At 47.8% G+C, this 71,543-nt stretch overlaps 1 protein-coding gene and 1 pseudogene across 1 annotated transcript; both read left to right on the forward strand.

The window, feature by feature from the left end:
- Nucleotides 1-23,110: 23,110 nt before the first annotated feature.
- On the forward strand, nt 23,111-33,998 carry BARX1 (BARX homeobox 1). The gene is made up of 4 exons (XM_066618171.1): nt 23,111-23,321; nt 30,005-30,281; nt 31,075-31,159; nt 33,834-33,998. The coding sequence occupies exons 1-4, from the start codon at nt 23,111-23,113 to the stop codon at nt 33,996-33,998; spliced, it is 738 nt and encodes a 245-aa protein (XP_066474268.1).
- A 36,554-nt stretch (nt 33,999-70,552) lies between these two features.
- Nucleotides 70,553-70,669, forward strand: LOC136643066 (5S ribosomal RNA; annotated as a pseudogene).
- The last annotated feature ends 874 nt before the right edge of the window (nt 70,670-71,543 follow it).

Genomic DNA, 71,543 nt, shown 5'->3' on the forward strand with positions numbered 1-71,543 from the left:
TTACATGGCCTTACTATTTATTCTCTTAAACTGGATTCTATAGCCCTCTTCTGGCCACAACTGTTATGCTCCTACTGCAGCTTTGAAAGGCTCATGATGCACATGTTGTACTGGCAGTTCTCTGTGTAATTGTACCTGATACATCCCAGCCAGCTAAGGGGGACTGTTTGATACTATAAATAGCTTCCTTAAATTTGTGGAAAACAATGGCAGGAAAAATGAGACACATCATTTTGGAAATGAAAAAAGCTGTTGAATTGTAAAAACATGAAGCAGGTAGATTGGATAATACAGTTCTGTGCAGATCATTTTGATCACAGAATGAAATTTTTGCTGCAAAACAAAAACCCACCACAATTGCAAGCTGTCCTATAAATTAGCATGATACTTGTAACAAATAGAGGATGAGAAGGAGCAACAATTATTTTGATTCTACTTCCATTCTATTGAACTGCTTTTAGTTCTAAAACATGGGGTATAAATCCAATAAATAAATAAATATATAAATATGAAATAAAGAAATTGCCGGATGCAAAGTTTTTGATAGTGCAAGTGAAGGAATTAATGCTGCATGGTGCCATGACTTCTACAGCAGAAGCAATGATGTCTTCAGGAGGAAGACTCAGTTGCTGCCTTGGAAACATTTTTCAAAGGATTTGAGCTGAAAGGAAGCGGCAAGTTTAGAAGACTCACACCTGGGACCAGCAGAGGAGCCAGTCTGCTTTGTCCCCATAGGTAGATAGAGAAGAGATGCAAATTAAAGAAGTGATAGAGGAGAGGAGAGAAGGGTAAGACTGGATCATGCCACCTTCCCCCCCCCCCGGGGGTTTGGGTTTGTTTATCTCATTGAATTGGATGGGGGAACCACGGACAGAGGCTCTGAAAGTAAGTGGAATATGCATAAGATTGTACTTCAATGTATATTTTATGTGCATCTGGAATATTTCCGGTCCCTTCTTTCAATTTTTATGCATTTCTTTCAAATGATTGCATTCCACTTCAGGACCCTGGGATGAAATGTGCTAGATTTTTTCATGAAGAATAATGACTTTTGAAGTGGAAATAAGTGGCAGGTGAAGGAAAAATTATAGTGAGGAAATGTAAAATGGGTTCTTTTTCTTGTCTAATTTTGGTGGGATGTAGCTATAGGGACGTGGTTAATGGGGTACATGTGCCACGATGTTCTCCTGCACTTCAAAACATACTGCTACACAGCTGGTCCTGGGCCATCTAAAAAGACTTGTGCACCTCAGAATCTTAAAATCTCCCCCTTCTCAGTCTCTGCTTTCTCTTGCATGTTTGTCATAACCCATTTTTTGCTCAGCCCACAGGTGTACCCATTTGGTCCCTGTTGCGTATATGCAATGTTGGGGGCAGAAATGGCTTAAACTGAATGGGTTCATTGAATAATTGATGAATTTCTACTTTGTCTATTCTAATTGTAGAGAGCCTGATGACTTTTTGGATTTCTCATAGCTACAATAGGAAAAATTCAGACACAGTTAAGTGTGTGTAAGTTCCATGGATTTCCATAGGAGAGATTTAAACATGCACTCACATGTAAAGATAAATGTTTCTGACTTAGGCTGGATGGTACCAAATGTAAGCTGTTTCAGGAATCACATTCAGTTGAGAATACAGAATACAAATGTGAAAAAAATGAATAAGGAACAGAAATCTTATGGAGTAATGTTCTGACAAAGCGTCAGCACTGCTGATGAGCTAAAAGTGACCTAAGTACAAAAGAATATTTTCAGGAAGTAACATTTGCATCTTTCACCAGCTGCTTACACACAGAAACCCTAGGAGTATAGCACTAATGGCCAGCAGAGGGCACTCTTGCCTATGAAAAAGAACAGAATTAAAAGTCATTCCTTCTGTAATGTCATAAGTAGCTACAAGTTGACCAAGATGTTACAATAAGAACACAAAAGTGCTTGCTTATCTTGTATTATATAACCCTTTCTATGCCTCTGTGATCTCCTTAGACTCAAAGTGTTTTTAGTTTATTTATTTGTTATTTCTGTTATTCATTTTAAAAGATCCCCACCCAGCCACCTTCTCCACCCAATCCAAGGTGGCTCGAAACAAAATGCTTCTTAAAAAATACAAAAACAATAAAAACAGCAAATAGAACAGAAATCCAAGAAATGCATAATAAACACAGCTTGGATTGAGCAAATGTCAAAGAGAGTGCTGCTTCGAGAAAGTGCTGCTGTAGTGCTTAAGTGTTTGTATTGCTGTCTAAGCCACAGGTCACCTTGATAATATCTGAGTGACAGGCAGGACAGGAGAAACATATTTTAAAGACATAAATTAGTACTTGTCTTTGTTCACTCAGAGGTTTGTTTGTAAGTGTCCACCTACAAATGGATGTGACAAATATCTTCCGGCATTTGTCAGAGAATGAGGATACTCCCTGACAAAAATATGCGCTCAGTGAAATGGCCTTAGAAGTAGGCATGTGCCTCATACCATCTCATTTACCCAGAATTATAAAAGGAGAAGAATGCCAGATTCTGGGAATGAACAACAGGGGAAGGAGACATCCTTCATGCTCTGCATAGACCAGGGGTGTCAAACATAAGGCCCGAGGGCCGAATGCGGCCCGTGGAAGCTTTTTATCCGGCTCTCAGGCTCTCAGCTGCTGAGTAGTGCTGAGGTGTTACTGCTGAAAGGGCAACCTGCACAAAAATTGGGCTCTCCCATATCTTGAAATATGATAAAGATTTGTGTATTTTCTCTTCTGTCATTTGCAGCTAATGAATTCTTAAGTGAGAAAAAGTGCTTATTTTTGGTTATGACCTATTTAATGACAATACTTTCTGCCTAATGACATCACTTCCAGCCCTCAGCAGGCAATATGAATGCCATTTGGCCCTCAGTATGAAACAAGTTTAACACCCCTGACATAGACGCTTCTTAGGAGCATCTGGCTGTTCCAGACAAAGAGCTCTGCACAAGATGGATCTTTGATCTGATTCTGAAAGGCAATTCGTATGTTCTTATGGAATTGCTTTTTCTTCTTCCTGCAAGTTGCCTATGGAATTAAAAAAGGCCTTTCCTCACATCTGGAATAGTGGGGGCAACTTTGTCAGAGGTTGTACTCTCCTGTCAGGCTGAAGATTTGTTCTTTTTCAAATCATGTTCAGCCTCTTATGCAGCTGACATTAGTTCTGAGTAAGTCCACCAAAAGCCATGGAACTTGAGTTAGTGGTGACAGATTTGTTTCATTGATTCCAGTGGTGCCCAGGCACAGATCTCTTATGTTGGGTTAGGTTAGTCTCGTATTCTGATCCACGTGGTGCTTTGAGGATCTTTTGTGCACATCCTGACTTGTATTTTAGGAGCAGGTTGAAACTCCTGAGAGAAAGAACTTTGTATACTGGAGGTTGTCTACAAATAGTTGTAGGCTAGAGGTTAGAAACTGGTGGACCCAATCCAGGCCCTTAAAATGTGCTGCTTGGCTGGCTCATCTTTCCCCAATTGCCAGCTGAGAGACATGGGAGAGTGGCATCTATTACAGTAATAGTTGCTGGTAAGGAGGTAGGGTTCAGGTCACTACCCATAACACCTCTCTCAATGTCTCCAATCAGAACTAGATACTGACCAGGGCAGTAGATCTCCATAGCTGCAGAATAATCTAAATCAGTGGTTCCCAAACTTTTGCTGACTGTGACCCACCTCATCCTTCACTCTAGGTCACAACAACCCCATGCTCAATACTGTGCTGCAGAGCCTTTGTGAGAGCCTCCAGAGCCTGTTTTTGGGTCACACCAGGCCTGCAACCCACTCCATTGGCCTTCAAGGGCTCCATAATGCCTCAAAGAAACCAATGGAAGGGTACTATTTATGTACCCTTAATATGAATAGGACTATCAACTGTGATCTATGCACATAGAGTTCTGTCTGGAAACTAACACAGGGTTTGAGTGCACAAGGCAGCATGTGCATATATCTTGGCTTGTGTGGCCAGTTTCTTAGTGGACCTTTTGTATTCCTTGTATGTATTAAGGCAAGATACAAAATCTTATTTTTACTGATTTTTTTGTTGAATACTGATTTTTTTCAGCATTCGGTCAAACTTTACATTATAATTTGGCACCATATTTTTAGTATTGGGGGGGCGACAAAGCATCACTAGAGAGTGCAAGTGGTGCAGACTATACCAGGTGACACCACTGGAAGGCAACGTCTGAGGAAGGGAGCCAGAAATGTCCTGTCTGGGCGAACTGCGAGGCTAGGTCTACTGGGTAGGGAGACCTGGCCTCTGCACCAGGAAGTTCAGTAGACTGAACTCTGGAGACTTTTCCAGTTGTTGCCCCTGCTCTGCTCTGACCCCATTCCACCTTTCCCCATTGCTGCCCTCTTCCCTGCCCCTCACTGGGTGACATCAACCCTAGTGATGCTGCTGCTGTAGGACTTATTCCAATGTAATATTGTCAGTCTTAACCTCATTTGCTTACTGCATTTGCACAGCTTCAAGAGCCAGCCAGCCATTCCATCTAGGGGAGTTTGGCTGGTTCCCACTGACTCTGGCCCCAGCTGTCTCCCCACCCCTCAAGAGGTTACTACTCAGCACCAACACCAATCAGACACTTCTCTTTTTACTCAACAAGGCAAGTTATTAGTCTCCATAGTTTAGGAACTACTTTTGTTACAAAACATCCACACATATTCAGGGGTCTTTTCCAATCTAAATGTCCCTCCTCTATAACTTGGGAGTGCCTGGAGAGGAAGAAAACTGTAGAAAAGGCCATCAATGTTAATTGAAGGGGAAATCAGAGGATAAGATGTTACGTGAAAATCCCCTTTTTCCTTTTAAGTTGTGATATTTATATCTGGTTATGTTTCAAAAACATCATGCAGGCCACATCTCCCCCAGCACATGTTTCCAAAGGCCCTGGTCAAGCCACAAGCACATGAATTACACAACCCCCACTTCCTTGCAGGTCAATGTATGCATTGCATTGTTTCTATGCAAAGTGTCTCCTGATCCAATCACTGTTATGGAAACCCATTAAATCTCAACACACAGGACAATCAAGTCAGGTCAAGCTCACAGTCTTGACAAGGAGTCTGGCATAGCTCCTATTGTTGTAGCTTAATCACCTTATGCAGATTTGAACAGCCAGCTACCCCCCCCCCAACAGGAGGCCAGCCTTTGCTGATAGCTGACTCCTTGATCATCCTGTTTTTTTCTTGCACGTGTCCCAGTGTGTGTAGTGAGCATGAGCATCCAGGAGGCCACATCCGGGTCATTTCAGGTCAGCAAAAACCCTTAAAAGAGAAAGGCTGCCATGTGCACTCTCTCTCTCTCTCTCTCTCTGGCTGCCCTCCAAGGCACAGGTCCTCCATAGGACTCTTCCCCCCTCCCCCCCAACTGCTTCTCAGGACAGGTAACTATATCTTGCATCTGGAACTCTCTCCCTTCTATCCTACCTATTTTTCCCCTTCTCTCCCCATCTTAGTTAGCAACTGGGTTACGCAGACCAGGGACCCCTAAAATCCTTCCCTACAACCTATCCTTTTCTAATTTCTTCGGATGCACCAAATACATGGCACATGCAACCACTATAAAGCTAGGTACACAGGATCCAAGTACTAGGAACCAAGAAACATATACTTACCATTTTCCAGGTGCATTATGTTTACCTGTGTGTTTTTGTAATAAAAATATAATTGTGATTGAAAGTTATCTTTTTCCCAGTCTCTTTTCAAGCTAAAAAGGAATTTCTTTGCATTACGCTGTCTTGTTATCTAGCCTGTGATCCTGAAGTTTCCAAAAGGGTAATATAATAATTCCCCTTAAAACATAACAGCCCTTTTTGGTAACAAAGAGTGCAGTCAGATGGAGCCCACTTGGGATACTGATTATGCTGTAAGGTTTCTACATATTCCAGCTGCCTGTAAAGATGCCTGCAGAAAAATCATTTGGCGGAAGGATGCATGTTTCAGTGTTAGCCATCCATTAGATATTATTCAGGCTGCAGTTATGCCTCCAGCATCTCTGAGGTTGCATGACACTTGGTAACTTTCCTGAATGTTTGGATGCTGTAAAAAAATAAGTAAATTGAAGAGCAGAGTGACTGATTTCCTGTTCAGATACAGTGCAGTGGGAGAAGGGATGAGGAGCAGGAGGCAACATCCTCTGAAAACAGGGAAGGTCACATCCAATTACAAACACCTGGAGGCCTACAGAATATGCTGGAACTTCTCTGCCACCACCCAAGGAACTCCTTGTGCAGGAGGGAGGATAATTCTATTTTGAGTCTTTCCCCTAGAGGGGACAATTGTAACTTCATTCTCGCAATCAAGGACAGCCTTACAACTAATCCTGTGAACCTAAGATGTGGGCAGACGTGCCATAGAAATGGATAAAAATAATGTGTCTGGGATCAGGCTACTGGCAGCTCCAGTAGCAACCTAGCAGTGGCCACAATTCTTCAACAAGATCAATTCTGATACTAGAATAATATGCTACCTCTGTGACCTAGACATAGCAAATTGGAAAAGAGAAATGAGAGGGTTTAAGAAGTCAAGGAGATATTAAATGATAGGAATATAATCCTAATTGTCAAGTGGCAATGCACCTTATGGCTGGGAAGTGTGTACTCAGCATTGAAATAGCATGAATCTACATTCGTATCAAGGTCTGCACCAAGAAAATCTGCTTATTCTGCAACCTGTAGAAATCAAAAAGGTGTGCATCACATCTGTTGGTGTATGTGTGTAAACTGTCCTGCTTCTTAAGTCTTGGGTGGGGCACAGAGCCATGCAGACCTCTTGCAATCATCTACTTTCACATGTTCTATGACTCCAGATATCCCCTCCCATTGTATTTCCACTGGCTTGAAACACATATCTAATGGAAAGAAAGCAGAAATCTGATGCATCCGTCCTGTATCCTCTTCAAGTGAAACACAACAATAAGGCCCTCCCCTACATCTCACCCTGGAGTTCCTTAGCCTTCCTTACCTCGTTTGTGTTGCCAGTCTCTCAGGGGACTTCCTTTGTACTTGTACTTAACAAGACAAAATAATAGGAGTTTTGCACTACTACGAGTAGTATACCACTTTTCAACAAAAAAAAGTTTACAAAGCAGTTTACAGACAAATAAAATGGCTCCCTGTCCCCAAAGGGCTCACAACTTTAAAAGATGCAAAAGAACACCTGCAAACAGCCACTTGAAAAGGCACTGTGCTGGGGTGAAGAGGGACCATTACTCTCCCCCTGCTAAAAACAAAAGAAGCACCACTTGAAAAAAGTGCCTCCCTGCCCAGTGGATAGGAGTATTTTCTTACAAAGGATATTTTTTCAGTGTTCATTCAAACATCACCTTTTCTTCTTTTTTCTTTTAGCAAATGGAGGGGGGGGGGGTTAGGACTTACTGCAGGTAATATGCTTTATCTGCCTCCTTTGCTTACTATGCAGGAGAGCTTGATTGATTTCCACTGGCTCAGGCCCCAGCTGCCTTCACAACTCTCAAGATATTGCTGCTCAACACCAGCACCAATCAGATACGGTATTTATCTTCCCTGCTCTCCATGGCTCACCCTACCATCAATCTGGTGCAGCAAAAGTCTGCCTTCCTTAAGGTCTTCACCTGAGACCAGGGTTTCCTCAGAGCAGCTAGTCCTAACACTTGTGTTTCATTGGCACATGCAGTTATACCTAAGGAAGCTTTTCTAAACAATAAGTGGAAGGTGCACAATTGGAAGCCACAGAGGCCAAATCCTATACTTACTGGCTGTCATTGTCTTGCCTCTTCTATTGGTACTGACTGCCATAAAGCAGTCACCACCACCCATCATAAAAGGCATTAAAAGCCAGAGCCTTCCCACTGGCACCAGCAGATCTGGAGCCCTCTGATCCAGGCAAGAAGGCAGGGGAGGTGGGAGTGGAGGGCAGTGATGGGGTGGAGGATGGACAGATTGTTGGAGTTTGGTGCAACTCCGTCTGCTGTCCAGAGGTGGCAGGATACTGTCCTGAAAGGGTTAAGCCATGGCCCAGTGACCCTACACTTTACCTGTCCCCTTTGGATGACCTATGTGGGGTTGTGGCCCAGACACTATAACCTTCCCTTCTGCTCAGAACACGCTCTCCCTTCCTCTCTTTCTTACTGAACACTGACCTGACAAGATGGGTCACAGCAGGGCTCTGCTGGCGACGCCATCTTGACCACATGGCACACGCAGGACAAGGCAGCTCCAGGGCCTTGTTATCTCAAGTTTAGTGTAACCTCTGATCATAAGCAGATGCTGTAAACATGCTTCTATGGAACTGTGAGTAAAAGACTCTCTTTTGCAACTTCAGCCAGCCATTGTCGTTTGTCTTTCTTGATTAGCAGTCAGCCGGGTGTGGGAGCTTCCCTGGGGTTGATTCCCAGCAAGAGGGGGGGGGGGTCTGCTGCTGAAGCTACTCTGCTTCCCCCCTAAAGAGGAAACCAATTTTAAGATTCCTCCAACACAGATCAGGTCCAGGAAGGGGGCAGGTTTGGCAGCAGGCGGGCCACCAATTCCTAATCCCCCTCCTGAACCTGATTCTGCAGTGTGGGTCCAAGCAGACCTGTATCAGCTATTTAGTTAGCACAGGTCAGAGAAGAGTCCTGTGTTGTGGAGACCTCCTGGACTCCCCCTTCCCCCCCCCAATTGCAGCAATAGCTATTTTGCACTGCTACATTTTTGGGAGGAGGACATACACAATAGGACTGAGCTCTTAATTTATCCAAAGAATGAGGTGCTGAGACAATTGCTCTGAAAATGGTGCCTCTGACTCTAGGGGTTCCAGCTCCTATCCTGTTTATCTCAGATTTGTGGTGGATTACTGTGGAGTGATGGACAGGCAGAAGACACCTTGGATTGTAGGGAGAGGGGCCAAGTGCCATTAATGAAACCCAGAAGATCTACCCTCCAATGTCCTCTAATTATAGTGAAATGATCCTTTCTATAACCACCTAAAAACAGTAGGTTGGGGGCTGGCCCCTCTGGCCCCCTTGTCTTGCAAGCACTGCCATACACTCTCGTCACTGTCAATTCACATGCTGCAGGAGTAACTCAACCTTCTTGCTGAAACAGGTTCCAGGGTAGAGCCTTGGCTTGGATTAAGGCCTAATTGACAGAGGCATTATTCAGTCTGGCTGGGGATTCCCATAACCACAAGTCATTATTTAAAGGCTAAGCGAGTACCTGGGAGGAAACTGAGAATCTGGGCAGCATTCATCCAGATTGTGGCCAACATATGGAACAAGTTGCCTCAGAAGGTGCATGAAAAACACCCAGGAGTTCATAAAATATCCTTTCCTTGAGAATGGAGAGATTAGATGAATGATAGAAAGGAGAGAATTGGGGAGAGGGGGAACAGACGCCATGATTGATGTTTCCATTACTACACTGGACAATGTTGCCCCATTATTTTCCAGTCACTTCTCTAGAGAACTGGAATCTATAGTGCTTTGTGTTAATAAGTCTCCTGTGTCTTTAATAGGGCTACCCCACAGTATTAAGTAAAGTCATGGAAGGATTTTAAGGTTTATATCTCTCTTTGGAACTTTAGAAATGTGGGTGAATGCAAGCCAGACCACTTCCCTTGTTGATGGTTCTTAAATAGAAAAGCAGCTTGTGTACCTGAAGAGGTTGTGAATTCGATAACTAATATTATATTTAATATTATCATTATTATATACTATATGCCCTAGTATTTCCCAAGTTTAGTCTAGAACTATCAGCCAATTAAATAAATCTTTGTTGATTAATCCAAATAATTAATCCAATGAATCCAAATCCAATTCCATTTGATTAATCTACTCATTCACTAAAATTGCATATGAGTATGAGCAAAAGTTCTGACATCAAAAGTAAGCTGTTTTGTATTTAGATGATTCAGGAGTTTCTCAAAGAAAGAGGTATTAATTCCCTCATCTTTTAAAATATCTCCTTTAAAATGGTAGTTGCTACTCAGCTGTGGTAAGTATTGTACTTAAAAAATAATGCTTAAAAACAGTCTTCTGCCCAGTGTAATTGGCGCAACTTTTTAGTTGAACAAACGTTTTAAAACTTTTGCTAAATAAATAAAAACTTTTAATGAATTATATGTGCAGCCCTAAGAGGGCAAGAGAAAGTCATTCTTGCATAGAACTTGTTTTCAGTGTGTGGAGGAAGAAGTGGAGAGAAAGACTTGCTCTTGTTGATATCAATGGATGGGGGGGCATTCCTCATTATTTTCATTAGTAGATCATGCTAATAGTGGGATTCAAAGCTGGGTTAGTACTAAATAATATGAAATGAAGTGATGGTTCAGTCATTATTCTAGATTAATTCACCCAGACTATACAGTGCCGGTCTAGTGGGGACAGTGCCAAGTGGTCAAATAGGATTGTAGGAATCCAAGCCAGCCTGTTATCTCGGGCGGAGTTCTGTCTCTAGTTCTTCCTATCGAGGACAATACAGCCAAGACTAGAATGGCCCCTGTTTTCATGAATCCTGCTGTTCCCTGGATTAAGCCCAGAGTAACACAGTCTTCTCTCCTTCCTGTTCTCTCCACAGCCATCCTATATGGCTCGGTTCGGTTAGGCGAAGCGAGGCTGACTAAGCAAGGAGCATGGAGCGAGCTTTATAAGTGAGGGAGGATTGGAACCCCGTTCTCGGGGGTACAAGGCCAGCTTTCCACTCAACGCCTCCCTGCTCTCCAGCCGCCCAGCTTCACCACCCTGGGGAAGGCAGGAGCAGAGAAAGCGCGCCTAGATGCGCCCTGCTCTTGAATCTTCTCCTGATGACCAACGGGCCGTGCGGAAGACTCCGCCTGTGCTCAGCCAGTCCCGCAGTGTTGCGTAGGGCTGACTCCCAGCGCGTCCTTATGCACTCACGTCGCACGACTCCCCTGACACGCAGGTTTGCCTGGATTGGGGCAGCCACACAGGCTCAGCTCCAGCGTTTCCTGGCACTGATCTTCGGGGGTGCCGCTTCCTCCCCGGGGCTTCGGCCAGGTCCCCCGGGCTGATGTGATTTCCACCCTCCGTGGCCTCCCCTCCCTCGGGGCGAGGCAGCCAAAGGGCGATGTGCGGGCACGGTGCTCTTCCTTGCTGTCGGGGCTGCACCCCAGCCCCCTTCCTTGAGGGCAGGGGGGCCATCTGTGCTGCTGCCCAGGAAAAGGGGGGGTGAAGGATCAGAAGGTGGGACTCTCCAGCTTCGTCCTCTTGGGGGTCCCTCCCGCAACCAGCTGGCGGGCTGGATTGGACTTGTCGGTCCTAGACGCTCGGAGAACACCACGCCTGCCTGCCTGCCTGCCTTCCTCTTCTGCTTCCTTCCTTTTAGGTTTATTGAGATGATGGAGTCCCAGGCTGGCCCCTCCCCCCTTTCTCTGAGACTTACAGCTGGTGTCACCTCTGTAGGATCAGTTTATGGTCTAGACTTGTTTTAATCCGTGTGCATGCTCCCGATCTCTATTTTCTGGTTCGCATAGACCGCCTTTCTTCCATCATGGAACTCAAGGCAGCTTACCTGGGGTTGCCGGGAGCTGACTGCATATAGCACAAGACTAGATGTGTCTACTCAGAAGTAAATCCCAATGAGTTCAGTGGGGCTTACTCCCAGGAATGTGTGGATAGGGTGGTAGCCCTAGACCTGTTTAACTTCAGCAAGGAACTGAGACTACAATCCTCTCCACACTTTCCTGGAAGTAAGCCCCATTGACTATAATGGGACTTACTTCTGAGGAGGCATGCATAGGATTGAGCTTTGAGGCTGCAATCCTATCCACGCTTACGTGGGAGTAAGACCCATTGAACTTAATGGGACTTACGTCAGAGTAGACATGCACAGGCTTGGGCTCTGACTCAGGTGCCTTCACTATAAACACCTTTCTCACGAACTCGGGGCAGCTGTTGCCCATGGTTTCGCTGTGCCCTCTCGCTCACACCACGGAGAACCAGCCATGGCCCTGTGTATAGGATTGCAGTGTCAGGAAGGGGAGGTCTTCGCCCTTTCTCCTTCTCCAGCCCGTGACTGCAAAGGAGCGGCTGAAGGGCTTAAAGGGGACGAATGGACTTTGTGGCTAGCCGCAGGGCTATCCTTCAAATAAATGTGCTAGGAAAGAAAGAAGGGAAGAATAAATCCTTCAAAAAAAATTAATCGTATGTGTTTTTCTCTCTTACATTTCAAGGCCTTTTTAAAAATAATTTCGGTAATACCTCTTGGGGTGGACACGAGACAGACCTGTCTGCTGAGCAACTCTGTGTAATGATCACGCAGGAAGTTCTAACAGATCACACAGAGGACCTCCTCACGCCCCCGTAGAAGAATTTGATCTCCCTCGCCTCCAGAGAGATCAGTTGGTTGTTGACAGGCTGCAAGTGTAAAACGAGAACCAGGCATAACATTAGAGAGGGAGAGACCCACGAATATTAATATCCAAAACAGTGATTCTCAAACTTTTTAGCCCAGGACCCATTTTTTAGAACGATCATCTGTCGGGACCCACTGGACATGATGCCATTAACCTGGAAGTAACATCATGGCCAGAAGTGACATCATCAAGCAGGAAATTTTTTTTAACAATCCTATTATTTATTATTATTAACAGTATTTATATACCGCTTTTCAACTAAAAGTTCACAAAGCGGTTTACAGAGAAAAATCAAATAACTAAATGCAATCCTAGGCTGCAATCCTATCCATGCTTACCCAGGAGAAAGCCCATTTGACTATCATTGTTAAAACCATGTACATTGTACCGTTAAAAGTACAGATCTCCCCAAATGCAGCCAGATACCATGTCGGCATCGAGTCTAATATACTAAAAAATAAAATATTGAAATGAATGAGGACCCACCTGAAATTGGCTCGCGACCCACCTAGCGAGTCTCGACCCACAGTTTGAGGACAAGTGTTCAAAATATTCGTGGATGTGGCATGCACTGCTATTTCTATGGATGTGGTATGTGCACGCACAATTGATGCCCACACAGCGTCAGATGGGACTAAAATGTTTTCAAGGAGAGATCTGATTTTCTGGAGAGGTCGGAATGATCATGAAAAGTCCCAGTGCAGCGACCATCTGTTCCCCACTTTTCGGTCCTCCTGGCTTCGGTCGGAGAGATTTAAGTGCCTGGGTGACTCTCCCCTGGAAATCAGTAGGGTTTAAACATGGCTGGATCGTGGCCCAGTGTAGCATCAGGAACTGTGCGGGTGTCTTGCCTTTGCAGGAAAGGTGCCATTCCTCTCCCCACCCCCTGCCACTTGTCAATAATTCCGACTCTCCTAAATCCCCAGTCCAAATCGCCTTCATTGAAACTGACACGAGTTCAACCAGGTTCACATCATTAAAGGTTCGGGCAGGTGAAGGACGCGATTACCACTATAGATACTAAACCAAGGCTCTGCCTCTCCCCTCGCACCCCGATCCTGCCCGCCTGACTTGGAAACCACTTCCACGGACTCCAGAGGCACTCTAATAGCGAGGAGGGGCGCTCCTGCGGAGGCTGGCAGCCCCGTCGCGTCCCCGCACACGACCAAATGTTAAGCGGGCCCTGCTCAACGGGGGCGGGGGGGGGGGCGGGATCTCATCTGCAAGGGATTTTCAGGAAGGCTGCAAATTGCAGCCTTTTGTTCCAGATGGGCCGTTTCCATCAGGCACTGTCTTTGGGAAGCAGTTTGAGCCGAGGGCGGATGTCATCTCCAGTAAGTGTATCCCCCCCCGCCCCCCTGGACGCCCCCCCCCCTCACTTGGCAAATAGAAAAGAAGCAGAACTTGTTTGGGGAAACGCTTTGCTACTCACCAGCAGAAATAAACTGGATTGGTGCAGCAGCAGTCGAAGTGAAATCGGCAAGAGCGGAGAGACCCCCCCCCCCCCAATAGAGGCTCCCGATCCCCAGGAATTTCACCCGTCTGAGCGCAGAACCGCAGCATCGCTCCGATTCTCTAGATTAGAAATCGCTGCGGAGCCCCCGAGCAACTGCAGGACGTTGAATCATTTTTAATGAGAAAAACACTCGTGGTTATCAACATTTCCCTGGCAAACATCTTTGGACGGATCCGGGCCATGAGCCCAAGTTGCAGTGGAAGTATTTAGAGGCAGCAGAACAGGGCTGGGCCATCACTTTTCCGGGCCTCCTGGACTGGTGTTTTATTTTTGAAGGAAAAGGCTTGGAATGATTTTCATAGCGATGCTAAAAGGGGGAGGGAAATTCCTGAAGCCCATTTGGGGTTTGGGATTCATTTCACTTCTCTCTCTCTCCCCCCCCCCCCTTGGAGACCTTGTAGCAAAAGCGAAGGCTCTGCTTTCTGACCATCCTGTACATTTTATCAGAAGGACGCGCCACTCTTCAGGGGGACTCAGGGCCCAATCCTGTCCAACTTCCCAGCGCCGATGCAACCTCAAAACAGCCCCCAGGAGAAAGGAACGAATGTTCCCTGACTTTGAGGAGGCCTCCATGACTGACCCCACCCCCCACCCCCACTGCAGCACACACCCCATTGGGACAAATGTGCTAGTGCTGGAAAATTGGATAGGATTGGGGCCCCCTTACACCCCAGGAAGTGTGGGCACAGCAATGCAGCCTTAGCTATGTTACTTTTAAAAATATAAATACAATAAAACCTGTCTGGTGGTGGTGTCTGAAAGCCCTCTCCTTAGAAGGAAAAGGGCCTGAGGCCGTCGCGGATGATGAGGGACCTGGTTCTTTCAACCCACGGGGATGCCATCCCTCGAACTTCTGCTGTTGGGCAAGCAAATGAAACCAGCTGGCGCCTGGCGAGGGGAGGGGTCGGAAGAGAAGCAGAAATGGGTTAAAGATGTGTCGCGTTCGGCCCCTGGTGGAGATGAAACGCCTCCCCGTTCAGAGCTGCGCCTTCTGATCAAGGCTGCGCTCCTCCAGCCCCTTAAGCTCACAGCAGCTCCCCGACGGCTCACGGGACGGAGGCTTGACTGGGGTCTCTCCCAAGGAGGGTCCTCTCACTCACATGGCTTCCAGTCAGCCAGCCAGCCAGGGGGAACCTCGTGGGTTGAAAACGGGTTTATCACTGAGACGTGGCAGGGCTCTTCGCGCTCCCTCTTCCTCCAAAGCACGTTTGGCGGGGATAAATTCAGCGGGCAGCGGATCACCGGCTTCTGAGCCGAAGCAGCAGCGCGCCGAATTCCGCTGCAGCCGCATCCTAAACGCGTTGACTCCGGAGCCAGTCCGACGGCGGCGTTCCATGGGCTTTACCCCCAAGACAGTGCGCAGGTCTGCACTTACTTGGGAAGTAAACTCTAGGTAAAGCATAGGCTTGGAATGCACCTGTTACCCTGGGATTCAAGCAGAAATATCAAGAAATTTTTTTTAACCCAGTGTGTGATTAGTCTGCGGAACTCCTTGCCACAAGATGTGATGATGGCATCTGGCCTAGCTGCCTTTAAAAGGGAATTGGACAGATTTCTGGAGGGAAAGTCCATCATAACTTACAAGCCATGAGGAGTGTGCGCAACCTCCTGATTTTAGAAATAGGCAACCTCAGAATGCCAGATGCAAGGGAGGGCAGGTCTCTTGTGGTCTTGTGTGCTCCCTGGGGCATCTGGAGGCCACTGTGAGATACACGAGAATGAACTAGATGGACTTTTGGCCTGATCCAGCGGGGCTCTTATGTTCTTATGTAAGCCTGATCCTGTGCACTTTTAAGCGTAAATGCACAGGTACGGCTCAACAGAGCTCAGACCAAAAGAGAGGTCGAATTTACCTGATTAATTCTGCCCAATTAATTACAGTGCCAGTCTTTGGTTGGTCTCTCTCTCTCTCTCTCTCTCTCTCTCTCTCTCTCTCTCTCTCTCTCTCTCTCTCTCTCAGAACAACAAAGACTTAATACTGTTTTTTTTCCATAGCAGCAACCATACTCCGTTTTCCTGCACAATAAAAGGGAATAGGGTACGAGCAGATGCTTGGGATATCGGTAGGAGAATCAGACCATGTAGAATAATAACTTTTCAGGGGAGAACTGAGTGAATGCAGAGTAAATGCAGAAACTCTGCGAGTATTTCCCTGAAAGTAAGAAGTACAGCGGTGTGACGGGGGCTTCCGTGTAAACGTGCACAGGATCGGGCTCTAAGGAATTGCTCGTGTTGTTAGCTGGAGATCCTAAGTACACGTGCAAGCCCGATCCTATGCACGTTTACACGAAGTGCAGTCAGTTCCACCGTGCTCAGGGGGTTTAACTCCCTATTACGTAATAAGGCCAATCTTATTAGTTTTCCTTATTTATTTACGGATGCATTCATTAGTCGCTTGTTTGATAAAAGATTTTAAAATGCTCTCAGTTGGTTTTCCTAAACCAAATGATTTTTTAAAAAAGAAGGAAAAAAAATAAAGAAAAAAAGCCCCTATGTGTTACGGCGCCTTAAATGGTAACACTTGTATTGTATGACGTGAGCTTTGTGGGCTTTGCAGACCTCTTCAAATGTGGCGTGTCCGCAATGGCTTCCGACAAGAACTGTCTTCCTCTTGAAGATGGCCCAGACTCCTTCTGGAGTTTTCCTGCTGAAGACTCACGCAGCTTCCCCAGGAAAAATGCCCTCAACACACTGGGGGCCTGATCCTCTCCCACTTTCCAGCCCGGATGCAGCTATGCCAAGGGGACTTCACTGTATCCTGCGGTGGGGGGGGGGGGGAGTGCAGTCACGGAGGCCTCCTCCAGCTCAAGGCACGATTGTGGCTGCCTGGGTGCTGGAAAGTGGACTGGGATTGGGCCCTGGGGTCCTTTACCAGTCGGCTACCAGAAGGATTCGCCTTCTTTGGGTGGACTGGCTGGCACAGGAATATTCCGGGGCGTCAGTGGACCAAGTGAATGTGCTTAGGACCGGTTGGAGCCAGCCAGGACCACGAATGGGCACACCCAGTAGCACCTATTCACATTCCTCTTCCTACCTGGACACTCGCGTCATTTCCTATGTCTGTCTTGACGCTCGCCGCACCACTTCAAGCATCTTGTACGCAAGTCCCTCGACTGCTTTTCCCGAGTAGAAGCCCCTGCTTGAACGGATCTGCAGTGCAAGACCCCGACATAAGGAGTCTCGAGGACGGTGCAATTGGGTGCCCTGCCCAACAGGCACTGAGGGACTCTCATCGCTCCCCCCCGAACTGCCCCCAAGGAAGTAGAAAAGAAAAGAGCCTTTGCAGGTTAGGAGGGAGAAAGGTGGCCCAGTGGCCCGCAGTGTGGCTCTCTGCAAAACTTAGTGCTTTGCACCCCCCTAGCTACGCCACTGTGGAGGCCTGGTCCCCCTGGACCCCAGCGAAGTTTCGAAATGAGATGTCAAATTGGGGTGGTGGTGGTGGTGGTGGAGTATATTAATAAGGCTGTGTTGTGTAAAACTGAAGTGCTGGAGAGGTCTGGAGCAGCGGGTTTGGTGGTTCGCGAGGCCTCAAATGCTACCTGTCTGTCACGCAGGTTCTGGGAGTGGTGTGATCCTAAGCGTGAGGAAGGATTTTGGGAATAACAGCCCAATCCTAAGCATGTCTACTCAGTAGAAAGTTCCACTGAGTTGTTCAGTGGGCCTTTCTCCTTGGAAAATGTGGGTAGGATTGCAGCCTCAGAGCCCAATCCTATGCGTGTCTACTCAGAAGTAAATCCCATTATAGTCAATGGGGCTTATTCCCAGGAAAGTGTGGATAGGATTGCAGCCTAAATCCCAATTCTGTGGATCTGACTTCGAACTAAATCCTCAACTGGATGCTGAAAGCACTGGCGAGATTAGCACCACCATCCCTACTCAACACATTCACGAGAATTCCCCCCCCCCATTTTTTCCGCTTCAACTGAGAGGTCCTCCTAGACACATTGTTCGCACAACCCGAGTGTCCCACCCCAATCACCTGCTTTATCTGGAAGCCCTGTGGACACCCATGGCTAAACACGGTTAGAATCGCCTCCATCCACTCAGAAGGGCCAAGGGCGCTTGGAGAAGCGGGGCATCTCATTCCGCAGGGAATGGTTCAGCAACGCCCCGTGGGGGTCAAGCTTGAGACTGGCTTGTGAGGCTGCCAGTGCCACTGTCTCTCCCCACTGATCCTCAGGACCGCGACTTTGACGGGTGGAGTGCCTCTTTCGAGGTGAGCTGAGGTCTGCTCCGTCGTGGAGCACCCACACACAGTCACACTGGCTTCGATTAGGTCCCAGCTTTGAGGAACAAGAGATCGTAGCAGTGCACTGGTTATTAATTACAGGGACGCGTGGTGGACCTCCTTGGACACTGCCGCGGTCATCTCGCAGCTACAGACAAGTCACCTGCAGTCTACATCAGTCTACTAGATGTGCACCTACCCCCCACCCCCACACACAGTTTCCCAAAAGAATCCGCCTTGGGATGAGCCCTACAGGGACGTTCCTATTAGGAAAGCCTGTGGCAACGCCTTCCCAGAGCCTTTGGCGTGGAAGATCTTCCTGCGGGGGTTCTACCGTCGCTCTTCTTTTCCGTGCAGAGGTCTCTGGTACGGTTCTTCTCATACGTTCCAATTTGCTGTTAACGATACTCAAGGCGGATATTCGAAAGGTGGGAAAGCAAGAAATGCAGTCTTCTGGGTGACTTCTGGGTGACGGCATCTCTGCTGCTTCACGTGTGGATTGGAATCTTTAGGTCAGAGACGAGTTTTAGCTGGTCCTGGCTCAGCCAGCCTTCTGGGGAAAGCAGCTCTAGGATGATGCCCCAGACCGACCTGTGGAGGAATCCTCCATTTTCCTTTTTCAACAACTTCTTCAACAGATTTGTCTGCACCTCAGAAAAGGAACTTAGGGTCACCCCTACACGTGGGTGCCACTATTTCCTAGTCACAATCAACCCTCTGATCCCCTCCATGGAGGGTTTACATAGTGGATTAATCGCGTAAAGCTTAGTAGAACAATCGATGACATTTCTACGAAAACCTTGAGTTCTTCAGATAGAAGCAGTTCTAAAGATCTGCTAAATTCTTAAGCAGTTAAGAAAGAAGCGGGCTCCGTTTTTAGAGTAGGCAGACAGGAGCCCTGGCATTGTCAGGTGTTGCACCCCGTAGTCCTCATCCCAGATCTCTGCAGCGCAGACTTGACCATTACAAGGCAGGACAGGAGCGGGCGTGGGTGACACACCGCTAACCTTCGCAAATCGCCTACGTGGAAGTCGTGCAGAATAGTGGGATGCAGAATCGGGGCTTGCCGGGGAGCCCCTTGATTCCTCAGTGTCTGAACGGTCCATGGAGACCCTTCAGAGGCCATCTGCACGTTCCCCGACCAAACAGAGGCAAAGCCATAGAGGAAAATGCCCAAAGCTCGCCTTGGCTCGCCTAGTGCTTCTGTTTTAAGTCATTTGGCCCCACGCGGGGAGTTTGACTCCAGAGCGCCACTGGAACACTTGGTAGCGACTTGGCCCTCAAAGTGTTCCGCAGTGAGGCTGTCTTTGAAGGGTCTCCATTGACCGTTTAAGCGTTGACCAGACGTCCTCTATTTCCATGTCCTCTTTTTTAGCCTCGTGTCCTGGAAAAGAACTTCAAAGTGCTCCTTTCCCCTGTGAGCAGGAAGCAAGCGCATAGCTTTCTTTTCCATCCATTATATGTAACACAGTTCTAAATTTAATAATAAGTAATCTAGTGTTTCAATTAACCACACGAAATCCACATGCAAGTGCTTTTAGCTTTTATTTTGTCATGTGCTACATTTTTCTTGGCTGTCCTACACTCTGGGTTGCCTGGTTCTCTTTTCTGGTTACGACATCTGGTCACCCTGAGGGATCCTTGGCACACCCCGATTCTGCAGTCCACAAGCCTTCATCTCTGGCTCGGACTATTCTGGCGAAAAAGGGAACTGGGCTGCCACAGACTTGGCGCGTTGGCCCTCACTTCCGCCTCCATCAGTTTCGCAGGTCAGCTGTGTGTCACCCACGCCTGCTGCAGGGTCTTCTAATCAAACCTGCACTGCAGAGATCTGGGATGAAGACAACGGGGTGCAGGACCTGCCAGGGCTCCTGACCGCCTCCCCTCAAAAAGCAGGCTGCTTCTTTCGAACCGCTTCGATCTTGAGAAGCAGCTCCCGTGCCCGAGTTCCCACGGATGCAGTCGCACATCTGCTCGCCCACTTGCGCAGTCAGACGCTTCTGGACCCCGGAAGGGCAGGACCTTGTGACGGACCTTGCCAACATCAGAAGCGACGCTTTCAGTGCGCGCGGAAAGGATGGTGGTGGAGGTGACGGTGATGAGGATAAAGTCACTTGAAACCAAATGATCGATCCCGGGTGGCTGCAGAAGTTCTGAAGGCTGTTCAGAGGTTCTCAAGTGGACTTGAGCAGGACCCATGATCCATCCCCGCTCCAAGAAAAGGAAGACCCCAAAACTCTCGCTCAGGGTCCAGCTGCAGGATTTCAATGGATCGTGCGAACCAGAACAGCCAAGGGGGTCCTGCTTTTGGAGGGCTGAAGCAGAGTGGCTTGTATCCGGATGCTGCTGTTTGCAGACTTCAGGGTTCGTTTACACCTGCTCGGTTTCTCCATGCAGGAGGACCTGCCTGTAGCCTCACCAACCGATTCTCTTGGGAAAACACTGCATTTGTTGGGGGGGGGGAGGGTGTGGAATGGAGTGTCTGTTGGAAGGTTGCTGTCATCAATCCTAGCCAACTTTCCAGCAGCTGAACTAAGCCAGCTGGGCATGGGCTGCATCCTGCAGTGAATTCAGTGGCAGTCATGGAGGCCTCCTCAAGGGGCTGCATTGCGGTTGTATCAACGCTGGAAAGTTGGGTAGGATTGGACCCTTACAGAGTCGTCGGAAGACCATCCCTTACACGTGTGTTGTAGACCCAGAGCCCCATCCAATGCCTGCCTACTCTGAAGTAAGTCCCATTATACTCAATGGGGCTTACTCCCAGGAAAGTATGGCTAGGATTGCAGCCTTAATCAAGATCTGACGTGTGAAGCGCTTTGCCCAATTAGGAAAGGCAAATACAATACAAATGTTCAATATTATTATTCATTTAAAAAAAAATTAGTTCCTCTGGTTTCCCAAATAGCGGAAACAAAACAAAATAGACAGACAGGAAAAAGAAACATGCTAGGATCAGCTAGGGCAGCTCCATCGCATGCATCTTTACACGGAAGTAAGGACCTAACTTTCTTACCCAACTTTCCAGCACAGATGCAGCCCCCAGACAAGGGAACAAAGGTGACTTTGCATTGTGGGGGCCTCGCCCCCCCCGGAGGATGCAGCAGCACATGCTCCGTTGGCATGGCTGCCTAGGATTGGGCCCGCAGTCTTACTTCGACCAGTGGGATGGTCTTCCAAGCAAATGCGCATTCCAGAAGTGCCTTCAGCATTCAGCGGGACTTCAGAGTGGCTCGTTCATTGTGTTTGGAGTTCCCTGTCATTTGGCAAGCCACTAGGAAGGGGAAAGGCTTCTGGTTTCTAATGTTCGCAGCAATCTATTGTCTAGTCACTTGTGAAATCTTTGGACCCAGTTCCACTCAAATGAAGCCCTCGCCTGATCCTATGCATGTTTACTCTCATGTAAGTTCCACCGAATTCAATGGCGCGGGTCTCCAGTTGGCGCCCACTCAATGCATCAACCATCGAAATAAATGGTACTTGAAGCTACCTCACCTCGACAGGACCAGGCGTTTTGCTTTGGGCCTTTCTGAATTCTCTCAGATAACAAACTGCTACTCTAAACTACAACAACGTTTGTATTGGCAACAGATGCAATGACCAGAGTTTTCTTGAGATGCCTGGAATCTACATTAGGTGGACATTCTGTAAATCTCATGTACAGAAAAATTGGCCCATGTGATCATTTCTGGTCCCAATATTTTGAGTGCCAGGAATCACGCTCCCTGCACTCCAGACTTCGAAGAGACAGCGAAAAGAAGCAGGTGCTGAAATAAGCTATTGCAACTTCTGTGCCTTTGGATGGCAATCTGGGAGGACAGTTACCTTAAAGAAGTGATAATTAAATTCAATGGTAGCCTTGAGGGTCAATGTTGGTGGAATGGAAACCTTTGGTAAATGAGTACCTAAGTATATTCAGGGAATGAACTAAATATCCGTCTGAATTCGCTGCACTGAGATATCCTTCCCTGAAGGCGCGGTACGGCGGCTTATGGGCCAGTGTACCTGGGGGGAAGGGTGCCCGCTGTCTCCAGGGAAAGGTATTATGAATACAGCTTATGGTTCGGGCCCCCAGGCAGGGTGTGAATCAGGCAGTTCCAGGCGAGGAAGATACCTTGATTGCTGTTGTTTGCCCTGTGTGTGTGTGTGTGTGTGTGTGTGTGTGTGTGTGCGCGCGTGCGTGCGCCTGAGCGCGAGAGAGGGGGGACAGCTGTTAGCAAGTCACTTCCTTAAATCCTTCTGCAGGAAGGGAAAGACAAGACTACTCCAATGCCCTGGACCTTTCCCCAGCGGCCATCCCCCCCCCCCCTTTAAGCTTTTCTGCGCTGCTCAGAGGTGGGTCTTCTACTGCCCTCGAAAAGTTGTGCTCACGGTTCAGTTAATTCCCCACCTCCAGCCCGAGTCCAACAGGCGATGCAGCCTCCCTGAGTCCAAGTGGGTGGGAGACAGAGGGGGCGTTGCAGTTCGGTTTGGCCCTGGCTGGGCAGATGAGCCCCTTTTCGGGGGCGGAGGGGCCGGGGTGGGCTGTCTCTCTGAACGCGGCCCGCATGGAGGCTCATTTGCTTGCCTTGGCAGAGGATCAAGCGCCCGTTCCCAGGTACTCCGCCCCTCCCCATTTTTACTACTCCCCGCCCCCCCGCCTCGCAAGCCCGCCGTGCTCAGGCCAGCGCCAGCTCTATAATAGGCTGTTGTCTGGAGCGGCGGCGCTGGGCGGAGAAAGACGAAGAGGCTCCTCTGAGGCCGCGCCTTCGAGCAGCTCCGCCGCCCGGCCCCCGCCGAGAGATCCGCAGAGGCTGCGAGGAGACTGGCCGGCCGGCAGGCAGGCGATCGAGGTCCGCTCAGCGCCGTTTTCCTCCGAGGACTGCCGGGCAGGGCTGGGCGCCCAGAGGCCGCGAGGATGGTCCCTGCCCGGCCCAGGCCTTCCGGGGCCCTGGCCCAAGCGCCGGGCGAGGGGCTGCCCTGAGGCTGGGGCGGCGGAGCGAGGCTGGGCTGGGCGGGACGCTCCCCCCCTCTGACCGCCAGGAAGGATGCAGCACCCCCTGGATCTGGGCGCCGCCGCCGCCCACTACTTCCCAGCCGACGCCTTCGCCGACCACCGCTCGCACCGCTACCGGAGCTTCATGATCGAGGAGATCCTGACCGACCACGCGGACGCCAAAGGCTCGGCGCCCGCGGGGGAACTGCTCAAGTTCGGCGTGAAGGCGCTGCTCTCGGCACGGCCCTACCACAACCCCCTAGGTACGTCTGGAGCCCTTCCACCCAGGCGCCGCCCTGGCAGAGGCAGGTCCACAATAGCTTATCGGGGGGGGGGGCGGTGGTGGGAGCCCCGATTCACACGGGGGAAAACTGGGGGTGGGGAAGAGCATAATACCGCACTTGAGCCGCCCTCTGTCTGCTTTCCTACCGCCGAGCCCTCTCCCTCCACCGCACCCCCAGGGTCATCGGTCTCCTCTGGGTATTATTGTGGTCCCTTTGAATTCAATCTGATGTTGGCTTGGTGACTCTGGATGCGCTGAGGTGGTATCTGTCAGCCAGCGGCGCAGTTCCCCCCATGAGGGTTCTGGTGGAACGCTCCTGGGTGGCTCTTTCAGTGGCATTCGTGTTTTGTACCCCTGCTTGAGGTCAGTGGGACTTGGTCGCAGTCCAGGGTGTCCTTAGGGTGGCGGGCCAGTTGGCCCTCCGCAGGTTGAACTGGAACTGGCAGCCCCACCTTTGACAGTGGGAGAGCTTGGGGGTCAAGTCAAGGACTTGGGGTCAGCTTTAGAGCAGCAACTCAGACAGGAGTCAGACCCCAAGCCTATGCCTGTCTACTCAGAAGTAAGCCCCATTCTAGTCGACTCAATTGTGTGGCTGAGGGCTGGGAAGTCAGAGAAGCTGTTTAAAGGCAGGGCCTCGGGCTGAATCCCAAGGGAGTCTCGTGGGTTGCGGGAGGAGTTCCTTTCCTTCCAGGTCAGCACCGTGACAATGCAGGTGTAGAGAGACAGAACAACGTCACCAGGCCTTATAGATCTGAGACCAGTTGATTGCTAGGAACGAAAGGCAGCTCCTTTTCCATCCCATCGCCTGAAACGAGATGGGTGGCAAGAGTTAGTGCGGTTTTAAAGTTGATTCAAAGTTTGGAAGATGCTGAGTTTGCAATTCGATGTGTTTGTTCTTTGGAAGACCAAGCGTTTGCCTGATGCACCCAGAACTGGTGGAGCAAAACCCAAAGAGTGTATCAGGCAGGCTGCAGGTTGACCCTCGAGAACCCCACTCAAGTCTGTGGACTCGCTTCCGCCAAAGATTGCCCGCAGGATCGGGCTGCCTAAAGTAGGAGAGTGGCCTGGGCGAGTTTCGATAGCGGAGGCAGCGTAGCGGGGCAGGCCGTCCATCTTCCCGGACCCTGTTGGAGCTGGACGTGGTCCTCTGGTCGCCTCCCGGTTCCAGTACGACGAAGATGCTGAGAACCCTCGAAGAAGGGCTAGGACAGAAACACTTTGGGTCTGCCAGGGCCTGGAGGTGCGGAGAAGGCCCCTCCTGAGTCAGGTGCTGCTGCTTCGTGGTAGCGCTGCAGGGCCCCTTCTTGGATCTCCTCGTCCTGGGAGACCCAAGGCTTCGATCTGCAGGACTGGTCGGAAGGAGGCCCTTTCGCCGTCTGAACGCAGCCAGCAAGGGCCTTCAGAAGAAGGAGGAGCGCTTTGAAGAGCCCTGCAAGAAAGGGCCTCCGCCCCCAGGACTGGCCCTGTGCTTGCCAAATGGCCCTGTTTGCTAGTTGAGAAGGTTGGGGAGCCACGGCGGGGGCAGGGCAAGCGTCGGAAAGAAAGAGCGAGCGAGCGAGCTCGGGAAAGCGCTTCAAATGCTCTTAAAATATTCTCCTTACGTGCAATTGCATCATGAAAACCTCTCCGAGCAGGCGCTTGAGTCTTGCTCTAAAACTTGCTCCCCCCTTTTCTGAAACCGGGATTGAAACCCCTGTGGAAAGGGGGGCGGCTTTCGGATAAATGAAAACGACTCTTTCCCAGCAGGGGACAATCCCTGGTCACCAAAGCGCAGATCCCCCCCCCCCAGTTTCTCAACCAAAAATTGAATCAACTGCCTTTTGCAATCCACTTGGATAACCCCATTGCATACTAAGAGTGTGTGTGGGGGGGTGGGGGGTGAGCTATGGGTCCGCTCTGACTCTGAGGACTAAACACAACAACGTTTCAAGTCCATGTAGTCTAGAGAAAGAGAGGTTCTATCTGCGATGCCAAAGGTTCTAGCCTTCTGGCTCCTCTGGTCCAAACACGTTTCCATTCCTTCTTCAAAACCTAAATGGGGGGGGGGGGAAGGCGGAAATCACATCAGTTTCAAAGTCTGCGCGGTAGAAATCCGTTCTCCGCAGCTCCTGCTTTGTTTTTAGTTCGAATTGGATGTGGAAATAAGCAGGCAGCGAATCCCCCCCGCAGCAATCGATGGGATTTCCCTCCCGCTCAGCTAACTGTTTCTAGGATACCAAGACGATCTATAAAAACGGGTTCAGCTGAGCCGGATTGCGGTCCGAACAATAACGAGGAGCGGGGAGGGGGCTGGAAAAGACCAGAAACCGGCCTGGAAAACACGGGATTTGCCCGCAGTTTGGGTAAGCGCCCTTGGGGCCTTCGGATGGGGCTTCTGGCACTCAGAGGTGCCCATTTGGGCCTCTTGGTGTGCTTCGGGTTGAAGGCGAAGTGGTGCTGCGCGGTCCCTCTGCGGCTGGTTTGTGCCTTTCTTAAGCCAGGAGTGGACTTGAGAGGCGGGGGCTGGATTCACGGATCCCCTGCTGGGATCGGGGACATCCCGGCCTTTCCACGCCGGGCGGTGAGGTCTGCTGCTATCTAGATGTTGGTAGGTGCGGCCGGTCGTTTCTCACCGCCCTGTCCTGAGCACGGAAAGATCTTCTCCAGGGCTGCTCGCGAACAAAAGGCCGGCGGGGTCTTGAGGAGTTCGGTTCCCTCGCAGGGCAAGGGGGCGGGGGAGATCCGCTTCCCCACCAGGGCCACGCATCGGATCCGCGGGGAGCCTTGGCAGATACCTGTTCCGAGTTCACACGAGGAAACGGAGTGGATTCGGTTTGGCAGAGAGGAGAAGCGGTGAAGCTGCCCTGCCAAGGAGGCCTCCTCCTTGATCCGCGTCTTCCGAAGCTGGATCAGACTTTGGTGGCTATTCAAAGCGAGCTCCCCCTATCTTTCTCTCTCTCTCTTCCCCCCAACACCAGATCAATGTGGGTCGTATGGAGAGGGCATCCTCCGGATTCCTCAGCAGGAATGGGGAGATTGGCAGGGGCAAAAACATTGCCTTCCTCCCAGCTAAAAGCAAACAGGGAGGCCGTGCCGTCGAAATAAGCGAGACAGACAGACATTGTCCGCGGAAGGCGTTCCTGCGGGGGCCACGATGCCAAGGAAATCATGCGGGTTGGGACCGGAGCATATTGGAACCAGGAGTCAGCCCGCTTCGGTGCATGCGATGGGAGTCAGGAGGAAAACCCGTGACGTTCCGTGGGATGCGATCATATATCCGGAGTAAAACTCTGAACTCAATTGAACTCCCATTGAACTTAATGGGACTTACTTCTGAGTAGACGTGCCTAGGATTCCACTCTTTGACGTCCCCCCAAGGATCAGAACTGAAACAGAGCCTTCGATCCTGGGAGTAAGTCACACTGAGTTCATGGGTTTACTTCTGAGTACACACGGATAGGCTTGTGCTCTGCGTTTTCAGTGAACATTTTTTTTTTCCTCCGCCCAGTGTTGGTTATTGAGTGTTTCGATGACTGTGCTCTCCCCATCCCCAAACCTCCCATTATATGGACGGGCTCAGCATTCTTGTTCAAAGTACGGTTAGGGAGCGTTTTTACCTTGGCTAGAGGAACGGGCAAAATCCGCGCTCTGGTTGGAGCCTTTTCTTCAGTCGTTTGCGACGCTGTTTTACTTAAGGTTTCAACTCCGTGCCATTCACCAGGCAGCGAGTTCCGCTGAACTCAGTAGAACTAACTTCCGAGTAAACATGCATGGGGTCAGGCTGTACACGCACACAGACAGACAGACAGACAGACAGACAGACAGAGAATTGGGGCGGGGGGTGCATTCAACCAAAGCTAAGAACTTTCAAGTGGCAGTGCTGGGGAGGGGGACTTTAACAGATGTTCCATTTCAATCAGTTGAGTTAAGTATCAGTGAAGTGCTATCCTACACACTTACCTGGAAGAAAGTCTCACTGAACCCAATGGGACTCAAGTCTGAGTAAACATGCCTAGGATTGTGTGCTGGATCCTGCCTCCCCTTTTTTTGCAGTCAAAGCAATGGTGAACCCAAACTCTAGCAAATGTTGTTTACTGGAAAAACTATGTTTACTTTTAAATTGCATTTTCAGCTCCTTAATGGAGAAAGAGGGAACAATGTTCATTCACGTTGCCTTAAGGGCCCAATTCCATCCAACTAGCTCTGATGAGCACTGCCAATGAGGCCTACACTGCAGCGGGGGCAGTCACAGAGGCCTCCTCTTACTGGAAAGTTGGATAGGATTTGGAACTTAAATTCGGAACTCCTTGCTACATCAAAGTAACTAATTTATACCGCATTTGATCCGAATAGTACACTGCAGCTCAATTGCACTGTGGATCAACCAATACAATTGGTTTTAAATTCTAATTGACTTTATAAGCACATTGGCAGGCAGTAACGAAAATTTACCTACAATCCAACCAGTACTGGAAATACCATATATTCACTTACACTTAATGTTGATTTTTTATTTTGGAAAAAAAAATGTTCTTCAATAATAAAATCTTTCCACACATATGGCATTTTGGGTGAAATATTTTTTAACACCCCCTTGCCAAACAATAGTGGAAAATCAATTCACATTAGTTTACATCTAGAAGAACCCACATTTTTCATAAAATCAGTGTGACAGATTTTTGCTTTATTGTGTTACCAAAATGTTAATATATTCATTAATCATTAATTAAGATTGATTTAATATATTCTATGAAATTCAAAAATTCTTTCATAAATGTTTTAGAGCACAGACGTAGGCTTATCTACTCAAAAGTAAGTCCTATTGCCTTCAGTGGGGCTTACTCTCAGGAAAGGGTGCATAGGATTGCAGCCCTAGCTTCCTCAAGGCACTTCTTGAACATTGTGGAAATGAGTCTGTTCCTTCCTAAGGTAATAACATTACTGACGACAGAATCAAAGAATGCAAGGTTCTTTGCTAGGCTGAAGGCAAGGCTGCAATCCTGTGCTCACAGTTCTTGCGAGTAAGCTGCATTGAGTAGAACTTACTTACAATGGAACTTACTTCTGAGTAAGCTATGCATAGGGTTGTGTGCTGAAAGCTTGTTGAAATAAGTCGTTTCGGAAGGGTAGCTCTACTACTAAGCCTTCCCGCCCTCCGCACTGCACTTCGGAGTAATGAAAGGAAATAGGATGGGACCTCCGCTTCCTCGACGTCATCTCTGAGGCCCAAACCCAACGTTCCAATCCAACTCTCTTAATCAAGGGAAGATTCACCTTAATTTGTTTACGATTTACACGCCAGCACTTGGAAGTCAAGGGGACGTAGCTTTCCACAGAAGTAGCTGAACCAATCTCTTCGGTTATTTGCTTATCAGCTGGCTGGCTGGTGGGGCTGTAGTAAAAGAATCTCCTTTCCCCAAAGTAAGGCCGCAATCCCCAAACCCCAGGGAGCATGATGGGACTTCACTCAGAGTACTAGACGCGCATAGGATTGCACGCTGAGAGTATTCCTCTCTCTTCTCCAGATCTTTCTCCCCCCCCCCCCACTTTAGAAGTCTCCTGTGGCCTCTCAGACAAAGTTACTACGAAGTAAATCTTATTTGGGAGCTTTCTCCCAAGTAACAGCGCATAGAATTTCCTGCGCACACTGATTTGGGACAAAGTTCAGGTGGGGAATGGAGCCGATTTCTCCCGAGAATCTATAATGCCAGCGCCACTCCTGCTATTTGTGTTTACTCGGATGTAAACCCGCGTGTTTAAATAAGATTAACTGCCAAGTAAATACATGTAGGATTACAGCTGTAGGGGCTGGACGGATCCTCCTTCCACTTTCATTTCCCCTAGATATAGAGCCCATGTGGTAAAGAGAGCCTTGGAATAACCTGAAGTCACATCTAGGCGTAGTTCTTCGAAGTTGTGTCAGTTCCTCGGTGGCCTTCAAGCGGGCTCACTTCCAGATAACTCAAGAGAGAAGCGGAACCTGGCATGGCCAGGTGTTCATTTCCGCCTCCTAGGCTCACTTTCCTGGGAGTAAGCCCAATTTAACACAGTGGGGCTTACGTCTGGATAGACGTGCCTAGGATTGTGCAGTCAGTTCCCTTTACCTCAAGGGGTTGTTGTGTGGATAAAATGGGGAAGGGGAATAAATGCAGTCGAAACTAATTGGGTGATAAAACGCAATAAGTTTATTTATTATAAAGCAAGTCGCCCTTAACATGGAGCATATCAGAGGCCACATTATCTCCCTTAATGACAGGTGAGCATTGAAAGTCATGTATAGGTTTCTTGCCAATCACTTCGTGTGTTCTGAAGGACGAAGTGTGTGTCTGCCTCTACCACTTAGGGGTCTGGAGAAGCCTTCAGATGAAGCCTCAAAAAAGTCTCCTGGGAGGGGGGCAGCCCTGGGGCAAACCACAGCCCAATCCTCTGCAGGTCTACTCAGAAGCAAGTCCCATTGTTTTCAATGGGGCCTATTCCCAGGAAGTTGTACACAGGATTGTAGCCTCAGTCCTGTTGGAGTTTACTCGGGTAGCAAGCCCCCCTGAGTAGTTCAATGGGGAAGTACTCCAGTGTGCCCGGGATCGCGCCGTGTTGCGGGCAGGGGTCTTGCGGGCCCCCTCGGGGCGAGGCGACACGTCCAGCCGGCTCAGGCCCCGCGTCCCTCTTTCTCGGTCTCTCCCGCAGCCGTGCTGAAAGCGGAGCAGGCGGCCGTCTTCAAGTTCCCGCTGGCGCCTCTGGGCTGCTCGGCGCTGCTGGCGGCGGGCTCCGGGCTTCAAGGCGGCTCCGGGCCCCCTCACCTGCCCCTCGAGCTGCACCTCCGCGGCAAGCTGGAGTCGGCCGTCCCAGAGTCCGGCGGCAAAGCCAAGAAGGGCCGGCGGAGCCGCACCGTCTTCACCGAGCTGCAGCTGATGGGCCTGGAGAAGCGCTTCGAGAAGCAGAAATACCTCTCCACGCCCGACAGGTAGGCCGGCCGGCGGGAGCCAAGGAAGGGAGAGTTGGGAGGCGCAGTGGCGTAACCAGAGGGGGGCGAGGCACGCAGTTCTGCGGGGAACCTCCCCGCAGCGTGCAAGCGGCCCCTCTGCCTCCCCCTCGGAGCCATTCCGGGTGCGGGAAGCAAAACGGACACGAATGGAAGAGAAAAATCTCCGTTTTGCTCCCCCGTCCCGGAATGGCTTTGAAGGGAAGGGGGAGGCGCCGCTTGCACGCTGCGGGGAGGTTCCCCGCAAAACTTAGTGCTTTGCCCCCTCTAGCTACGCCACCTGGGAGGCACTCCGAGGCACAGGTCACCCGGAGAACGAGCACCCACCCTGGAAACCAGCACCCCCTTCTCTTGGGACTCCTCGTTCCTTGGCAGTAGAGTGGCGTTTAGGGCCATTCGGCCTGCCCCTGTAACACTGTCTGGGTGCAGAAAGACGCGAGGGTGTTACGCCGGGGGTTCAAACCACCACAACGCTCCCCCCCCCCCGGCCACATCACGACAGCATCTCCACTCGGCCCCGCAGCTCTCTGGACGGACTGAGAGAGCCCCTTCTCTCTTCTCAACCTCAGAGGCTTGGCAGGGTTGTCTTGAACGTGCAGGTCGCTTTGTACGCAGGAGTGCGCTGCAGAAACCATATCTCGGGACGGTCTTCAAAGGAAGGAGGGTGGGGGAGAGAAAGGGATGGGGGAGGAGAAGCACGGGAATCTGCGGGGGGGGGCGAAAGAAGAGACAGACCCAGCACTGATACCCCTTTCTTTCTTTCTCTGCCCTGTAGGATAGACCTGGCGGAATCCCTGGGCCTGAGTCAGCTGCAGGTGAAAACCTGGTACCAAAATAGACGAATGAAGTGGAAGAAAATAGTAAGTGTGCTTGGTGGTTTTAAAAATATATTTATATATATATATTCCATATTTACAGAAGAAACCACAGGAGAAGGGAAGGGATACACCCGATCCTCGAGATTTTCTTGAATTCGTGGAAAGAGGAGTGGCGGCGGTGGTAGGTTTCATCAGTGGCGTAGCTAAATGGGGTGCAAAGCACGAAATTCTGCAGGGAGCCTCACTGCGGCGTGCAAGCGCCCCCCCCTTCGGAGCCATTTCTGGTGGTGGGTGCAAAATGGAGGCCTCAGTTTTGCACCCACCACCCGAGGCTCCGTGCAACACTTAGTGTTTTGCACCCTCCTAGCTACGCCACAGTGCTTTATAACTTCAGAACACCTTTGGGTGGTCGGAGGGATTTGTCTTCTCCCCTTGCCCTGTCCATGCAGATTGGTGACATAGCTGCAGAATGGAGGAAAGCCAGAGTCACTATTGCCAGGGCACGTCACTCACAGGAGCATCTGCCAAGTCAGGCTTGAGGCGGGTTGAGTAAGCCTTTGGATGCATTACCTACTTAGAGCCCAATCCTATCCAACTTTCCAGCGCCTGCGCAGCAGCAATGCAGCCCTGATGTAAGGGAACAAAAATTCCCGTACCTTGAGGAAGCCTCTGTGACTGCCCTCCCACCGCAGAATGCAGCAGATCTCCCATTGGCTCTGCTGCACCAACACTGGAAAATTGGATAGGATTGGGCCCTTCGAGGGCAAACTTAGGTTCGTTGAAATAGGCCCCACTGTACGCTTACTTCCCAGTAAGCCTGCCTCTTGGAAACAGTCAAAGACCCAAGACCAAAGCGGAAGGACAGATTTTGGAATCATCTCAACTGATGGTAGCAGAACCACAGAACCTTCTGGCTGCGGTATTGGACAAACCAGAATCTCACGGAGGGGGAGAGTGTAGGTTATATTTGGGCACTTTCGGATTTAGGGTTGTTTGGTGAGCCAGTCAATGCCAGGGGAACTTGGATACTGGGCAGAAATGTGGTCCTCAGCTCTGGCTAGAATTAGCTGAAAACTGACACACTGCTGGTTTCGGTGGTGGACGCATTCGGAGTTTGATGGTGTTGTTACTCGGTGCCTGCCTATGGTTTACACCGATGCCCTGAATGCGCTTCACTTGTTTCGGGGAAATGAGGTGGGTTTTTCGCAAACAATAGGAGGATTAGCCTGGGAAATTCTGCTAGAGAGAGACGTTGTTCTCGTCATCTGTAGAGTACTCGTAGCTTTCCTTAGAGATAAGGCAGTGTTTATTTCGGTTGTATAGTCAGCTTCTCGTATGCTCATTCTAACCACACTTACAAGGAGGTAAGTACATGTTTCAAATGTGGAAGTTTACTTAGGGCACAATTCTAGGCATACTTCGGGTGAAAGTCAGCATCATTGAAATCGCTGGGCCTGGAGGAACCTTCTTTCTCCTTGTCCCTCCATATACTTGGCATTTTACAGCATAACAAGATCTAAACCAGGCGACAAGAGAGGTTTCTGACCCAAGGAGCTGACAGCCTAATTTTGTCCTTTGGAGAGAAAACTGGGGTCGAGGCTTAATTACATCTAGGTTTATAAGTCAATGCATCCAGGTTTCTTCTCAGGGAATTACCTGGAAGCCAGTTTGAAATACTGTTTAAGAACATAAGAAGAGCCCGGCTGGATCAGGCCATAGTCCATCTAGTCCAGCCCATTTAGTCCATCTTCTTGTGTCTCACAGTGGCCCAACAAATGCCCCAGGGAGCACACACGACCACAAGAGACCTGCATGCTGGTGCCCTCCCTTGCATCTGGCATTCTGAGTTCATTGAAAACTGAACTTCCAAGCAAATATATAAATGACAGGGGAATGTTGGCTATTCATGGCCTGGATGGGCAATACATTCATTTTCCTGCAGGCAGGTAGAGCCTCTCTCTCTCTCTCTTCCCCCCCCCCCCCCACTCAAGATCATCTCAAGAGTAACCAGCACGCTTAGGTAGTCGTAGAAAGAGAAAGGGTGTCCGTTCTTCCTTTCACCACCTACCTCAGAGTGGCTGGCACTTTGAAAGTGAGTCACTATGTTCCGTGGACCTTCGTCACAGGAAACTGTGCATAGGAGGACTGCAGCTTAAATGAACATGAACTCTGTGTGTGTGTTAGATATTTCAGATGAATTTGCAGAGGGGACACGTGCACAATTACCTTCGTGGTTAGGAGGAAGTGGTAGAGGAGCCAAAGTTTATATTTTCCAGGTCTAGATTCCACATAGCCAAAGGGATTCTGCACCACTCCATCCCATCCATCCCCCCCGCAAGTGTTTTTAACAGGAGCATGGAAGGCAGAGATCCAACCGGTCATGCTTTCTTTCTCAGGGAAGTGTGTTGCTGGGGGAAGCTTTACCCGTTGAATTTCTCCTGTTTCAAGGCAGTGGAACGGGAGGAGGGAGATGATCGGCTTCCTTGGTCCTCAGGGTCACGCAGGCCAAAATAGCTGCAAGATGTTTGTGTTGGTTACCTCCAAAAGCCTGGTGTCAGAATCCTGAGGAACTAATGGTTTTTTGTTTTTTTTTATCATCGGGCTGAGTGAGGCTTTTTTTTGGGGGGGGGGGGTGGATTTTGGTTTCCCAGCTGGGGTGATGTCTTGCCTGTACTTGCTTTTTCCTCCCAGCATTCAGGCCTTTGGATTTTTGCAGGTCCTGCAAGGCGGGGGGCTTGAATCTCCCACCAAGCCCAAAGGTCGCCCCAAAAAGAACTCCATCCCCACCAGCGAGCAGCTGACGGAGCAAGAGAGAGCGAAGGAAGCGGAGAAAGAGGCCGAGAGCCTGGGCTCCACCTGCCAGGTCAGCCAGGAGGAATAACCAAGCGCCAGAGGCCAGGCCTCGCTGATGTGCCCTTCTACGCCAAGACTTACGGTATTCTGAAGGAACCTTGATCCCAATGGCTTTTCTAATGCTTAGAGGATGGATTCTCAGTGAGATAAGAATACTTTAAAATAATAATACCAACACCATAGACATCTAGCACACATCTTCCTTGGGAGGACCTCTAACCGCTAGGACTAACCTCCAGCTTGAGCTCCTTGCAAATCGACTCGACCTCATTGAGGCCCTCTTTTGTTTTCCACCACGTGGATTGTCTTGGGTGTGAAGAAGAGGAGGCGAAAAACATGGGAGGGTCGCGCAACTGCCTTTCTTTGTAAGAAGCTGCCAAGTGGATGAAGAAGATGGTGAGGAAATGGTTAGTGGACTATTATTCCCTGTTGATTACCATACGTTTGAACTACTCCCCCCCCCCCCCCAGGATCTGCATAAGGACATCGTCGCCCTCTTCTCTCTGGGAGGTTTTTCATTGGGATGGTTTGTGGGGGAGGGGTTTGCAGAGCAGAAAAGAATCCCTGCTCTTCCTTTGCTGTCTCAGATCCGGGGACACCCCAAAATATTCGACACATGCATTTTACAATCGTTTTATTAACATGAAGATATTGATTTTATTTCCAATAAAGTATTTTATGAATGTTTGACCAACCCAATGCTTTCACTTCCTCAGAACGGTCTCTAATGCTAATCCCCCTCCCCCCCCCCACATTTCGATGTCAAGAAATGTCAACTGCTATGGCATGGATCTCACCTGTGCACACTGACCTGGTCCTGGAGTAAGGCTTCCTGGGGGGGGGGGCTTACTTCTGACTGTTACTCCATTCCCGCAGTTCCAGTGTGCCCCCTTTTTGTTCTCCCTGCTCAGACAGAAGTAACTCCCATCCAGGGTGACCAGAAGTCCTCTTTTTCCAAGACAGGTCCTCTTTTTTAGCCTTGAGTTCTGGAAAAGAACTTAAAATGTCCTTTTTCCTGCAGGCCTTCTTGTAATTAATAAATTATGCATAATAAATTATATACAATATAGTTCTAAATTTGATAATATTGTGTTTAAATTAACCACATGAAATCCATATACAAATGTTTTTGGCTTTTATTTTGTCATGTCCTACATTCTTCTTGGATGTCCTACATTTTGGGGTGCCTTTTCCTCTTATGCCATCTGGTCACCCTGGTCCCACCGAGTTCATCAGGACTTCTGCTGAGGTAAGTGAAGAAGTTTAGCCATCGAGTCTCTGTTGCCCAGATCCCTCATTCGAAGGTACCAGCTGCAGCTGCGTGAAGGGCTCAGCCGGTTTGACACGAAGCAGAAGTCATAAGAGTAAAACTGTGAACTGTAGTAATTCATTGCGTTGGTGTCATCGGGCCTGTGTCCCCTTTGGTTCCAATCTCCGCCTGGCCCTGCGCACAAGTTGCGCTCAGACGTAAACTCCACGGGGGGGGGGGGGAGGCTGGATTGCCTTGCAGTGTCACATCCGTTGGATCTCAAGAAGGCTCCGGATTCGAAGCACGCTTACCCGGGAGTAAGTCCCATTGAATGCAACCCAACTGCCTGTTGAGCAGGATGGCGCCGTTGGAGAGTTAGGCTGCAATCCTATCCACACTTACCTTTTGACTATAATGGGACTTACTTCTGAGTAAGTCTGCATAGGCTTAGGCTCTTAATCCTTGGTACTTCACTCTGGCCTGCTGAGGAAATCGAGGGGGCGTGCAAGGGTTCCAGAACACGTTCCCTCGACATCCAGAGCGCTGCGTGTCTGGTGGACCGCTTTTCGGGGGGGGGGGGTGTGTGTGAATCCTCCAGGGGAGGTCCACCATTTCGTGCTTTCCTGGGGAGTAAGACCCACCGCGTGTAGTGGGACCTACTGCCAAGGAAGACTACTTGGGGTGGCATCCGTAGTGAGAAGAAATGAGGTCTTGAAATCATCGGGGCGTGTCCTTCCAAGGCCTGGACCCGGCTAGTCCTTCTGTCCCGCCGACATCCATGAGGTTCGTAGCGTGTCGCCAGTCCCTTGGGTTTTGTGGGACTTTAAACGGAACGGACTCTGGCCAAGCTGGAGTTGGTTATCCGGTTGAGAACAGAAGTGGCTGGAGCGTGTTTGTGGGCAGAAGGGCTCGTGCGGATGGAGGGCTGCCGGGCATCTCCTCCGCTGGCCTGGGCGTTTCTGTCTCCTTCTGTCATTCTTGCCACAGAAGCAGGACGTTTTCCAGCCGCCCTGGGCTGCTGGTCGCTTCTCTCCAAGCGCACAAGTCGGCCTTTGGAGGAGTTGGCTTGCTTTGCTTGCTGCCTTCGAGGCCAGAGCTTTCGTTAGGGTTGCTCCGTTGCAGAAAAGAAGGGTTCCCAGCTCTCAGGCAGGGACACACGACAGGCGAGGCCCCGATTCTGTCCCTTAGTACTGCGGTTCGAAACACTGAGTGGGAACTAAACCCCACTCAGTGAAGGCAGTGGGGCTTAATTCTGAGTATACTCCTACAAGCAGGAGGAATCCTGTGTCACACGAAAGCTGGTTTCTTCTAACGTGCACCAGGAGAAGAGGGAGCTCAAGGAAAGCTGATATTTCTGTTTAGATTTCGTGGGCGACATCCTATGATTTTTAATGGGGATTAAATCCCATTTGAAACCTCTGTAGTTCGTCTCCGTGCAGACACGAGGAGCGTCGGGTTCAGAGTTCATGTCTGAAGCATGTTCCGTCGATTTTGTTAATCCGTGAAACTGATTTTCACATTTATTTATTTATTTTTATTTATTACATTTGTATCCCGCCTTTCTCCCCAAGGGACCCAAGGCGGCTTAGAACAATAAATAACATTTGGGGGTGGGGTGGAGGAATCCAGCAACAGAGTTCTAAGACAGCAGTCCGACAGGCACTTTCCTGGGTGTAAGCCCCACTGAATACAGTAGGACTTTCTTGTAGTTAAAAAACATGCTCTGGACTACCCTGTACGGAAATCGGGCTGTAAAGCGCCTGTTTAAGGGGTACTTCACGCTCTCCCAGTGAAATCCGTGATTTTGCAGGGCACTTAACTTTGGCCAGAGTGGGAAGATTTGGGCTGTGGTTGGGATCCTAAACCCCTTTTCAATGTGCTTCTATTCCAGTGCTCCTTTGCAATCGTCTTTTGGGATGACTTATTTGGGAAGGAAATGTATTGGGGACCTGCTGTTGGGATCTGTGTATTTGGGATCTGTGGCTGGGATCTCGAAACGTGCAGCCCAGATCTCCCCACACGCAGTCCCTGCGCCTGATCTCGCCCGGGGTCCTGTTTGGAGGGCAGCTGGCTGCGCTGCAGGATCTGAGGGAGGTACGAATCTGGGTCAGTCAGACAGAGGTCTGATCCATCCACCAAAGCCTCCTTTCAACAGTAGTCAATCAGCCGCCTTAGGAACCGTTCCGGCCAGGCCTGCTCCGGTTCTCAAGGGTTGGGGATGCCTCCCGGGCGGAGACACGAATCCTACGCACAGCGATCCCAGGTCAGCGATCCTACGCACACGTCCTCTCCAGCCGCAGTGAACCCACCGTAGAGGAACGGGCTGCTCTCGCAGTTGTGGTCCGACTGCCACCTCAGCCTTCGCCTTACAGGAGGACCGAAATGGTGCTTTTTCAGGGCAGCAGAACCCTCCTTCATCAATCAGTTGCTTCTTGGCGAGCACACTGGGGACCAATCCTATCCACACTTTCCTGGGAGTAAGCTCCCTGATTATAGTGGGATTTACTTCCGAGTAGACACGCATAGGATTGGGCTCGAAGAGTGACTGGGAATGGCATTCACTGAAATCAGTGAGTCCCGCTGCAGCTGGATCTGAACCAGGTTTACTTGGAAATGGATTCCACGGATCGACCTGTTCTCACGGGAACAAGCGTGACTTGTTCTCAAGTAAGTGTTGCCAGGAAAGAGTTGAATACTTTCATTACCTTGAAACATCTACTGTCGGCCTCAACATGTATTTCATTGGAGCTAAATCAGTTTAAACGTAGGGACCTTCATGAGATGACTGGAGATCCTAAGTCATGCTTAGGATTTCTCTCTCCTATCGTCTCCCGCCCCACCTTTCTGACTTAACTCCTAAATATCTGATATGGGAGTTTCGCAATGTAAAATTCGAAGTCCATGCCTCTAGGATAGGAGCAGGAGCTTCAGAAGCTGCAATTCCAGAATTTGGCTCTGCTGGGGGGTTCGTTCTATGAACTTCTTTCCAATCTCTGGCTTTGTGAAGGTGCCTGTTTACTTGAGTGTAAGTCCACTTGAGTTCCATTGGGCTTATTTGCTAGTCGGTGCGTTTAGGATCATGGCAGGTTTACTCAGACGTGAAGAATTCTAGATTAGTGGCCCAATCCTGTCCAACTTTCCAGCACCGGAGCAGCTGCAATGCAGACCAGAGATAAAGGACAAATGTTCCCATACCTTGAGGAGGCCTCTGTGACCGTCCCTCCACCACAGGATATAATGCACGCCCCATTGGCACGGCTGCACCGGCACTGGAGAATTGGATAGGATTGGGCCCTGGATCATTGGTCTCATTTTTTCCCCAGCGAAACTGTGGCTCTGATGGAGCACATATTTAGCAGGAAGCAAATACAGGCTGCTGTCTACAATTGAGAATTCTCTTGATTAAGATGGGTTGGATTTGGCTCACTTCCAAATATCGTGATTTTCCCTGTGTTGCAGGTTCTCTTTTTGGGAACCAAAGGGATGCTCAAGTCGTGCAACTTGGAAGGAACAAGTTGGAAGACGAAGGTGACAATTGCCTCCCAAGTGCAGGCAGTCACTTCCTCTGAACACAGTGACAGTATTTTAAGCAGGGGCCTATGTGATCAGAACAAGAGGGAGCTCTGGCATTAAGCATAAGAACATAAGAAGAGCCCCACTGGATCAGGCCATAGGCCCATCTAGTCCAGCTTCCTGTATCTCACAGCGGCCCACCAAATGCCCCAGGGAGCACACCAGACAACAAGAGACCTCATCCTGGTGCCCTCCCCTGCATCTGGCCTTCTGACATAGCCCATTTCTAAAATCAGGAGGTTGCGCATACACATCATGGCTTGTACCCCATAATGGATTTTTCCTCCAGAAACTTGTCCAATCCCCTTTTAAAGGCGTCTAGGCTAGACGCCAGCACCACATCCTGTGGCAAGGAGTTCCACAGACCAAGCAAGAAGTGTCTGGTCCATCAGGGCTAAAATACGAAGCAAATCAGTAGCAGTAGTTAGAATAGTGCCTTGCTTAGGAGAACCCACTGGAAGTGAGGAAGTAGTGAGCCAGCTTTCCAGCTCCACAAAACTCTTGGTGTTGAACAAAATAGGGAGGAATTGAGTGAGAGAGAGAAAAAAATAAAAGAAAGAATTAGTTTTGGTTCAGTAGAAAAGTTCGTGGGTTGTACCTGGACATACCTAAAAGCTATCGCTGCTCTCCCTTTGAAAATACACTAGCCAGCATTCGAGTCTGTCTCTCCAATGCATGTGGACAAAGCTTCCTTGGAAAGCAGAAGGAAAACTTAGAGACAGAAAAACCAGAGATTGGTTTTAGATGACACCGTAGGTATCCAGTCAATCGAAGCCAGATTGGGTAGTATAACTTGTGTTTGAAGCCCTTGGAGAACATCCCATCCGGGGGTGGCAGTCCCAGTTAAATAAAACTGTGGGGCTGGCCTTTCAAATCTCCCAGGTGCCACAAAGGCAGTGTACAAGACATCCATACCATCAAGAACTTATTTTATCGAATCACCCATGGTTTCCACCTTGGATAGCTAAATTTGGAATTTCCCAACCAGACAAAAATATAGACTGCCCTTAAAAAATGATATCTTGAGTAGGGCTCACCTGGAAATTATAAGTTTTAAGGGTCACGGAATCCTTCCCCCCCCCTTTTAATTTGACTTCCAGCCTGAGAAAGAGTTCGGTGGAACTTAAAGGCGACCTCTGTGGTCCATATTGTTCAGTCCCGCCCCCCCCCCCCCAATGGACCAACATGGTTGCTTGTGCTGATTAGAGTGTTTGCAGAACAGGTCTGATGAAAATCACAGTGGGAGAAGGAAAAGTTCCGGAGCAGAGTGGGCTGGTCTTGATTGAAAGGTTCCCTTAACCAGGATCCTTTGAAGGATCCGGGCAGTTGAAGGTACATCCTTAAGGTCATTACCTACTAGGGCAGAGTATTTATTGCAAACACCCTTTAATTTGCCTTGTGACTCGCGACAAATCGGAGGAAAGAGCGCCCAAAGGCGCTCTTAGAGAAGGGTGCTTGGGTTCCGAATCCGTTTTAGAATGCGGGTTGGTGCTTACCCCGTGTAAACTAACACGGAATCAAAAGAATGTAGTTCAGCACATGCATATTCGTGGGAAAGTACGGAGAGGGGAGTCAACGTTGTGCTTTAGAATGACCGTGTGTGTGTGTGTGTGTGTGTGTGTGTGTGTGTGTGTGTGTGAGAGAGAGAGAGAGAGAGAGAGAGAGGCAGGCAGGCAGGCAGGTAGGCACCAACCCTCTATAGGAGTGGCAAAACGGACCTGCTCCGACATTTCTGCCTGCACTCCCCCTCCCCCGCGCGTTCCTTGCAAGGCTCATACACTCTTCCTCCTGCCTGACATCACAGGTAGGCAACCTGGTTCTCCAGGCATTACAGGAGGCACTAAGCCAGCCTGGAGTGCCATCCTCTGGACAACGACCTGGGAATAAATCCCAGGGGACACACAGTGGGGACCTCACAGCCCAGCAAACATCCACAGGCTCTTGTCCTTGGATTGCAGCCCTATCCGCACTGTCCTGGAAGCAAACCCCATTGAACACCATGGGACTTTCTTCCGAGTAGACATGCCTCGGCTTGCACTGTCAGTGTCTACAGTCAAGACACTCCGGTCTTCGAGGGCTGTTTGAACAGGATGGCAAACTCTGAAAAAGTGCAAGCGAGTCCAAGTTTAGTGCATTCTCCCCCCCAAGCAAATTCAATGGCCTTTTCCATGAACTCTGGCGCATGTTTGCAGTGGCACCAGGTGTTGACAGACTCCTCATGTAGGTCTCCTTTGGCACCCTAGCCGGAAGTATAAGAACGGAACGAGGAGCTCTCGGCCACAGGCTGGCTACCCCGGGCCTTTCCATCCTGCTGCTTCCCCTCGAACTGGGTTTTTGGCTGGATGGAAATGTCGCCTCCAAGTCTTCTAAGCCTCGCTGTTGAACCTCTCAGGGAGGTTTCCAAATTAAGGAAGGAAGGATGAGGGGTGGTCAATAAGGGTCAATAACAATCATTTTATACTTTAGAATATATTTGATTTAATGTTTAAGCCCCTCCTTCCCCTTGACCTTGACCTTGACCTTGAAGGCTCAGGCTGACACACGATTTTAAAATCCCGAAGCTGAAGAACGGTTCCCCTCCACCCAGTAAGGCCCAATCCTATGCCTGTCTACTCAGAAGTAAGTCCCATTATGGCTAGTGGATCTTGCTCCCGGGAAAGTGTGGCTAGGATTGCAGCCCAAGCGCGTTTGCAGCTCCGGAGAATAGCCCGGGACCGTCTTTTTCAGCGCCAGACTCTTGTCTGGATGTCAAGAACGTCTCTGAGGGCGTGCAGAGCGCATTTCCCACCCCGGCAGCCCCTCTTCCCCCTGCGGCGGGCGGCTGCCACCAGGGCACGTCCTGTTCGGGAAACGGAGGTTCAGGATGCGAGTGTGAGGCAGAGCCCAGCCATTGGACTGCCCGGAGTTCAGCAGGGCGCGGTGCTGGTGCGCTGGGAGCCTTGATCGGTGCCCTATAGCCCCAGGCCTGTCTCCTCAGAAGTCAGCACCGTTCTAGTCAACGAGGCTTGCACCCCGGAAAGTGTGGACAGGATTGCAGCCTTGCTCGGTTCCAGGAGAAAGCTCCCGGACGGAGCTGGCTTGGCAGCAGCCTCTCTCCATCCCAGTCCCTGCCCGCAGCCTCCCCAGAAGGCCAGCCGGCCGCCCAGGACTCTGGCGGAGACACGGAGCCACCCGGGCGGGTCTCGGAGGACTTCGACCCGCTCGGATGGGCTCGCCTGGTCTGCGTCTGCTCCCGAAGGCGCAGGGGTTTCCCAGCCGTGGCACCGACTTCAGCGGCGCTGGACCGGCGCCCGCCTCGCTCCCTGCAAACCACTCATTTGCGGAGAGCGAGAGGAGGGAAGCCGGCCAGGCTCAGGACCCTTCGGGGACGTCTTCCTTCCTGACGCGGGGCGCTGCGAAGGACTTGCTAAACCTGCACGACCTGTTTGACCCGAGACAGCAGAGACCCCAACAGAGAGCCCCTTTCCAGCGGCCCTACCAGAAACCACCCTCGTTTCCACCTGTGTGTGCGTGTGGCCATACGCTCGGTGCCCCCCCCTCCTGTTTTGATATCAAATTATACAGTGACTGAGGAAGCGGGCAATTATCTGCCTTGTCCAAGGAAAAAATACAAGCCAAAAATAGAACCCGAATCCACTTACTGGAAAATAAGGGTGAGCGAGTGGGCGAGGGGAGGGTCACATTCTTTCCATCCCTTTCGGATCCTGAGGAAGACTGACACGGGAGGGCTGCTTTCTCTCCCCCTCTCTATTCGACAGTAGATATTTACTCATAAGTAGACCCTACTGACTTCAGTGGGATTTGCTCAGCAGCGCGGTGTGCTCCTCCTGTGCATCTTTACTGAGGAGTAAGTCTCACAGTATCACTAGAGTTTGGAATCAATTGAAGAAAATAATATCCATGGAGAGTCCTTGTTTTTGGATGTCAAGTTTCCTGGATGGTAGCCTGTGGCAGGAGGTGGGCTCGCATGTCATTCCTTAGTGGGTTCTGCTAGATAACAGACATTATGGAGGATATTTGAAGAAATAACCACTTTCTAAAGAGCGTTTCTTGCTCTCTCAGCCCAAAATGTCAGAGTCAGGACTTCACAAGGTCAGTGTTTACAAGGAAGATTGGCCTCCTCCTTGTCCCCAGCCAGGCCCCCCCAGAGAGCAGCGTGATAACTTGGGTGGCACTCTAAGGATTTGGGTTTAGACCTCCTTGAAAATCCAGAAGACCAATTCTGTTTTCTCTGAAACTGTCAGCAAGGTTCCACTCTGCTTTGGAAGGGATTAGTATGAGCCCTTCTGGGCAGGGAACTGAAACAGACAGTGCTGCAATTTGACTGCCACTAACAGTAATAGAGTCATCAGACCTTGCCTCCTACTTTTCAACAATTTTGGTTTATTTCAGGCTTGAATTCCCTTTATCATCCTGCACACAAATGAGGTTTACAGGCACACGTCATAGTTGTTCATAAAGCAGAGAGAATGGGAAAGGGACATGTGTTGTGCTCTTGAGCATTCTGAGCAATGCTGGCTTCTCTCAAGTTTCTCTCCATGTGAAGCATGTGTCTCTTCTAAGTACCAGCCACACCACTGACTTCAATCATCATCAACACCCCAACTCTCAGCCCATCGAGTAAGCAAATGGCACTGAGCCTTATATATTTAGGGCAGTGGCGCTCATTGCTGTAAGTTCTGAATTAGTGCAGAGCTGGTGAAGACTTCGTCCCAAGTGAAGTGGTGAAAGGCTGCTATTGGTGTCCTCGCAGAATTCCGATGGAGTCTGGGACTGCCTGCTTGCAAAGCAGAAACTGCTTTGTGGCTACTGCTGAGTTATGTCCCCATTCCCAATTTAATATTGTGCAGTTTATTTAGTACATTACGAATTCTGGTGATTGCAGTTGAAGGAGAGTTCATCAGAATCTCAGCCCAGCCATCAAACTTTTATTTTCCCTCCAAGGAACTCTGGGAAATGAAAGTCCTTGTGTGCGGGCGAAGGATTTGAACAAACTCAGAATGAGAAATTTACTAAATAAATAATATATCATGTTAAATTGGGAACAGAGCCATAGCTCGGATGAAACCACAAGCTTGGTTGAAAGTGGGAGTTGGTTGCAGTAACTGCATGCAGAAGATCCCAAAGTTCAATTCCAGTATGGGCAGGTAGGGCTGGAAAAGGTCCTTTACTGAGACCCTGCCTGGAGAGCCACTGCCAGTCAGTGGACCAATGTAGCCAATGTGGACCAATGGCCTTGGCCTGCCCTCCTCCCACTATGACAGAGGTAGCATCTCCTTGTCGCCCATGAGCATTGCAGGCATGTGCACATGTGCATTCGTGTGCATGACCCCCCCCCATGATAATAAGATATGCTACTTCTTCCCCTTTGTATTCCTTAGGCTTCGTAGGGGATGCCAGATAAACTAGAGAGGATGGTAGCAGGTTCCTTGATCATCTGCATCCCCTTTGATGCTTGCAAGGGAGATTGCAAGCTCCTTTATCCAACCCTTGCAATTTGCTCCATTAACAGGCGAGACCTTAGTACACAACAGTAAAATTGCCAGTTCTTTAGTGGACTTCTGCGCAGAAGACAACAGGCCTCCAAATGCAGCTTCTTCCATCCAAGGCACAGAGGCTCTCTTGGTTTCTGGATCTGCAAATTCTAGCTGCTCTAGGCTGAGAATTTACAGTTTGTGTCCCAGTGAGTCTCTCCCACTATATACAACATTATAACCCCGTTCAATAAGACAAAAGGCGCAAAAGTGCTTTTTAATAATTGTGTGCAAAAAATGCTCTGCTATTAAAATGCAGAGACCTCCAGTATGATAGACTGACTAGCATGGTCTAATGACAGAATGGGAATGAAAATAAAGTAATGCCTAATTCAAAATATTGAGAAAAGTTACAGTTTGTGGCAATTAAGGCTGCACCGCTATGCACACTTCCCACTATTACCACTTACCACTTACCAGTAAGTCTATTTAACTCTACTTATTCTCCCAGCATCAGGATTGCGGCATTAGACACTGCTAATTTTTGTAGGTCCAAATCCTATTGGGGACTTACAGCAGTGGATCTTGCAAAATGCTACAGTAAGTTCTGGAGCAGTGCTGCCAAAGCTCTATCTGTGTTATGTACTGTGAGACCACTGGTGCAAACAGCTGGAATACTTCTGTGCACACCAGCATTTCAACTAGGCCATGTTGAAGCAGGTAAGTTGGCAGTGGGGGTGGTTTGGTGGAGGATTGGAGAGGATTGGGGCAGGCAGGGGGAATTTGAGGACAGGAGGGGGTGGATCTCAGTGGCAGTTGCACATGCCAAGATCTCATCCGTCTTTTCCTGGTCCAAAATACCCCATGAGGGTTCTTGGACTTGCTAGCTAAATAGCTGCCATAAATCTGTGGAGACCCCTTGAAGCCTGGCAGTATTTTTACCCCACCACCACAAGATGAAGCACATGCTCCATTGGTGCTGCTGTGTCATATAGGCTGGTGGGGAGGGGGTAGGATTGGGCTGCCGACCCAGACTGACCAAACCTCGGATCCGAGCCAGAGCTAGGAATGCCCAGAACAGAGATCTGTATCTTCTTCGTGGTTTTTCCTTTTTCCATACGGATCTGTAAGCACCACTTATGTGGAGAATGATGGGTTCAATGTAAAAAATTAATGTCTCCCAAAATTGTTTCCACTCTGAGGAAACAGCAGGTCTTAGCTATGCTTGGTGCAGTGTCCCAAACCTCATCCAAATTCCTCCAGGATAAAAAGAAAGAAAAGTAAACAAAACTGATGAAGGAAAGTTCAGATGACTAATTCTTATTCAGAAAGTTTTTTTTTTTTTAAATTGGAAACTGATTCACTGACCTGGGCTACAGGCGTAGTCTCATTGACTTCCATAGACTTACACCATGGTAAACAGCTGGTGAGTCACTCCATTAGAATGCCTTTTTAAACCTCTGGGTTCCCTTCTGTCTTCCAGGCTTGTAACATGTATTCCCCAAAGCCTCACAATTTAATTGAATATTTTTATGACCACAGTCTTCTTCCATGAATTATGTTTCTCGGAGTCTTCAGTCTCCCCAATAATACACATCTTCAGATGTTCGAGTGTTAAGTAGGCTGCAAATAAATCTTTGGGCAGAGTCAGCTCAAGATGAAAAATAGGTTTGACTTGGAGAGTAAGGAAATGACTTGTCATCTCAAGTTTCAAAACTTTTAATTCATCAGGAGAAAGCTGGGCAAGTTAAAACTTGGCCATGCCTTTTGAACTTACATTCTAACTGTTCATCATTCTATTTTCCTCCTTTCCTACACTTCCACGAGTATCTTCCATTCAGCTTTACGGGGCACTTCAAAAGAGTTATTGAATTCAAGACCTTGAGATAAAAGCAGTAATGAAACACCAGATTGTTTGGAACAATTTCCAATTTGTACAACCAAATTGTTGTCTTCCTTCCTTTCTTTGAACCAGTTCGGCAGTTTTTCAAACAGATTTAAAAAAACAAAACACATTCAGATTCTGCCTATCGGGTAAGAGGATAGAGAGTTGGGAATTCATCCTGCAATTCATTCTACGCTTCCATCTAGTCTTCACAGCTGAAAAGGTAGTGCACCTGGTTCACATTTTGTGGGGATATGGGTTAGGTATTCCTTCCAAAAATATGCAACATGAATCTGTTGCATCTGTGCTATTTCAGCATTATGGGGATGAACAATTCTGCGTTTCTTCCAAGACACTGTTTTAAAAAGGTCTGTCCAAGAAGGCTTTATTGTACATGGAGGGGGCAGGGAGCAGAAGGAGGAGGGATACAGCTGAATGATCCTATTGTGGTGCAGTCCCACAGATTGTCCCATGGGATTGCTACCTCCAAGATGGGAACCAGAGTCAACAGTGCCTGATGAGATGGTCCACTGGGAGGAAATATATGGGGTGGCTATGGAATAACAAGGGAGGGAGGAGGGGACATTACATTCTCATTGCCAACCAGTGGGAGACAGCAGTGGAGGCAAGCGATGGCTCAGCAGCAGCACAAAAGCTGTGGTGTTATTGGGTAGTCAAAAACTGTTATTTGTTTGTATGGTGCTACCCAACCCTATGATTATGTTACTACAGTTGCCCCACTATTGGTGATGGGCAATTTTCAATGAACCACCTTGTTACAAGGTGACTTGCAAGGGAAAAAAAAACAATCCAGGGATTTCTAGTAAGAGACATAAAAAAAAATCAAGCACTACTGACAGAATGTGTACCCCACCTGACATCAGGTCAAGCAGAATCCTTTTCTCTTTTAAGGCATTCTCAATGAAGGTTGAATGCATGCATGACACAAGAGCACTTATATTTAGATCAGAAGTGTGGTGTGGTAGACAGTCAAGGATTCAGTGACAAGCAAATTCTAGGATCACACCCAAGTGAAGAAAAGGAACTTGCAGGGGCGTTTTGAAACATGTTTTGTTTTCTTTCTAATTTGCAATGCCATCAAGTTAGCTTCACTAGTGGATAGCTGTAACAGTTTGTCTTGTAAAACACCATCGCACCAAGCTATTTTCTACTAATTAAACTTTCATTCTCTGCTCTTTCACAACATTTTATCTGGTGAAAAAGACCCCACTAGCTATATTATCCATATCTGAGTTTTCATGAGGTGAGTTAAATTAGCACTCTCATTCTATTGTTATACAGCATCATCAATAAGTCTAGCACTTGATGAAGAAGTCAGGGCCCTGCCCAAGGCAGGCACAATCTAAAATAGGAGCTGCTGTGGGATGAGGACTGGAGCGGCATCAGGGTAAAAGGAGAAAAAAATAAGCATTTATTTCAGATACACATAGTTTGGCTTATTTGCCTTGGTAGGATCAAGAGACGAGGCGGTGCCAAAGTCTTCATGGAAAAGGTGACCCAAACACCAGAGAGCTCAAAATTAGAGGCTCTCCATTTTACACCACAGATATTGGCACCTTGCAAGATTCCCTTCCTTTCCTTTCCAAATGTGCGGTGCTGTTTTCCTGGGCCCAGGCATAGAAAATCCACAAGGATTCCCTTCTCTGACCTTTTGTTTACATATCTCACTTTCCCAATGATATTTTTACTAGTGTGCTGTTTTCGGTAAACATGACCTTGACTGTCCTAGAGCGTTGCTCCAGCATTCGCTCAATCAGATTGTATTCACTTCAAGGGAAAGCAGCAGGGTGAAGAGAATACAGTATTACATATGCCAAAATTCAGAAATACCTATTTTTTATAGAATGGGACACCTTTCATGTTAAGACTTGAAATAGAACTTTACATTTCTTGGGGAAAAGTTATGGATCTGACTATGAACTCTTTATTCATGTCGCTTTCTCTTTGCCACCAAAGGAAGTTTTTGCCTAAGTAAGCAAGACAGAACCATAAATCAAATGGTTTTTTGAAATTACTGGGCAAATGACAGGGATGCTTAGAAGTTGTTTTCTGCCTGATGGTGAAAAAGAAAAAAAAGTTATTTTCAATCCAGCAAAGGCAAAATCCTGCTCATAATGTTGTTGTGCAAGAGGCCGAGGGCAGCCAGGTCTTCCGGGCAACAGGGACTGCAGTTTACAGAGTTTCCTAGTGTATGTATCCAAACCCCATCTCCTCACAATGTTGTAGAACCCAAACCTTCCAATGGTTCCTCAGGTAGCCCAATTTCTTCTGGTAAGTGTTTTGCCAAATTTCCATTCTAAACTTGGCCTAGAGAACTTATGCCCACTTTAAGCTAATTAGTCCCCCTCGCTCAAGCACAGCTAGCTATAGTGGAGTATAAACCTACTGCTGAACCAGAGCACCAATGGGAAGATAACTAGTGGTTAGCTTGCCTGTGGGGCTGCAAGGTCCCTCCTCCCAGTTCTCAAAGCACCAATGGGAAGATAACTAGTGGCTAGCTTGATTATGGGGCTGCAAGGTCTCTCCTCGAGTCTTCAAAGCACCAATGGGAAGATAACTCCTGGCTAGCTTGACTGTGAGGCTGCAAGGTCCCTCCTCACAGTTCTCAAAGCAGCAGCTCTTCTCAGTGCAGCAGCACCCTCTCAGCTCTCCACTATTTAGTAGTCTCCATTCAGTTAGTTTGCCAGCCAGCCAGTTAGTCCATTAGCCAGCGTGTTAGTCCATTAGCCAGCGTGTTAGTCCATTAGTTAGCAGGTCCATTAAACAGTTAGCCAGGCGGTAATTCATTCAGGCGGTCCATTTGTCAGCAAACTGGTAAGTCAGCTAGCCAGAAAGTCAGTCCGATCAGCTAGCAAGTCTCTTGTCTCTCCACCACTCTCTCTCCAACCACAACCACCAACTCTCCCTGCCCCAGGTGCTGCTGATATCCTGTAATGACCTGGCTGCCTCTAGTAGCAACAGCTGTGCAGCACACCCACTGCTTTTTAGAACTCTGGGGTTTATCTTAGGTTTCCTAGCTGTTCTTGTGCAGGTGGCCACTGTGGGCATCACACCTTGTCTCCTCAGGGGAAATCTTCTGCAATTCCATTATAGTCAGCCAATAAGCATGCACTCCAGCAATTTACTTAAATGGTGGTTTTCAAACTTTTAGCACTGGGACCCACTTTTTAGAATGAAAATCTGTCAGGACCCATTGGAAGTGATGTCATGACCAGAAGTGACATCCTCAAGCAGGAAAATTTTTTAACAATCCTAGGCTGCAATCCTGCCCACACTTACCCAGGAGTAAGTCCCATTTACTATCATTGTTAAAAGCAGGGCTTTTTTTCTAATGGAACGCGGGGGGGGGGGGTGGGGACGGAAAGGAACAGAGGGGGACGGAGTGTTCCGGCACCTTTTTGCAGGGGCCCCTCCCCTTCTGAGGCATTCCAGGAGGGGGGAGCAAAACAGAGGCATTCACTGAATGGGTGCTCGGGGGTGCAGGGTGGGCGGGCGCCTGGTCCCTGCCTCCCCGCACAACAACCCCCTCCTGCCCCCATCCCCAAGCTCTTGCCTGAGCCCAGCCTCCCTCCCCTCCCCCCCGCTCTGCTTCCCCGCACAGCTTCCAAGCCGGTGGAGGGCGGGGGACACGCGCCGACGCCGAGGAGGAAGACGGACAGCCAGCCAGGGAGATGGGCTGCGGCACCCACAGAACGCCCGTACTGGCTTGGCGGAGGAGGAGGGGAAGGAAGCTGGCTGGTGCAGCCCCCGTGCCAATCTGCAGCATGAGCCTAGGTGTGCCTACTCAGAAGTAAGTCTCATTGTGCTCCTGGGAAAGGTGCATAGCCTTGCAGCCTGAGAGCCCAAGCCTATGCATGTCAGAAGTAAGTTCCATTGTGTTCAATGGGGCTTACTCCTGGGAAAATGTCATAGCCTTGCAGCCTGAGTAGATAGGCAGAGGAAGGGCTCTGATGCTGCAGTCCTCTCCACACTTTCCTGGGAGGAAGCCCCACTGCCTCTACTGGGACTGACTTCTGAGGAGACAGGCAGAGGAGGGGCTCTGAGGCTGCAGTCCTCTCCACACTTTCCTGGGAGGAAGCCCCACTGCCTCTAGTGGGATTGACTTCTGAGTAGACAGCCATAGGCTTTGGCTCTGAGGCTGCAGTCCTCTCCACACTTTCCTGGGAGGAAGCCCCATTGACTCTAATGGGACTGACTTCTGAGTAGACAGGCACAGGATTGAGCCCTGAGTCTGCCATCCTTTCCACAGTAAGCCTCATTCACTATAATGGAACTTCTGAGTAGACATGCATAGGATTAGGCTGCAATCCTAGGCACTTTCCTGGGAGTAAGCTCCATTGACTAGAACAAGACTTACTTCAGAGTAGACATACCTAGGATTGGGCTCTTAATCCTGGCAGAGATGTAGATCTGCATCCGTTTTCACATGCTAAGGGCAGGTGAAAAGGGATTCTACGTGTGTACAATGTGCTGTCCAGCCTTGCCAGAGATCCTCCTCATCCTTCCCCCACAAGCATGCCCTCTGCCAGCCAGTGTTTGCATCTCCTCTCCAGCAATGCACAGCAGCTGCTCAGGGCAGCAGAGAACATACAGTTGCATGCCAAGCACCTTCACAAAGACACAGAGTATTCTGATACCTGAATTAAACCATATTTAATCACTTGTTTACAAACGTAGCTGTTTCTATGTGCACCTAAGGACCCCTCTTGTGTAAGAATTCCTTTTTTATTCTTACTCCCACAGTTGCTTAGAGTAATTTTGCTACATGGAACTCATATAAGCCATTTTTTGGAATCCATTCACTGCTTCCTCTCCTCAAAGTAGTGCCACACTACATACTACATGCTACAAGTGCACCTGTACAGTATTTTTTCCTATGTGTGGAAAAAGTAGCTAGAGGGAAGGGGATGTGGAGATTGACAGCCCAATCCTATGCATGTCTACTCAGAAGTAAGTTCATCTTTAGGAGGGAAGCACATAAAAAACATTTTATTTCTCCAATAAAAAATGGTTTAAAAATAAATAAATAAATGATTAACAAGTTGTGAGTTCCTGCACCTTTTTTTTTTTTACACAAAAAAAGCACTGGTTAAAAGCTTTTTTACATAGTAGCCTGCTAAAAGTATAAATGTGTCACATTTCCTCAAATGCAGTAAGAGACATACCATGGGAGCAATGAGTCTAATACATTAAAAATAAAATATTGAAATTGGGAGCCACCTGAAATTGACTTGCTACCCACCTACTGGGTTCCAACCCACAGTTTGAGAAACACTGACTTTAAAGATTTTTTAAAGCTTTTCCACACTCTAGTCACAAACCACCCTTCTATAACCTCACTTTGCCCACTTATATTCCTAATGCCCTTTTTGGTTCAGTGCAATCAAATAGTCTTAATTCTGTTGAGTCATGATCTGCCCACACATTGCTATAGGATGCAGCCTCTACTATGCAGGTGTCTGATATTATAGCACCTGGTCTCTGTCCTTGCAGCCCTGGTGCTCATCAGACAACGGGCCACCTGGCAGTTTACTCCCTTTTGGTTGCCAGAGTAGTAACTCTCTACACTCCTATTGTCAACTTTATTCCTCTGGCTGGGCAGTCCTTTGACTAAATCTACAACAATTTCACACTTCCCTCCAATCTGGATCTTATAGGAAGGACATTTCCACTTCATTACTACCCGGATCTCACAGAAAGGGCATCTTTCTTCAAAGCACAGCCAGCCCAGCATTCTTCTTCCCACATTTCACCACTCGCTCTGCTGAGAGGATGTAGCTGGGGGGGGGGGGTGTCGAAGACCCACCTCCTCGACACTGCTTATTTTAAGATTGGCTAGAACATGCATGGTTAACACTTGATGACTGCACATTTGTCATGTGGTCTGAATTAGCTGTTCCAGCATACCAGGGACAGAACTTTCTCATCCCTTCATATAGGACTAGCTCAAGACATCCTTCTGCCTGAAGCAAAGGGTGAGATGGCAATGCATCTTAGATTACCATGTTGTGGAAATACCCACAATTCAAAGGAAGGTGATAATTTACTTAGAGCAATCTAAGGGCCCAACCCTACCCATTTATTTTCCTCCCCACTGATGTAGCAGCCCCAAAATGGTGATCGCTGCATCCTATAGTGGGGGGGGGGAGGCATTTGCAGAGGTCTCCCGCAAATGCTCCCTTACCTGGAGGTAGGTAGCATGGAGGGTTGTATTTAGACCTGTGCTCTCTAAATAGTTGGTGCAGTTCCATGTGAACTGGTACTGTGAAATTGATCTGGGAAGGGGTATAGGATATCGGAAGCACTGGCATCACCAATCCAGCTCTCTACCAGGTCCAACCAATCCATCCCCAGCCATTGCTGCCCTCCCGCCACCCTGTTTTGCCCTTGCCCCATTTTGCCCTCCCACCACCACCACCTCGCACCTCTTCCGATGACTTACCTGCTCTGGTCAGTGATGGTAGAAACACTGGAGCATTGCCAGCAGTGGCCCACGTTTTGCAACCGGAACACGTTTTGCAACTCCATCTGACTGCTTTATGGCAGGCAATGCCAGTGCAGAAGGTGCACCACTAGTGGGTGGTGCACAGAGATTTGGGCCTCAAAATATCAAAGGGCAAGCTTTGGAGAGCTTTTCATCAGCAGGTGGTTAGCAAAGGGTCAGAAGGAGAGCATATTGTAGGTACCCCAACAGTGTGTACTTTGTACTTTATAAAGGAGTTCTTGGATAAGCCCTGAAAGGTGTGCAATGGGTTTAATATACACACAGGTATGTCCTGCTAAGACAAAGGAAGGAAGTCAGAATTGGTTGTGCCCTTCTCTCAACTATTATGGAAACATAGACCTTCTATGTTAACTCAGGTTACGATTCAAAACACACTTACCCATGGAATTCCATAGGACTTCCAGCCCAATCCTATCCTTTCCACCCTCCTTTGCTTGTGCAGCTATACTCAAAAGATGTATGCTGTATCTGGTGTGTGTGTGTTTATCAGGAGGCTTCAGAAGGGAAGGGAGAATTAAATCCCCCGACCTTTCCATAAGCTTCTAACACTGCAATGGGCCTCCTAGGACTGTTACCAAAAAGGGCTGTTATGTTTTGAGGGGAATTATTATATTACCCTTTTTGGAAACTTCAGGATCGCAGGCTGGATAACAAAACAGCATAATGCAGAGATAATCCCTTGTAGCTTAAAGAGGAGACTGGGAGAAAGATAACTTTCAATCAAAGATTATCTTTTTATTACAAAAACACACAGGTATACATAATGCACCTGGAAAATGGTAAGTATATGTTTCTTGGTTCCTAGTACTTGGATCCTGTGTACCAGCTTTATGGTGGTTGCATGTGCTGTGTATTTGGTGCATCTGAAGAAATTAGAAAAGGATAGGTTGTAGGGAAGGATTTTAGAGGTCCCTGGCCTGCATAATCCAGTTGCTAACTAAGATGGGGAGAAATAGGTAGGATAGAAGGGAGAGAGTTCCAGATGCAAGATATAGTTACCTGTCCTGAGAAGCAGTTGGGGGGGAGGGGGGAAGAGTCCTATGGAGGACCTGTGCCTTGGAGGGCAGCCAGAGAGAGAGAGAGAGAGCGCGCATGTGCTTGGAGCCTCTCTTTTAAAAGGGTTTTTGCTGACCTGGATGCTGACCTAGAATGACCCGGATGTGTCTCTAGAGCTGTCCTAGATGCGCATGCTCAGTACACACAGTGGAACACGTGGAGCATGCAAGAAAGACATGATGAACATGAAGTCAGCTTATCAGCCAAGGCTGATCTCCTGGGGGAGGGGGGGTAGCTTGCTTCCTGTTGCCACTGGACTTTGGAGTCAGGATGTAGCTTAATGGCTTGCTAGCTAGGAGAACTTACACAATAGACAATAAGCAACTATTTACAGTGATTGAGAAAACAATTTATTCTTCCAGATTCCTTGACTTGGGATGGGGATGTGATTACCATGAGCTTGACTTGACTTGATTGTCCTGTGTGTTGAGGTTTAATGGGTTTGCATAACAGTGACTGGATTAGGAGACACTTTGCATAGAAACAATGATTTAGGCTTTGTTGCTGGGAGTCTTCCTCCCATGCTATGTGCATGGAGAGGTAGAGGCTGTGTAAACTTGTGACTTTACCAAGTTTCTGGAAATTGGGCTTGTTTGCTTGGCCTGTATGATATCCTAGTCCATAATAACATAATCAGATATAAAAATCACAACTTAAAAGGAAAAAGGGGATTTTCACGTAACAGGACCTGGGCTAACTATTTTGCTGGTGCAAATCCTAGGAACATAAGAACAGCCCCACTGGATCAGGTCATAGGCCCAACTAGTCCAGCTTCCTGTATCTCACAACAGCCCACCAAATGCCCCAGGGAGCACACCAGATAACAAGAGACCTGCATCCTGGTGCCCTCCCTTGCATCTGGCATTCTGACATAGCCCATTTCAAAAATCAGGAGGTTGAGCACACTCATCATGGCTTGTAAGCTGTGATGGACTTTTCCTCCAGAAATCTGTCCAATTCCCTTTTAAAGGCAGCTAGGCCAGATGCCATCACCACATCCTGTGGCAAGGAGTTCCACAGACCAACCACATACTGAATAAAGAAATATTTTCTTTTGTCTGTTCTAACTCTCCCAACACTCAATTTTAGTGGATGTCCCCTGGTTCTGTTGTTATGTGAGAGTGTAAAGAGCATCTCCCTATCCACTCTGTCCATCCCCTGCATAATTTTGTATATCTCTATCATGTCCCCCCTCAGGCACCTCTTTTCTAGGTTGAAGAGGCCCAACCGCCATAGCCTTTCCTCATAAGGAAGGTGCTCCAGCCCCGTAATCATCTTAGTCGCTCTCTTTTGCACCTTTTCCATTTCCACTATGTCTTTTTTGAGATGCAGTGACCAGAACTGGACACAGTACTCCAGGTGTGGCTTTACCATCGATTTGTACAACGGCATTATAATATTAGCCGTTTTGTTCTCAATACCTTTCCTAATGATCCCCAGCATAGAATTGGCCTTCTTCACTGCCACCGCATATTGGGTCGACACTTTCATCGACCTGTCCACCACCACCCCAAGACCTCTCTTCTGATCTGTCACAGACAGCTCAGAACCCATCAGCCTATATCTAAAGTTTTGATTTTTTGCCCCAATGTGCATGACTTTACACTTACTGACACTGAAGCGCATCTGCCATTTTGTTGCCCATTCTGCCAGTCTGGAGAGATCCTTCTGGAGCTCCTCACAATCACTTCTGGTCTTCACCACTCGGAAACATTCCTTCTCACCACTAGGAGAGAAGGAATGTGTGGAGGCTGCTGCCAGAGGGGATAGGATCAAGTGCATGTCATTGCCACGGGATCTACCCCCTCCCACAGCCTCCCCAACCCCATTCCTCCCCCCTCCCTGCCCGGTTTTGCTCTTCCTCATCCCAGTTCTCCCTCCACCCCTCCTGCCTTCCCTGCTCTGGTGGATGGCCAGCAGTCCAGTGACATCTGCCTGCTCACTCCTGTAAAAATTAAAGCACGTTCACTGGTAGGAGGACTGGGCACTGCCGCTGCTCATTTAGACCGGGACTTCAACTACTTCCCTGCAATTCATTGTTGGGAAAAAAGGAGAAGGGGATAATGATGATGAAGAAAAAGATGACAAAGAAGAGTGTACCACTTTTCAACCAAAAAGTTTACAAAGCAATTTACAGCAAAAATGTAGTAACTAAATGGCTCCCTGTCCCTAAAGGGCTCACAATTTTAAAAGATGCAAAAGAACATCAGCAAACAGTCACTAGAAAAGAACCTGTGCTGGGGGGAAGGAGGACAGTTACTTTCCCCCTGCTAAATATAAGGGAAGTACCATTTGATAACATGCCTCTTGTTTTGCCAAATCCCAATCCACTGGGCCTTGTAAGCCAGTCCAATCAGAGTTGCCAATAAGCCAAGTTCCAGTCCAAAGTCAGGTTTCAGGTAGGTCAGTCCAATCAATCAGGGTATCCAAATCAAAGTCCAAAGCCCAAGTCCAGTCACAATCTGATTCCCAATTCCATAAACCCAGTCAGTCTCCTCTCCAACCTGCACTCCTTCAAAACCCACCAAACCCTTTCTGCCTCAGGTGCTCCCTATATACCTGAGGGATCTCCTTATGCTCTAGTGGTTGCAGCTGTGCAGCACACCTCCAGCTACCACCTTAATCCTGCATTTACTCAGAGCAAGGGGCACTGTGGACACCACACCCTATCTCCTCGGTAATATCTTCCGCAATTCCAATACACCTCTTTGCCCAGTTATTAGGACAACTTCAATGAGGCCCCACCACAAGATCTGCCCAATGGCAAAAAGCTGGAAGCTGCTGTTAACCTGGCTGGCTTCAGAGCTTGCACAGAGCTCCCAGCTGACACACATGGGAGACTTTGGCTGCAGGAAGCAGGTTCATTGTCCTGCCAGCATGGTCAGGTCAGGAACAGCCATGAGGGGCAAACACTATTGATACTGTGGAGGATTTTGCCACCTTGCCAATTCACTGCTTGTGTGAACTTTTTGGCTCGCCTCATCAGCCAGCCAGTCCTTCCTTCTCGTTGCATCAAGCAGCAATGTTTTCCAGTGACACAGTTCACACGTTCAGCTGCCAGTCAAGAAATCTGTAGAAATCAAGTGATATTCTTTCATTTGTGAACTTGCAGAAACAGCCTTACCCACAATGTAGGGTTTAAAAAGATTACTGATATCACTAATTTGTAGTTCCTGACTCCAAAATACAAATCTTGGCAGCTTGTAATGTTTGCCTCAAATACAAAGTGAGTGTTACAGCCTCTAAAGTTTTGTTCAGCTCAGATTTTAATCAGGGGCATGACAGAGTCTGATTTTGTTCAGAATTGGGTTTAGAATAAACTGAAGTGTTTCCTGAGTTAGAACATTGGAACATCAGAAAAACCCTGCTGGATCAAGCCAAAGACCCATCTAGTTCCACACTGTGCCCTACCACCTACCTCTGGGATACCCACATGCAGGAGAGGAGGACATACTTCTCCCACCATTCTTCCTGGCAACTAGTTTTCAAAGAGTTACTGCCAAATCCAGAGTTAGCGCATAGCTATCATTACTAGTAGTAGCCATTGATAGGACTGTTCATTAATCTGTCCAAAGATATTCAAGCTAGTGGCTATCACCACATCTGGTAATGAATTTTTATGTGCTAATTATGTGCCACATGACTTCTTTTGTCCCTCCTAAATCTCCCACTAATTGGTTTCATTTATGAGCAGCTGGTCTAGCATTGTGAGAGGATAAAAACCTGTAAGTCCCAATCATGGCCTCTCTTGTCTTTTTTCCAAGCTAAAAATCTCAGAGAATTGTAACCTTTCCTCATAAGGAAAGTGTGGCAGTCCTCTGATGATTTGGTTGTCTTCTTTTGCATCTTTCCCAGCTCTACAATATCCTTCTTAAGATATGTCAACAAGAATTGTACCCAGTATTCCAAATGTGGCTGCACCCTAGATCTGTTTAGGGGTATTATAATACTACCAGTCTTTTCCTTAGGCTGCAGCCCTAACCACACTTTCCTGAGAGTAAGCCCCACTGAAGAAAATAGGACTTACTTCTGAGTAGACCTAGTTACACTTGTGCCCTAAATCTCTTTCCTAATGACCCCTACCATGAAATTTGCTATCTTTGCAACGGCTGCAAATTGGTTCAATATTTTCATTGAGCTAATCTACATGACTCCAAGATCTCTTTCCTGATTCATCAATGACAGTTCAGATGTCATCAGTGTATGTGTGAAGATGGGAATTGCTACCCCAGTATGCATCTTGCAAGAACTATCTTTCTAGCTGACCCTGTACATGGAACATGTAGCATTTCCAAAAGTGCTACCCTGGAGGTTCTGTCTTCAGCACCCTACCTAGCTACCTAAATTTGATCCATCTTGTCACTGGTGTTGGTGTGCACTATGATTACTGTCTCTTTTCCAGCACTATCAACCTGTCTAGAGGATGTATGAAGTCTACAGTCTTTACACTAGGCAGGTAAGATACCATGTGGTCTACATGCCTGTCACATTCTTGCCTATGTTTCCAATAATAGAATCACTAGGAGCAAGACCAGTGCAAGTGATTCTGATTCCTGACTCTGTCTGTGAGTTGCTGCCTTTGCTATGCTCCAGATTTTTTCCAAGTTCCTTATATCCTTACCTTCCGACATCACATGGCTCTTTTCCAAAATTAGGCAGTGTGAGGCTTAAAGGGACTACAAAGTAGGACCAAGTTCCTTTTGAATAAACTCTGGTGCATTTCCTGGTGTATGCTATCCCTCTTACCCCACTCTAAAATGTCTCCTGGGTGTCCTAGGACATATGCCAGCTAAATAGTGGGCATAGGTCCAAGGAGACCCCCAGGCAGTCAGAAAAATCTTAATTTACCTCACCTGGGTTGTCTTGTCCTCTCCCCCCCAGCATGCAGTACACTCTGGCAGCAGTACTGTGTGCTATGGACTGATGGGGGATAGGATTGGGCCTTAAATTTGACTAGGCACTCAGACTCACTGGTAAGTATTGATCTTTTGCTATGGTGAACATTCAGTTTCAACATGCGTTTCCTCAGGTGGCACATACCAGATTTCACTATATTCAAATACAGTATCACCCCCCCCATGGCATGACCAAGTAATCCTGAGATCAAAGGCAATGAGTTTAAAAGTAAAGAGACTGTTTGCATGCTTGAAACACATACTGTCTTTCAATTGCTTAGCCTCTTGTTATTGTTCCTGTAACAAGAATATATCCATTGCTGGACAAATGGAATAAAAGTTCCAGGGCCAAATTAGACATTATGCAAAACGGCCATTATCACAATTGTCTATTTCCCCCCCCCCCCAGAAGTTAGTTGTTCTGTGAAGCTTCCCTGTAGCTATTTGACCTATAGAGGAGAACTTACTGATACCTATATATTTTCTCCAATGGGAAAGTTGCATGTGTGCGTGTAAATGTATGTTTGAGCTAGGAAAATGGTATAGGAAAAGGGTTAACTCTCCTTCCCCCAGCACCACAGTCCTGGCTTGCATCCATTGTGGCTGCTATTAACTTTAAACAAATGCAAAAGAATCCTGACCATACACCTCTTGCATCATGTCTAGTTGAATCCCCTGCCTCCCTGTATCTTCACCTTTGATGCTAGTCCAAGCCCTTCTCTGCATGACTACACTTCAGCTCTTCAACCCATCCTCCCTCCACCATTGCTTGTCTACGATGAAGATATTGCACAAGGAAATTCAGGTCAGTAATGTTTTTAGAAAGATGCTGAAACTTACAGCTCTTACTGTACTCTTGTTGATTCACATGTACTCCTTGAGGTCAAATGTATCCCATCATGGGCTAGTTTGAAAATCCTTTTAAATATGCTCGACTTTGTGATGGGATAGTCAGCATTACCTTTAATGTTTGTAACCTTAGCACAACTTCTAATCATAAAAAAATATCACCCCACATCAATGTTGCCACTTCAAATACAAAGGAACAACGATCTGTAGTTGGAGAGGATTTTATAAAAATGCAGTTTCCTTAACAAGCACGCTAATGTCTCATTGGAGCATGCCGAGAATATTTATCTTTTGAGACAGCAAAATCATTTGCAGAACACTTTAACTGCTAAATAAATATTTTACTGGCAACTTCTGAAGCATCATAAATGTAGTCAATATAAACAAAGCAATGTGGAAACCAGCTCCGGACTCAGTTTAAATGACTGCTGGATAATTCATTGTGAAACAGGACTCTGGTTTGCATCAAGCAACATATTAGCATTGGAAAATCTGATTTCTTCAAATTATAATAAGCAAATATTCTTAGCTTGTTTTCAAATTCTGCCCATGAAAGACATGTCAAGACTGCAGGCCTTGTGATACAGCTGGGAAGCACTTCATGGAGTGCCAGTTATTCAACGCTCACTGTATCGTCACTATTTTGAAACAGCGCTCACTGCTTTCAAAAGGTGTTGGATGCAGAGCCCTCCATGGAGGTTGTCTTCTTGGCCAAAGAACAAGAATGCCATGTGCTGTGGTAGTGGAAGCATATTCTCTTCTCTCCTGCAATTCTTCCATGGTGACTCACTCTTATAAATGCACCCACATGTGGTAAAATCCAACCATGTGAAGTTCAGCACACAGAACCCAACAGCCATTGTTGCATTTGGTTGTGTCTTGCTTTCGCCACAGGAGGGCATATTTACATGACCAAGGATGCAATCTTGACACCTCTTAATGACATTTCTTCATAAAAATGCATTGTAGATGCTCTTGCGGGGGCTATCAGGAATACCAGCCTGTACTGAAATAGGTGTGCTAGGTCCTGGTGCATTTCTGAGCACAACTTAAAGTGTTGGGGCTTATCTTCAAATTCCTGCATGGCATGGGGCTCAGGAACTGGAGGAAGCATCTCCTGCCATGCTCTATGCTGGCTTCTGAGCCCAAAGCAAGTCCAGCTTTATGGGAAGAGGCTGTAGCACCTGGGGTACAAAAGGTCTCAGGTTTGATCCCCAGCATCTTCAGGCAGGCCTGTGAAATACCACTCTGAAACTCTAGAGAGCCACTGCCAATCAGTGTCTACAATATGAGCGAATACCTGTAAAAAACCAGTAGTAGTTGGCTTAAGTAGTAGTTGGCTTAAGTAGTTGGCTTAAGTCAGCTTTCTGTGCAATCTGTGCTCCACATTTATATACCCATGCCCTGAAATCTTCATTAGAGGTCTTCCTCTGGGTGCACCCATCTTGGATATGAAGTAGGAGATCTTTGGGAAGATCTTTTCAATTGTGGTGCCCTGCCTGTAGAATGCTCTCTGCAAAGAAGCTCACCTGGCCATCCATGTCCTTCAGGGCCAGGCAAAGAACTTTTTATTCTCCTCGGCCGTTCAGGTCCTTTCTGTGACATTGATGGCACATTAGATGACTTTTAAAGCTTTGTTGTCATATTGTTTTAAGATCAGTAATGCTCTTGAATGATCTTTAAAGTGTGCCTTGTTTTAACGGTTTCATGGTGTGTACATGGCTTAGTATTTATTTTCAAATAAACAACCAGCCTAGAAATTATTGAAAGAAACAATCCGTTGTTTCAAGAAATAATTGTTCGAAGAAACAATTCATTAACAAGTCTGACACAACAGCCGTTGTCCATGAATGCTAAAAGCAATCGAATTCTGAATAATGTTGAGAAATGTGTTCTCCTCCAGTAGTTCCATAGGCAGGAAGCAGTGGCGGACCTCCCATTGTAGACGATGGGGCAAATGCCCCAGGTGCGAGCTTTTAGGACCCTGCAGAAGCCTCTCTGAGGCTCCTAATGGAGTCAGAAACTGTGCTTTCCTTTTTCTGGAAGCCTCAGGAAGCCTTCCCAATACAGTTACAGAGGCTTTGTAAGCTTCAGGTAAGTGTGTGTGTGTGTGGATTTGTGAATGGGGGGCTGGCAACATCCCGCTGGGAGGGCACCATTGCAGACCTTTGCCCTGGGGTGCGGGGCTGGGGAGGTCTGCCACTGGCAGGAAGGAACTACTCTTTCCCTGTTATTTGGAGACGATCACCTTCATGCTTGTGAGTCCCATAAAATAACTATCTGGATGCTGTCGGAAACAGAATGTTAGAGTAATTTTGGATGGATTCTCACATACCTGTACATATTTTGAGCAAGAGTAGAGCTTCCCCAAGACAGCATGACTGAAAATGCACCAGAGTGTGGTCTGATGGCACGTGATATTGCCACTTTGTTGAAGCTAAACACGTACAGGTTTTTAGTACCTGAGCAGGTGACCACCATCTAGGAACTCTATGTTTACCACACATGGTTCTCTATCTAATGGATACACAGACACGATACTTTTAGATCAGACCCAGGACACAGCTACTGTCACTCTATTGTGCCCTTCTAGCATGTGCCATTTTAGCACATTTGCTAAGTAGACAGCTTTGTCCATAGGACCTTCCAAAATAATTTATCCTTCCTACTTTATTTTAGATAGTATTTCCCATCTTGCCAGTTTTGATAAAACCCAAGCTTTTGTCAAGGCCCAATCCAATATTTACCATCCAACGTCACAATGGGTCCTTCACTGGTGCTGACCGCCATAAAGCAGTCAGTGCAAATCGTAAAAGGTGCTGTGATGCACACTACTCTTTGTGCTGCCAGAAGCACCAGTGGGAAGGCCTGCGCCATTGCATCTCCTACTGCTCACCAGAGCAGGTAAGTCAGTGGGAGAAGCAGGAGGGGTTGGGGAGGGCAGAGCAGGGCATGGTGGATGGGAAGATCAAGTTTGGGAAGGGGGTAGGTTTGGGAGAAGCGGCAGCCACCAAATCCTAATCCCTTTCCTGGACTCAATCCCACAGCATGGGTCCACATGCACCTGTGCCAGCTACTTAGCTTGTGCAGGTCTGATTAGATCCCTCGTGCCACAGAGACTTACCCCTGGTAAGAAAACAACTGTTCCCTTATGCAGAGAAGTCCTTCACAACTGTCCCCCCAGCATAGGATGCAGCAGTTGCCATTTTAGTGCTGCTAAATTGGCGGGAGGGGGAAGGAAGGATAGGACTGGGCTGTCAGAGAGCCACTAGGAAGTGGAATAGAATAAGGAAGCAAAGAGAGGAAAAGGAAGGGCATAATTCTCCTGACTTTCTAAAGGGATTCTTTTCAACAGAGTAATTCATTTCAAATTGTCTTGAAATGAACAAAATGAAACACCTGTATAAGGTATATATATAAAGAACAGTAAAGGAGATTCTATTAAGCCATCTGTAGCTCACCTGCTAATGCCTACGTACATTGAACTGGTGTATAGTAGAAATGTTACCAAAAGGGCTGTTTTATATAGGGGAATAATTACACTGCCCTGATTGGAAACTTCAGGACCATAGGCTGGATAACAAAACAGTGTAATGCAGATAAATTCCCTTTTAGCTTAAGGAGGAGACTGAGAGAAAGATAACTTTTAATAAAAGATTATATTATTATTGCAAAAGCACACAGGTAAACATAATGCACATGGAAAAATGATAAGTATATGTTTCTAGTACTTGCATGTAGTGCACCTAGCTTTATGGTGGTTGTATATGAAAAGTATTTGGTGCATCCGAGAAGATTAGAAAAAGGGAAAGATTGTAGGGAAGGATTTTAGGGGTCCCTGATCTGTCAATCCCAGTTGCTAACTAAAGATGGGGAGAGAAGGGGAGGAAAAGAGGGGAGGGAGAGAAGGGAAAGAGTTCCAGATATAGTTACCTGTCTTGTAGAGCAGTTGGATGGGAGGGGGGGGAAAGAGTCCTGTCAGGAGGACCTTCTGCCTTGGGGGGGGGGAGAGTCAGAGAGAGCTAGCATGTGCCAGCCTCTCTCTTAAAAAGGGTTTTTGCTGACCTGGAGCTGACCTGGATGACCTGGATTCGACTTAGAGCTGACCTGGATGTGCTTGCTTACTACACACAGTGGGGTACTTGGAATATGTAAAACAATGAAAGGATCAGGAAGTCAGTTATCAGCAATGGCTGGCTTCCTAGGTAGGGGAACTCAGGCAACCCCGGAAGGCAGTTCAATTTTGCAAACGGTACTTAAGCAGTGATTGAGTTACAACAATAAAACAATAGGAGACACTTAAGCAATCATTTACTATGCCGGCCTAGAGAGGTGGAGGTTGTGTAGCTTGTGACTTGACCTGAATTTGGCCTGTGTGAGAAGTTTAAGGAGTTTGCATAAACAGTGATTGGATTAGGAGACACTTTTGCATATAGTTCTTAAAACAATACAATGAATACAGTGACCGCATGGAAGTGGAGTTTGTGTAATCCATGAGCTTGTAGCTTGACCAGGGTTTTTAGAAAAGTGTGCTGGGAGAAGGGTGGCCTGCATGATGTTTTACTGACATAGCCAGATATAAAATCACAACTACGGAAAAAGGAATTTTCCCGTAACAGAAAGAGGTGACCTTTTGGAGTCTGGCCTGGTGTTTATGGAGTAAGAGGCTCGTTGTCCACTTTTCTTGACCTGATTGATCTGTTCTGAGGGCATCGGCCAGACAATTGCAACCACTCATATGAAGGTGAGAAGGAGGTGGAAGGAGGTGAGAAGGAAGGAGATGAGAATCACTCATCTGAGAAGGAGGTGGTGTCCAAGCAATGGAAAAGACAGAATAGCAGATTGAACAGAAAGCAGCAGTAGGCTGTACAGGTAGCAGAGGTGAGGTTTCTTGTAATCCCCAGTATGAAAAAGGCACCATAGTTCATACAATACTATGGCAACCACCTTGGCATGTAATAATAATGGATAACACATTTATCTGCCATCTGAGGCAGTCTTGGCAATTCCATGAACTGTGGCTCACATACAAGCAGAGACAATTTTTCCTCATGTGTGGGATATAATTCAATTGCCTATGAGTCATTTAATGCGTACCACAGGCCCCTGTGATTTCATCTCTCTCTTTCTATATATAATGTATATAAAGAGAAAACCCACTCTTATTTTATGGAGTGAGGAGTTTGCCCCTTCCCCCACCCCATGTTTGAAGCATGATTGGAAACATCAGAAGGAATGCTGCATTGTTCAGAAAAGACAAACATGCGTTTAGTTCATTTATAACGTCTTTTTCACAGATGCGACAGAGAATGTGTTATTGCTCTGACTGAAATTAAGGGGGGGAATCCAGTTTAAATTAAGGGTTAGGGATTATCAGCAGTAACTGTAATGTAGGTTGTTTCAGTTTTTTTTAATAACTAAAAGGGCGTTGCTATTAATTGAACACACACACACACACACACACACACACTAATGACAACAATCTTTGTATAGGAGATAACTAGAATTTGAGGGAAATTATGGCAAAACACAGAGAATCTGGGACATAAATCATCGATGAAACTTTTAGGATTGAAGGATTTGGGAGGCAATAAAAAATACTGATCTAATTATATAAATGATGTATCTGCTCTGAGAAGCTCTGCATTCAGCATTTTTTTTTAGTAGTTTCAAATGTTTCTAATCTGTCTGGAAGATTGTATTTCAGATAGTCAAGGTTCCTAAGCATATGTGGTGCCCTTCAAACACTGGCAAAGAAAGAAGGAAGGCACTCAGTGGAAATGCAGTAGTCCAGCTTTAGCCGGAAGATGTGAGGTTTTACAATAATTGTGTCTATTTCAGTGATTCCCAATCTTTGCAGTACCTGGACCCACTTTTTAAAATGGCACTCTCTCAGGACCCACCTAGGTTTACCAGACTTTTAAAAAAGGAGATTGAGAAAGTAATTAGTTAAATAAAATAAGTAATAATAACCAGAAAAAAAAAAAACCTTTCAACATTTACCTCCCTATATTTACCCATGCTTGCAAACTGCAGGAACTAAGCTCTTTGCAGGGTAATTAGTAGCTACAGTATCTGATTTTTAATAGCTTCAGGGCTTGAGGCAATTACTTATTTGATCTTTCCATCTAATTTTGGCAACCCATCAAAAATCAGATTGTGACCCGCCAGTGGGTCCCGACCCGCAGTTTGGGAACCACTGGTCTAGTTCATTTGCAAAGGTTTAGGAAAACTTCTGTCTTGTTCTTTTAAATGGAAGATCATCTCTGTTGTACCTTGCACAATCCAACACTCGGTAGGATGCAGTGGTAGCCATTTTGGTAGGGGAACTCAATAGAATTGGGCTCTTCTTGTGCAATTTCTTCCCCTTTGACTACTTATATGGAATTAAGAGATTGGTTGTTTTCCTTCATTACTGTAAATAGGTCAGATATGATGATCTGTCAATAATAGTATGCAATTAGAATTCAGTGACCCCTACTGGTTGGAAATCTCTCTCCAGTCTTTAGAATGTCATATCCATCAGTGCCTGGGTAAAGGACAGAGAGACAGCTTGAAGCCATTTGGATTTCGGGCAGACAAAAGTTTAGCTGGTGTTAGTTAAACCAGCTAACTGTAAGACCACCAGGATTAAGAATGGGTGTGAGTTCTTTGGGGATCTGAACCACTGGTCTAGGTGTTGCCTGCTTTAACAGTCTGATTGCTTCTGACACACACCTCTTATAAGCAAGCAGATAGGACAAAGTCACTGGAAATCTTCCATGCTCTTTTGTTGCAAGGAAATAGATCTTGTAAAGAGGTCAGCCTTCAAATTTTCCACTGTTCAGGAAAATGGGGTTAGTTAGCCCCTACTTTTTGCACCAATATAATTTGAAGATGGAGACTTTGTATTTAACTACAAGTGATTGCTTCTTGAGTCTCCATTCTCCTGTTTCACTCTTGTTATTCTGTTGCTTTTGTTTCAGGAGGGTTTGGCTGGATTCATTGTGCAACGTTGTTTCTGCTTTGACAGTCACAATTTTTCCGTTTTGCTTGTTTAATTGCAATTCTTTTCTTTGATATAGCTGCTTTGAGTTATGCATTAGGAAAATTAAAGCATTAAAATAAATAAAAGTTGATCGGTTTCCTTACATCCTCGTCCCTCCCTGCCAGGGATCCTACCGGGAGAAGGCAGGTTGATTGTGGGGAGTAGCTCCTAGTGGTTGTGTCCATGCACACCTTCTTGCTCTCTTTCTCTTTTTACTGAGTCAGAAGTGGAATTTTGTGTGTGTGTGTGTGTGTGTGTGTGTGTGTGTGTGTGTGTGTGTGTGTGTGGAAACTGGTAGTTTTTATCTACTGCTGCATCCAAGGTTGCAGAGACCAGGTAGCAAGGACCTGTCTGGGAAAACTGGCCTTCCAGGAAAGCAATGAATCCCAGAGGTTCTTATTAAAAATAAAAGCCATAGCAGCATCTGCGACAGAGATCAGACAAGGCAACCCACTGAATCACTTGTGAACATGGTCTTGGGAACCAGACCATGCTTGTATTTAGTTTATTAACAATCTAAATGAAAAGGAATTAAACAAAATGGCAGAAAGGGTGGGGCAAAACTCCAGTGGTGTGCATATTGCTACATTTAGCTCCACCCCTGCATGAGGCACAGGCATGGGGCTAATCCCTGCCCATTGGCTGGACAGGGAGGAGGAACCTGGACCTCGAGGCTCTGCTGAACTGTCTGCCATTTGGGTTCCAGTGACAGCACCCCACTTGCCCACCCCCTGCAGTCTGATGGCTAGCTGGTCACATATTTGGGGCCAGGTAGGAATTTTTTGCCGCCATCTGAATTGGCCCAGGTTGGTGGTTCTTTCGCCTACCCCAAACATGGATTTTGGGCAGTGGTTGAACTATGTATGAAAGGTTCCCCCAGTCACTTCTAGGCAGGTATCATGTGGGCAGAGGTAAGCAGGAAAATCTTGGTGCTGGTTGTGGGGCAGCAAGGCCGGAGGAAAACCAGGCCTGCTCATGTTTACTTGCCTGGTGGGCAAGGGCACATGGTGGGTTGCCCACATGACTGTGTCATCAAGCTGCCCCAGCCCCATGTGGGTGGCAATGAGAGAAATGATGTATGGTTACCCGTCATGTGCTGGAGCATAATGGTTTTCCTGTTTCCCTCTGGGGGAGGTGGATGGGCAGCTCTGTATCCCCCAATTAGGCCTGCAGTTGTGTTAAATTATTAACTATGGCCCATTCTTCTGTGTCTCTTTTGGGGGGTGCGGAGGTAAAAGATACATGCAAGCTGATTGAAAATGCCTGAATTCAGCTGAATGGATGCAAAGAACAAGCTGGATCAAATGGGATGCAGTCATCTTAACTCCCACATATGGAACTGGAACAGTACTCAAGAACATAGCACATGAGCCTCCAATGCAGAGGTGAAGTTTGCAGGTAGCTTGGAGGGGATAGCAAGCTCAAACAAAATTACTTCTTGAATGCATCTAGCTACAAACACAGACCCTATTGCTAGCTACTTACGTTGTTCCAGGACTCCTGGTCCCTGCACTTACTGGAGAGTAAGTGGCTATGCCTTTCACGAACCAACACTGGATCTCAAAGCAGACCTGGCAGAAACACGCATGAGCAGACCAGTGCATGAAATTAAGTAAGCAGGGTTTGATGATTTCATACAGTTCGCTGAAGGCCTCTCCATCCCATCTCTGAACTTAGAGAGAAGAAAAACCAGGACATTCACCACACTTCTTTTCCTCTTTTGTGTCTCTTTTATATTATGTGCATTCTCCCCAGCTCTAGAAATACTTACAGAGCAAGCATGGGGACTTCAATTTGCCCCATTTGGATAGAGCATGAGAATGGCCGATTGCAGAGACTGACCCCCATTCTATATGTGCAACCCTGATGTGCATGCTCCCTTATATCCAGAAAGAGGGAACACTTGACATATGCTCCCTCTTTCCCTATTTCCACAGAGACAGTCCTTATTTTTCGTGCTTTTTTTTTCTAGAAAGGATCACTAGAATGCAAAGCTCTGGACTGAGAATGGTGGTGGAGACATCTTTTTCTTGAACACACTGCCCACCATTTCACATGCTCCTTTCTAACAGCTGACAATAGTTTATTGTGCAGTCCTGCTTGCCTTACACACTCACACACTCAGAGGAGCAAAAGCCATGGCAGAGTAAATGAAGAACCTTCAGAGATCTGCCTGGCTGGAGTGTTGAGACTAGGGTGCATTGCTATACACACTTCCCTGGAAATAAATCCCATTCCAAGTGTGCATAGATGGTGCTGTGCAATCTACATATTGCAAGCGTACCCCTGCTTGTGCAGTGGCATCACAAGGGTTGATATCACCCAGTGTGGGGCAGGAGGAGGACAGTGACAAGGGTAGGCAGAACACAGGTGGGGGAAGGGTAGCAATGGCCAGAAAAGTCTCTGGATCCCAGGTCTACTGGGTTTCCCCAGTGCAGGGCCCAGGTCTACCAGACTTCCCAATGCAGAGCACAGGTCTATCCACCTGGTAGACCCAGCCTCCTGGTTAGCCTGGCAAGGAAATTTCCAGCTCCCTTCTTTTGATGTCATGCCCATGGTGCCTCCTGGTGTGGTCTGCACCCTCCCACCCACAACCCCATAGTGACACCATGATACCTGTGTGATGTTGGAGAGAATGTCATTGCATCCTCTGACTCAAATGTGATTTTTCCTTTGGAAAGGCAGCACGGTATGAAGCAGAAAACTTGTAATTCTTCATGCTGGGACTGGCCCAGATTGACAGAATGGTTTGCGGTTGGCAAAAGCAAACCATGGGTTTCATCTTGAACTGTAAACCTCATGAAATTCCATTGCACGTTGACTTCCCCAGCTGAAAAGGACCTTGTGTGTCTGGGAGGGTAGCTAACTTACAGCAACTTTTAGATAATCTCCTCCTAACTGACTTTGCACTTGTAGATCCTCCTTTTTAATACCACAGTTGCAAACCCTTTTATTAAACACACAACGCTCAACCACACTCACCATGGGCTGTCACAACCCATTTTATTAATACAGCCCTTTTTATTGTATGCCGCGGAGTGAGAGTCCAAGCCACAAGTTTGACTCATTTGTCTCCAAGGGTTTTTTTTATTCCCTCCTCAGAAGTCTCAACACTCAAAAAAAATATATTATCAAGGAATTCAGACTTGTCAAAATTAATAATTAACATCACATTTATTTTCCCCATACAGACACAGTCTCTTTTATTCACTGACTTACTGAGCTGAAGCAAAGTTATTTGTATAACAGCCACATGGATATGGTTTTAGCTTTTTTTTCTCATGACAGAAATGCAACTGGAAGGTTGGACTGGCTGTTCTGGGTTGCCCTTCTCTGCTTCCTGTGTGCCTTTATATACAGAAAGTTATCTAATATTTGTTTAAGTTGTTACTTCCAATGAAGGCTGAAGCTGCCCCTCGTTCTGCCTGACGCTTGCCCTTTAAAGATCAGTCAATGTCAACATGGAGGGGACAAAATTGCTACTGATTTTTCAGATTAAATGTTTGGTGAACATCAATTCAAGGATTCATAACAGGAAGAATTGTTTTATGCTTTCCACTTTTCTGAACACTAGACTGGTCCATGAGCAATCTTTTCCTTGTGAGGAGAAAACTATAATTGTATGATATATATTTCTTTAGAAAAGCATACAAATTTAGCAGCAGGGAGAAAGCCAGCACCAAGACAGACAGTACAACATCCGTTTCCCTCAAATAGTACAGCTTTATAGTCCCAAAAGGTTTCCTTCTGCCCCTTTGCTGCAAAATTCAGCTTTACTTTTCCTTCCCTGGTTAGAGTGAACATTGCCAAACTGTTTCCTTTGGCTTCTCTCTGGGCAGATGAATTGTGTCCTGTGTCATCACACATCAAAGGCCATTAAACAAACACATTCACCCAATGGCGGTTCTGGCACTTTTTGCACCAGGGGCCACCCCCATCTGCCGCCCCGACACAGAAGCAATTGCAGTGATGTTATTCTTCTCCTTTCCCCCTTTTAAAAAGGGGGGGGGAGAGAAAGGAGATATCCCAGGCTCCAATTGAGCCTTTTGCTAGCAACTGTTACCCTACACATGCCCGATCTCGTCTGATCTCGGAAGCTAAGCAGGGTCAGGCCTGGTTAGTACTTGGATGGGAGACCACCTGGGAATACCGGGTGCTGTAGGCTTACACCATAGTCTTTCGAGACTGAAGGTTGCCAACCATGAGCAGCAGGAAAGACTCCATTGGAGCTTTTTCAAGGCCAGGAAGCAAGCATCGCTTCTAGTAGCTACTTCCAGGAGACAGGTGCTACTTCTAGCACCAATGGAGCTGTGCTCGCCTCATGGAAGCAGTCATTGGCAGTGGTATGAAAGGCTCTATCAGAGCTAGAAGCAGCACCCACCTACTCTGAAATCAGAGGAGGCAAGCTCCACCTCCAGCTGGCAACCCAGCCATTCTGAGGACCGCTCTCTTCTCCCGTCTCTTTAAAGGGGAGGAGAAGACAGCAGCCCTCAGAACAGCATGGAACCATTCAGACAGTGGCTGCACTCCTGAAGCCACTGTTGGCGCGGTTTCAGAGTGTGCCAAAAATCTGGTGGCAGGGGGGAGTGTGTCATGCACCCCCCCAAGCCTGGCATCCAGGACATTTGCCCCCATTGCTCCTTAGATACGCTACTGCATTCACCTGGCAAACTGTACCAATGATCCCGAGATAAGATCCTTCTGAATACCCAAAAAAGAATGAATATCCAAGGAGGATGTTTCAGGAACATGCTAGTGCTTAGAAAAGTAGGAAGCATCAAGGACAAAGCAGCATCTCTCAAACTTTTCTGAACCTGGGCCTCCTTATGAACCTCATTTTGCCTTCTTCCCCTACTTCATGCATCTCCAAACCCCGGCCCAGGGGCCAGATACGGACCGTGGCCAGCCTCTATCCGGCCCACGGCCAGCCTCTTGTCCCCTGAAAGAGAACTGAATACTCAACTGAACATGACCAGAGCTATGCTCTGATTGCATCTGGAGGGTGTTGTAAGGGTCAGAGAGTTTGAAGGAATGAGCCC

This window comes from Tiliqua scincoides, chromosome 2 (genome assembly GCF_035046505.1).
Source record: "Tiliqua scincoides isolate rTilSci1 chromosome 2, rTilSci1.hap2, whole genome shotgun sequence".
In the NCBI taxonomy this organism is placed as follows: domain Eukaryota; kingdom Metazoa; phylum Chordata; class Lepidosauria; order Squamata; family Scincidae; genus Tiliqua; species Tiliqua scincoides.

Excerpts from the sequence above, each read along its gene's own strand:
- BARX1 (XM_066618171.1), top strand. The coding sequence starts at position 23,111 with ATGCAGCACCCCCTGGATCTGGGCGCCGCCGCCGCCCACTACTTCCCA. Across the intron at positions 23,322-30,004 it reads GCCCTACCACAACCCCCTAG|CCGTGCTGAAAGCGGAGCAG; the intron begins GTACGTCTGGAG and ends TCTCTCCCGCAG. Across the intron at positions 31,160-33,833 it reads GAATGAAGTGGAAGAAAATA|GTCCTGCAAGGCGGGGGGCT; the intron begins GTAAGTGTGCTT and ends GGATTTTTGCAG.